The sequence below is a fragment of the Ascaphus truei genome, chromosome 10, assembly GCF_040206685.1.
Source record: "Ascaphus truei isolate aAscTru1 chromosome 10, aAscTru1.hap1, whole genome shotgun sequence".
In the NCBI taxonomy this organism is placed as follows: Eukaryota; Metazoa; Chordata; class Amphibia; order Anura; family Ascaphidae; genus Ascaphus; species Ascaphus truei.
In genome coordinates this window covers 37,805,626-37,877,714 of record NC_134492.1, presented here as the reverse complement: position 1 = coordinate 37,877,714, position 72,089 = coordinate 37,805,626, and the positions used below count along the sequence as shown (strand labels likewise).

Below are 72,089 nucleotides of genomic sequence, written 5' to 3'. Positions count from 1 at the left end.
CGAGACAATCTTACCCTCCAGATATATAATCTCGGCCAACTCCTTCGATATCCTGGATCAGGTCATGGCAGCACAGTCTAACCTCTCGAGAGGCCTTAAGGTGCCGGTCGGCCGTCTATATGCAGCTCCACATCTCCTGAAGAAGATTCTTGAGTGGGGTCATTCCTCTAAGTCAGCCGGTCAAACAGGCATCAGCAGAACCTCTGACCTCATTGCCCATACCTTTTGGTGGCCAACTATGTTGGAGGACATTTCGGAGTACTTAAGAACCTGTCCAATCTGCGCCCAGGTTAAGACCATTCATAAAAAGCCGTACGGTCTCCTACAACCCCTGCCCATACCGGAATGCCCCTGGAGTCACCTGTCCATGGACTTTGTGGTAGAACTTCCAACCTCTAGGGGGATGAATACCATTTTAGTTATCGTGGATCGTTTTTCCAAGCAGGCTCATTTTGTCCCTCTCAAAGGGCTGCCCAATTCCACCACCCTGGCAGACATTTTTATTAGGGAAATATTCCACATTCACGGAGTTCCTCTTTCCATCGTATCCGATCGGGGTACACAATTCATCTCAAAATTCTGGCGGGCCTTCACTCGTAGGATGGATATCACCCTCCATTTCTCTTCCGGGTATCACCCCCAAACTAATGGGCAAACCGAGAGAACGAACCAGACATTGGAGCAATACCTCCGGTGCTTCGTCGCGGACAGCCAGGACAATTGGGTAGATTTGCTTCCATGGGCAGAGTTCTCCAATAACTCTTTAAAGAATAGCTCCACACTGAAATCCCCTTTTTTCATTAACTATGGTTTCCACCCGGGTCAGCTTCCCATCACCTCAGTTCCTTCCGGAGTCCCAGCGGCGGATGACCGAATCAAGGACCTGCAAGAATCCTGGAAAAGGATCCAAGAGGCTCTGAGAAAGGCAACCCGCAGACAAAAGGCACAGGCAGATCTTCACCGCCGACAGGCACCAGTCTTCAAGTCAGGAGATAAGGTCTGGCTCTCCTCCAAGAACATTAAATTGAAGACTCCTAGCCACAAACGGGCCCCCAGGTACTTGGGCCCATTCTCAGTGGTAGAACAGATCAATCCTGTGGCATATCGTCTGGAACTTCCTCCATCCATGAGAATACCCTCCGTGTTCCACGTATCGCTGCTAAAACCTGTGTCCCAAAGCCCGCGGTTCCACAAGACACCAGTTGGCCCTAAACCAGTCATAGTTCGGGGGCAGGAGGAGTTTGAAGTTCAGTCTATCCTAGATTCCAGGAAAACGAAGGGTTCAGTGCAGTACCTGGTTCACTGGAAGGGCTTTGGTCCAGAAGAAAGATCTTGGGTACCCTACCACCAAATACATGCTCCCAGACTGCTGAGACTCTTCCATTCTAAGTTTCCCCAAAAGCCATATTGGAGTCATCCTGAGGCCGCTCCTCAAGGGGGGGGTACTGTAAGGTCCCGAGGAACACCTCTCTCAAAGAGGGTTCCCCCCGCGACTCTACTCACCCAGCACGCTCCGGCTCCACTGCTTCACCGTCGCTAGTGGGATCTTCCTTCCTCCTCCCTGATCCCTGCGGCTGCTACGGGACGCGCGCATGCGCGCGCACACCCACGGATTTTTACGTCCTCCCGCAGGAGGAGCTCCCGCCCCCAGCTCGGGCCGCGCGTACCTCTCCCGCGCGGTGCACACGCCTGATGCGCATGCACCGCCCACAAGCCTCGCGTCAAGCTATCAGCTGTGGCAATCTTCCCTAACCTATCCCTGCCTTCCTTGGGGCCGCTCCCCCGTCACTCCCCCTCTTCCTATTGGGCTCTCTTCCCATTTATACCCTGCTCAGCCATTCCTTCTTTGGCTGAGCATAGCTTCGTGTGACCTGTGTTACCCACGGTCGTGCCTGCCTTAGTGCTTTTGTCTCTGTCTTCCCTAGTGATCTCCTGTGTACCGAACCGGCTTGGCTGTGGACCCGCTCTGGATTTCGACCCTTGGCTTGCCCTCTGACCTCCCGCACTCTCCGACCCTCCACCTCGGCTTACGGATTCCGACCTACCTCCCGGCTCTGGACCCCAGGCTCTCGGCACTGACTATTCTACTGGAACCTCCCAAAACATCCGGCGAGTATCTGAACTTTCACCCTTACTCCCGTGCAGTTCCGGACGCCTACTATCCACCTTCCAAGTGTGTCCCCGCAGCTTTGGGTGCAGGTGTTACCCTTCTCACCTCAGTTCCGGGGTCCCTCCTTGTCCGTGGTGAGCGCAGCGTGACATATGCACTCTTTCTGTTTTGTGTGTGCCCTGTTTTATATATATATATATATATATATATATATATATATATATATATCACATCTATAGGGCACACAGGGCATATATATATATATATATATATATATATATATATATATATATATATATATATATATATATATATATATACACCGTGGTCGACAAATCACCAAAAAATCTACTCGCCGAACAAAAAAATTTACTCGCCACCTAGTACCACACGTGTGCTGCTTGGGCCAATAGGAGTTCGCCACGATGTTAAATCCACTCGCCCGGGGCTTGCAAATGTATAGGTTTGTCGAACACTGTATATATATATAAGAGAGAAGAGATCATTGGGGAGTCCTTCATCCAGCAGTGGATCCACAAGGACTGATGATGATGAAGATGTGTAATATAGTAATGTTTTTATACGGTAAAGTGCGCCAGAACCCTACACAAAGAAAAGTTTATTTATATAAAAAATACAATCAATGATTCAGCTTTAAAGAAGGACATGTGGATGGAGAAAACAAGGTACTATAGCTTCTCCCACTCAGTATTGCAGCACCATTCTTAATCATTTCATAATCAGTATATGGAGTTTCATGTCGTTCTCTAAAAACAAAGGTTCTCAAACAAGTGTCTCCCATTTCATAGACTAGTACCCTAATGACAAGGCTATTTCTCTGAAATTGATGTAGATAAGAAAAACACATTAATATTTTGATCCCTTACTTCTGACACCAGCTTTGATTTTTGTTTTCATCAATATTGCATTTTATTTTATTGGTAGAACACAGTGTGCAAATTCTGTGCTTTAAATGTATCTGTCTGTATTACTTTGAACATGATCCAGCAGATCTTGCACCTGTTGTATATAAATTTTAATTTTGGTGAAGGGACAATATGTTTCAATATAAGCTACTATGGTCATTACCGTTTTTTTTTGTACAGCACCATGCACACCTGCAGCTCTGTATAAAAGGAATAAATAATAAATGGATATAGAGAACTATGGAACACCACCGTTGTGTCCTCGCTGCCCTGGATGTGGAAATACATTACTTCTAGTCAGCAGGAAGGGAGAGAACCACAAAGCATAAATAATATTTAGAGCATATCTCAGACAATGTTCATGTTAACAGCACAAGCCTTAACCTCCTGCCATTAATAATAATTATAAAAAAAACTATTTCCACTCTGAGACATACACTTTTGTAAAGAAGGGAACAGGGCTACCTCCGGTTATAAAATCGACAAGACATTGTTATCCATACATATAAAGGTGACAGGCTCTGTACCCTTTGCCTGGGGTACATCTCTAAAGCAGTCCAGCTTTAGAGATGTTTTTATACTCATGCAGTAAGCTCATCACTGTTAGGTGTATTTTGTACCCAAAAGCTGAACTGTTCAGGTTTATTAACCATAATCTGTACTTTTCCTCTTTTGAGTTAGTGGGGTTTTCCATTCTTAGCCTCTGATGTCCCAGAATATAACTGCTGAGCTCTCCGGCCCTAAAAAATATGGACTCCGTGTCCTTGTGACAATCTTCTTGCTCATTTTCTAGTCCTGTGCAGGCACTGCCACTGGCCAGACAATCAGCGATGAGTAGGGGCAGACACACTTCAAATCTGCTTTGTGAGATCTTCTTTAGCTGTCAATTATTTCTTGAGGGTTTTATACATATTGTTCTTCCTCTTAAGTGTTCCGGAAACCTTTAATTGCACCTGCTAACAACACACTGTCAATGTTAATGCCTTCATAGTTGAATTGACCTAACTTTCAAAGCAGTAAGACAAAACTAATGTCTTCATCTGTTAATTTAAGATTGATTGCAATTTGAGCGATAGACGGCTTTTTCAGCGCTTACTGCATGAGGCCCTGTGTCTTGTATAGAAATCCGCATTGTAGAAGGAAAAGGTACATTGTGTTAAACGTATGATATTTCTTAATAATCTAAGGGATGATGAAGCATCATAATATATTTATCTAAAAGTATATCGTGAAGAAGCCATTTATCAAGCTATCCGACTGTTTTGGCACTAAAGTGACACTGAACATTTCATATTGAAATTGCCTCTCTCAGCATGCTTTGCATTCATTTTGCAATGTGTGTGTCAGCTAACAATATGAGTTCCATGTTTTATTGAGTAGCAAGATGAACTAGGCAAGGAACTACATGATGCATTTTATGGGGGTTATTTAACAGTGTGTCCTGGCTGCAAAACTGGGTCAAATAAACGGCACCAGATTTATTACTGACAAAACATTCCTATTGTAACCAATGGGATTTTGTTTAATCGATAAGTCTGGTGCAGTATGTGTGCACCAGTTTTGCCTAGGTTGTCTACACTGTAGACTTTGAAAAATTACCCCCTCTGTTATTGTCACAAACAACAGTACAGTATTAGTAAAACCTTGGAACACATATTAAGCGGAAGCAAATATATTCTCTTGGGAGTATAAGAACAACCCAATGTGCTCCATAAAGAGGTTCTAAATGGTCCGTTTGTGTCCATTTTTGCATGAGTCAAATGCATGAAACTTGGGGGCCTCTGTATAAAGCATCACCAATGTAACAAATCCATGCATCTTGGTACTCCAATGGATAAAAATGATGGAGTGTGAATCCATTTTTTTCCACTAAGGAAAAAATTACGCTAAGGGGTGGAGTTTGAGCCGTCATTTGGAGGTTGTTGGTGGCACACAAATTGAAATGTCTAAAATATTGCAAGCATACGCCACCTTCGTGCGTCAGCAATGCACCAACATTGTTCGTTAACTTTTCCTTGACATAAAAGACAAATGCAAGTAGATGCCACCAATTGTTAATGCATTTATATGTATGAGCATGACGCACATCATACAAAAAAAACGTGCGCCAAATGTGAGAGCGCGACGAATAATGAGAAAGCCACATATGCCACTAAGGGTTTTAGAAAATAAATAGATTTTTGTGAAGCAGTGCACTCTTTAAATTCATTGCAAAAAAACTATTCTTTACGCAACATACAGTAGTCCCATTCGTTCTTTGAGCTTAAAAAGTGCTAACGTCAGATCTGACAGATTTAATGGATGGAATAACAACAAATCCAACGTGCAAAGGTCTCAGGGTGTATATAAAAAAACAAATGAAAGAAACATACTTCAAAATGTGAAAGAATGATACGAACGGGGAAAATGCCCCACTCATGTAGTGCAAAGATTCAATGGACGCAATGAGGAAGGAGACATTCATAATTTGTGGATTCAAACAAAGATGCATCTCATTAGAATACTGCATTGAGCCACTTCCCCAAGTGCTTCAAAGGCTTCTGCAATCCTCACATCGTTCACTGACGCAAATAGAGCAAATCCAACGCTAAACAAAATTGATACATTGACACAAACGGACTAAACATGAAACGGATGCTGTTAGTGGTAATTTAATGTCAAAATGGCACTTTGTGATCCCCTGCACATGTCCCTGAGCCTACTATATTACAGAAGTGCTTTCTTTTACTAACACCTTATGGACCAAAATTTATATTCGCTACCACTACGATAATGTAAACACCAACTGGCAGTTCCCACACTATGGCCCCAGTCTATAAAGTCAACAAGGCTTTTTCCACGCGACAGCACCAGATTATCACCGTTTAGAAAATAAGGGCCTGTGACTCAAAGTTACTAAAGGGTACTAAGACTTAGCACACTTTCATTTACCTAAATGGGTCTTAAGGTGTGCTAATGTTTTGCACCTTTGGGCCTATGGGCGATATTTACGAAGATATGCTCATTCATAAGGCACCTTCCAGTGCTAAAAGACACCTTATGGCCTGTTCACTTGAATGGGCCATAAGGTATCTTCCACCACTGGAAGGTGTTTTATGGAATAGCACTCCTTAGTAAATATGGACCCACATCTTTTCATCTTTATTATGTCTGAAAGCTGTGCTTGCACCTTGAAATGAATGTTCTTCCCAAGCATACTAAGCTAGTGAGTCTTTATGAATGGGGCCATATGACTGCAAAAACCACAACGTTTGCTTTATATGTTGCTAATCAGTAGATCCCTTTGGGCTTTGTGCCTGACAAACAGTATGTCATTTTGTAAGAGAACCTTAACATACGCATTTGATTCCAAATACAGCATATCCCTTCCTTTCCTACAGCAACCTACTTAATTTCACCTTACATTCCTTCACCAATCAGTTTTAAACCACTGTAACCTAGAGTGTAATTTGCAGTTTGACTCTCTCCTCACATCCCTATTAATGTTGGCTCAAGATTTGAGGGTATCATAAAGAAACAACCATTGTAATTTTGTGGTATGTAATGTATATTCTAAGAATATTTGGTTCTGAATAATTGTGTGTAGAGTGGTCACATTGGATCCCAAGCTATTTAGAGAAGTCGCTTTGATTTCTAAGATATTCCCATGTTACAAGAGGGGAAAGTTAGGATAACACAGGTGAAAACACACAGCCAATAAGGGTGCAATTACAGCTGCTGTCCAGGGTGCTACAAAGTCTGTCCATTGTCATCTGCAGTAAGAGAAAGAAAGAGAGGAACGAGTTAGACCTTAAAAAAACTCTGGCAAGCCAAGCCACATTGCAACATTAGAAATGCCACAATGCAACATTAGAAAGGAAAGGGTTAAGCCCAATCTCCATTCCCTCCCCCACATTCCCTCCAGAATGTTAACCTTGACTCTCATGATTGTAGGTTTTGTGCCAACCCTTTTGTTTTCTCTCTCCTATTCTTTTTTTCTTTCTTTCCTTTCTGCGTTGAGTTTATCCTGCAGGATATTGCCAGAGCTGTGCCATATTTCATTTCACATTTTGCTTTCCCCCCTTTAGCTCCCTCTCTGGTTTAGTGCCAGAAGAAAAATTACCAGTCCTGCCAAGCAACATTGTTTTCTGTAAATCTGGCTACAAGGGTACCTCTCCATTTCTCTCTTACTCCTGTTTTTTTTTTTTTTTTTTTTAACCTCGTTTGATTGGTTTTTTTACTCCTTATTTAATTTACCAATTACGTCCTCCCCGTGTTTGTGTTTTCACACATTTTTATTATTTCTTCTTCTTTCCCTTCCGCTTCATTGTCACATGTATCATATTTTTTTCTGTCTTTCATCTCTTGCAACGTAATGTCTCTGTCTTATATTCTCTCTCTCTCTCTCTCTCTCTCTCTCTCTCTCTCTCTCTCTCTCTCTCTCTCTCTCTCTCTCTCTCTCTCTCCTACGCCTCTCTCTCTGTTCTTTGTTGCATTCCCTGCCCCCCCCCCTCATTTCATTCTATAATTTGTTCTATGTTTCTCTGAGCCCAAAGAGACTTGATGTCTTTTGAGGTGGAGCCTGGGGTTTAAGATGTATGGGGCTGCCATATTTTGCTATATTTTGGCCAATGCCTGGCCTGAGTACTAAGGGATAGTTAACAGAAACATTCAGCTTAATCCAGCCAAATAATAACTGTCCAAACACACAGGGCTCAAAATAGTTTGAGGCGATAGAGGGGGTTTGACTGAGATTGAGATCTGCTGAGGGTGTTTGTGTCACAACACACACAGCAGATATTAATATTTCACAAACACAAAGATTATTTACCGCCCAAGAGACCAGAGGGTTGACAAAACACTATGGTCCATATTTACTAAGTGGTGCTATGCCATAAGACACCTTCAGGCTCATTCACTTGAATAAAACTTTAGGGTGTCTTCCAACGTTTAAAGGTGTCTTTCGGTAAAGCAGGGCTTACTAAATTTAGCCCCCCTGTGTACAAGAAAGTGATCAGGAAAAAGAAGGGGTTAGCCTACAGGCCAGCACAACGATAAATGGATAGCAGGGGAGAAAATACATAGTAAGAAAGAACAGAATGGCCTGACAGGTTGAAAATGTAGAATTCAACAGTGACATTTCAGGTAACGTTTTGTTAAAAAATAGGAAGAGTCGCAGAATTAAATAAATTGTATATTTTATTATTTCCTAATGATATACTGGCGAAAATACAGGGGCGCAAATTTCATCCAGGAACATACTGCTATTGATGGGCCCCCCTGTGTTCCGTAGGCACCATGCACATATTCATTTATACGCTTTTGAGTGCTGTCTATTCTGTATTTATACTGCTATTGATATATTGAAGATAGGATTATGCTCCTTGAAGAACAGCGTTCCTGATATGCACTGCGGCCTCTTTTGTCCTTAGAATCAAACATCACGCAGGAAGAAAGTTCTAGCAGTTATATTTTTCCTGTAGTTTTTGTTGCCACTTGTAATATCTTTTGATGACCTGATACATCCTAACAGATATAGGTTTAAATGAGCCTTTCAGACCTCAGACATTTCATTTTTTCTATATATACTGCCAAGAAAGAGAGAACACAAAGAGTGGGGTAAAAGTACATTGAGGTGGTATGATGATAATCAGTGAGAGTTGTTAACCATGATCTTGACTTTACACTTAGAAGACTCTTCACAATGCTGATTCCTGACTGGTAGTTGTTTTGCACTGTATGATACTGGTGAATGACTTTCCCACCCCTCTTATTAGATTGATTAGTAACTAGCCCCCTGCTGTACTCAGAGAAGCTTTTAGTGCTTCAGCACTCAGCATCGATTGCACATTCTGCATATCCAACAGGACACTTATAGTAGCACACGGGAGGACATAAATTCTCTAAGCACTATCAGAGACCCCCATGTATCTAAAGGATTATAGTTTTTTTTATACCAAGGTGTAGAGGGAATTTGTGTCCTGTGTTCGGCTTTGACCCTGCCAAGCTGCAAAATTCTTTTTACCATGATTTGTGCATGAGCTGCCATTGGCCTATAGGTTTGTTAAGCATTTAATGTGTATCTTGCATTTATATTTCTGTTCTGCACTGTGCCTTTCTATTTACCTGACCTCTCTTTTTAAACAAGACCACTTTTATCCTAAGTATGATTCTGTTAAAAACCCCCATGTTTCATGCTTAGGGCCCCTAAGTAGCATTCAGAGTTTGCAGTCTCTGTGAAAGCCGTGGGGGTGATCTGGGTGGGGTAAAATAACCTTCCCTTCCATCCAGGGCAGCAGGGGAGAGATCCAATGTAATAGCTATCACATGGCTTTGAATGCAGAATGTATATGGCACTGTGTGCTACCACACATCCCGACAATCAAAGCGTTAAGTGGTAGTCCGTCATGAATTTTTAGCACAAATACATTTAGGGCAATATTTACTAAACAGTCTTCTGCAAAAGTGGGCTGTAAGGTGTCCGCCAGCGCCGGAACGTGTCTTATGGCAGAAGACTGCTTAATGAAGGTGGGCATTTGTGTCTGATGGGTCAGACATTCTTGGTAAAGTATCAAGCTTGGCTCCCTTCCAAACCTGGCACCAACCTTTTTTCACTAGAGATAACACATTCAATCAACCTGATTTCCTGGACTCAGTACTGGAATAAATATTTATAAAATGCACAAATATAGTTACAGTACGTCAACGTGAATATTTAAATTTACTTACCTTATGTACGTATAGGTAGTGGACAGGAGTTGTGGTTGGATTCTTACAAAGTAAAGTCTACTTCAGATAAGTTTAGAATTATCCATGAACTACAGTGTTTGTTTTTTTTGTTGTTTTTTTAGAACTCTTGTTTGTTCAACCTCTAGTGCATTGGGGGAATGAGGTTTCCAGTGAACCTATTAGCAAGCGTGATACCACTTTGATGTTTTCAGAATGCATTAGAAAACCCCAGTGACGGAGGTGTGAAGCATTAGAACGTCTCGTTATAATTTCTCTGTATTCTAAGGTAGGATTTCCCAATCATGTAGTATTCCACTAAGGAAGATGGATGGATTCATTTTAAAGAAGAGAGCAGGTATTGCGTGTAACTGAACACCTTATATCAGTCGTACCCTCAGCCTAAAGAGAGTGTGTTTAGATGGAGTGAGTCTCTAGCATTGTATTAGTTTTAACCTCTAACCTATGGATAGTATCTATATTTGTCAGTATGTAACCGAGTTAAAATGTCAGATTTATTTAAGATGGAGTAGATGTCAATGAAAGTTGCTAAGTCATATTCCTTTCGATTCTGAATCTGGCTTGCTGCGGATGACACATTGGGCCATACTCACTAGAGTTCGTCGTAAGGTGCCTTGCGGCACCCGATGGTGTCCTATGGAATAGCACTGCTTAGTAAATAAGGGCCACAACATCATGGTGCTCTGTAGGTGAAGGAACCATAATTTACTTGCACGAAATATGTTTATGCTTTTCTTTTCTCTGCTCTTCACCACTAGTATCTCTTTAGCGTTACTATCCCTCTTCATATCCCACTCTGTCCCTTTCTAAATGTCCACCATTCTTTCTACAGTTTTTAGCCAACAGCATTTACCAAACGTCATTTGCTCACTGACTATTCCACCACGACCAGAAGTGGTGCTAGCCAATGAAGAACACACGGCAGAAATATATCAGGGCCTTGTCACAGCCAAAAACGCCACCCCTTTACAGGTGGTGGAATATGCAATACATTGTATCAGTCCGAGAAGCATTGAAGGGGTTAAAAGCCGGTTTGGGATGTTGTTTTCTTATATATGCTTTAAACAATACTATATAGATGAATTAAAGTTATGATCAAATTAATTGAGGCCTTTCCACTGCATGGGACCCTTAGTTTGCTTATGCCTAGAACCACTACTGCCCACACCCCCTCCCATGTTAAAATCCCATCCAGGTCTTTCCGAGTAGCCTGGAATCCTCCCCTCTCTCCAGCGTGTGCTGGTGGGAGAGCTAAGCCAGTACCCTGCAAGGGGCCCCCAGCACTTGCTGGCAGTTCTGCTCTGCTCCGATCAGCACAGATAGTGCTTCAGAGAGGGAGAGAGAAACAAGGGGGGTGGGGGTGGGAGGGGGAAAGGAACACAGGGTGAGAAGGGAGGAAAAGAGAAAGACTGAGAAAAGAGAGGAAGGAGAGAGGGATTCATAGAGAGGTATGTGGGCAGTGAAGGTAGCCACAGTGAAAGACGGAAAAGAGAAAATGAAAATAAGGGTAACTGAAAGAAAGAGATAAGAGGAGACAGGCATATGGAGCAAATGTGGTCTGTAAAAACAGAAACTCAAGGAGACGTAAAGAACAAGGGAAATATGACTTAAAAAGTCATACAATGCCAGGGAGAGGAAGACATTAGAAGAAGAGGGAGCAATAGTGACAGATAAAGGAGGTAAAGTAAGGGCAGAAGAGATTTAAATCACACAGAATGTAGAAAAAGGGGGCTGAATACAAGATACTGTACAAGAGTAAAAGAGAGAAAGAAGGTATAAGAGAAATTGTCCCCCTCGGTACTAGGACTGCATATACCAGTTGGCATCTGCTTTTCGTAGGACTCCATGGCATTGAAGGGGTTACAAGAGGAGAGACGTACTGTACACCAAGCTGGATAAAAAAAAAGAAAGGCAGATACCGTGATGTGTGAAATGAATGCAGCATCTTAGGAACATACAAGGCTGCAAATGAGCAAAAAAAAGTGGAAAACAAATTAAATAGTGAATTTTTAAATATCTAAATAATAGAGGAAAACATACCAGTTGTTGGATACGCTTGTTCTTGTCTGCAGACAATTCTCAGTTGGTGGCTCTGATCCAGTCCTGCTTTTATCACCTGAATGATTAATGTTTTCTAAGCTCCATGACCTAGACAGACTAAAGTTGCACCCAGAACAAGGAGACCTATATTAGGTTGACCTCACAAAGTAGGAATTTGTGGTTTTGTTTAGGTGTTGGATGTCTTCACTATTTGTACATTTTCACTGACAGGGCCTTTAAGCCCTTTTCTGGACATGAAGGTCTCTAAAGCAGAAAATCGCTCTAGTTCAACTTCCTCCCATGTAGGTTAAGAAGACCCCTTTAGTATTGATGGGGTATGTTTAGACCTCACCCGTACTACAAGTATAGGTAGTAGATCTGGTTTTGAGGATATATTGGAAGTAATCAATTAAATCATGGGTCCAGGTGAGCCCCACTGACTAAAAATGTATTTATGTCATTGTTACCCCTTCTGTAGCTCTTTTAATCCACATAATATTAAAGCCCTTTAATGTTTTCCAAGCACGTTCTTCCAACAGCAAATGTTTAAAACAACACCAGAGTACTCACCTGTAACCCTGATAATCAGATTGTTAGTCTGTTATTTGAATGCTTGGAAATTAGACCTACTTGGGCTGAAAACATATGTCCAACAGATGGGCAATAAGCCTGAGATTGGGGAGGGAGGAAAGAGATATATCTTTTATACTGTATTCTTTGACATGTAGATAGTTTACACGTTATATAAGAAAGAGATATGTAGGTGAATAAAAAAAAAACACAGGGGTCATTTAAAGGATCAAAGAGATAGATTATTAGTAGGCATTCTGTGTTTAGGCACCTTTTAGTGCAAAATTCGTTTTTATGTGTGCGTTGATATTGCAAAAAGTGGAAACGATTGGCCACAGGTCAGCAAAGTAGCAACTACATTTAAGCGAGGGCTTGAAACTACTTTATTCTAAGGCTAAGGCCCCGGTAACTCAGCTGCAACGCGTGCCCGCGAGATTGGCGGCGCGTGCAGCCGATTACCTGGTCTGCAGGGAGCTGCACTAAGAGAGACATGGGGGGGCGTGACGGGGGCGCGGCCATGACATCACCCGGCAGGTTCGCCCTCATTGGCTGAACCGCCGGGGGGCGTGGCTTTGCGCTCCGTAGCGAGTCCTGCTCTCAATTCTAGTGAGAGCAGGAGCAGCTCCCGCCTCAGCGCTGCGGCCCCCCCTCGCAGCGGGCCCGGCGCCATTGAGGGGAGGGCTCTCGTACGTGCAGCGTCCGTCACAGCGGACGCTGTAGTAGGCAGTGGTGTCAAGCCCTAATGCTACTACCATCATTGATTTGATTTGCAGTAGCACAAGCAATCTAGGGAGAAGGAGTGGCTCGGTGAGTAAAGACACTGACTCTGGCTCTGAGTTTTTGAAGCAGGGGAGCCTGGTTCAATTCCCGGTGTCGGCTCTTTGTGACCTTGGGCAAGTCACTTTATCTCCCTGTGCCTCAGGCACCAAAAAACATAGATTGTAAGCGCCATGGTGCAGGGACTGTGTCTGCAAAATGTCTCTGTAAAGCATTATGTAAAACTAGCAGCTCTATACAAGAACATGCTATTATTATTAGTATTATTATTATACTGACTGCCCAGTCCAGTGCATCTGATCTTATGCGTTTAATGGAATAATTCAATAAACGCCAAAGCAGCCTTTGGGATCGTGCTCTGTAGGAAATTTGCTTTGACGAATATAGAATAAGTCCCCAAATAATGGTTCTTGGCCACTGAAATGTTCAGGTTGCTATAAGTTTAACATTCTATAACGTTTATTTATTTTTTTCACATTGTAGTAATTCAGGTTGCCTACCAATATGATAAGGAATCAAAGAGAAAAATGAGAGAGAATTGTAGAGAGATCAAAGAGAGAGGAGAAAAGGTAAAGAAGAAAAACACATAAGAAGGCAGGGGAAAAGATGATAACTCAAGGGACAAAGTAAAGTGAGAAATCAAGGACTACTACAATATTACAATTAATGCAGAACGGGGAAGTCAGGGAAGAGAGAAATAAAAAGGTAGTAGGGAAAAAAAAACAAGGTGTAAAATGAAAATAAATTAAATATGGTCAAAGGAAAGTATACTGTGGACAGAGGGAGGGAGAAGGAGAGATGTGGGGTATTGGTGGGCAGGATTATGATGTCAGAACTAAATTACTAGATCAGGGGGAAAAAAAACAGTGAAATGGTTCAACATTTTTTGTTGTTCACTTTGGGCTGCCAAAATTTGAAGTAAAGAGTGGTGAGCTGAGGAATGAAAGAGGGAGAGTGAAGGGGGAGGAGAGCAAGACGGGGAGAAAGAGAGTGAGAGTCCCAGAAAAAAAGCTCAACTGCCCGTGATCCTGATGTGGAGCGATAAAGCTTGTTATGAATGGATTACTAGCAACTGCAGAAGAAGCATTGCCGGATAACACAGTGCCAGCATAGGTAATATAAGCGCTTGCAACTCTAGGTAGGAGCATACTGCTGATTTTATGAATGAGGCGCTGTCCTGCTACTGTACATGCAGCTGCTTTGCTGTCTGACTGTGTCTGTTAACTGGTAACCCTAGATTTGTCTTATCTGTCTTGCACTTCTAACCCACCACTTTATCCAATTGCTTTCTCTGCTCCATGACTTGTGCCTTACCTCGCCAGTTCTGTTTTCTCTCCTTCTGTTTCTTCCTTTCCATATTTTTTTCCCCCTTCTGTTTTCTCCACTCTTCATTTTAGAAAAAAAAAACAACCCCCTGAGATCTGTGGTTAAAGTCCTGTATTTGTGATCTTGGGCAGCTCACTCCATTTCCCTGTATTTGTTATCTTGGGCAGTTCACTCCATTTCCCTGTATGTCAGACACTAGACATTAGAGTGTAAGCTTTTTGGTTCAAGAATTTATTATGTCTGCCCCCCCCCCCCCCCCTTCTTCTATGTCTATCACTGCACTTACTGGCATCACTAGGTAAACATTCATTATTAACTTACTCATTTTCCATTCACCATGTGTCACTTCAAAATCTCAATGCATTACAGTGCTAAGCAGCTCTCACTTGCAAACTAGAGCAGACCACAAAGCATTTTCATTGTCATGTTTTAGTCTTTAACTCAGTACTACAACTGTAAAATTATCCCTCTTTTCATCCTTTATTTCTTCATGAAACACACATATCCACTTTTTCTTTTGCTTCTGACTACTCTGTTTAAATATAACATGTTTGCTGTTTTTCTGTACACTTCCTCCCCTCTGTTTGTTTTAACATCTCCATTTATCTGTGATTTCCAACACCATCTTTCTCTTGCTTCCCCCCCCCTTCTTTAAAAAAAAATGTATTTACGTAAAATGGGTAAAGTACAGTATAAGCAAACTTGATTCAGAATGTAACGGGAGGGTCTGAAGAGGTGCAGAGTGATGTGTTTATACATTGCTAACATTTTGTGCCTTGTCCCTCTCAGGGCAGGCAGGTGTGAAAACAGACATGTTCTCTAAGATTTTGAAAGTACTCCCCAAAACAAGGTCTGGATGAAAATACATACTGGACTCGCCTACAGTCCCTCTCCCAGACAGACAGAGGGAAAAATTAAGCTTGTCTGTAACATCAAAATCCCACCTGCATGGGGTCCTGCTAATTAATGCAGAGAGGGGGTTTCATAGGGAGCAGGGAGGAGTTTTAAAGAGAAAAGGGATGGGGGGGGGGGCAGAAGTGGGAGAAGAGAGCCCAAATAGGAGGTAGGGGAACAGAAAAAGGGGCGCCAAAGAAGGGGCAGAGAGGGGAACAAGAGAACAAAACTGAAAGAAGTAAAAGATGCAGAGATATGTGACTAGAGGGGAGACAAATGGGGGCAAATGGAAAGAAAGACGGAGTGGTGGAGACGAGATAGGAGTTGCAGGTACGTTACTTGACATACGTAATTTGTGTGCAACCTGATGCTAAAATAAATACAAAGCCAACAGAATGAGATGCGCTTGTTGAGTCATTTTCCAAACGAATAGAACTAATAGTGCCTATTCATGAGGAGCTTCTCTGTGCTGAGATCACTGGCACTCATCTAACTGAGAAACTGTTATGAATTTAGCTAGATACCAGACAGAAAAATCAATGATCAGAGATACACATTATAAACATATGTATGTTGAAAAATTGCCAGGTGGATTGGTATGATGGATAGAGTGAAGAAGTAGTGTGATAAAAGTAGAAGTATAGAAATATAGATTGTACTGTAGCTAGAGGAATAGAAACTGTGTTATAGATGGGAAGGGAGATACAGGTGAGATCTGGGAGAGATGCTATGACTGGCTGTGCTGTGCTTGGGTGATACTCCAATTACAGAAGCCAAACCCGTAGTGTAAACTGTCCACAAAGAACAGAGCCTGCGATGATTTTCTGAGAGACTGAGTGGGGGTAATAGACAGAGAAACAATGACGCAGGGGAGAGAGCTTGTCAGAGACACATACAGGAGGAGAAAGGAGGAGTGATACAGGTAAGTGACAGTGAGAAGGCACGAATATTGGATAGATGCGAAGCCAGGTAAACTGTGTTATGATGAATAAAGAAAGAGAAACAAAGAATTAAAGGGAGCGTTTATTGATCCCTCTAAGTGTGTATGTGTGTGTATATATGTATATATATGTGTGTGTTTGTGTATATATATATATATATATATATATATATATATATATATATATATTTATATATATATATATAACAGAGATAGCCGTGTTACTGCAGTTGTGATAGTGCAGAATAAATGAGTTCTTCAGTATTAGGTGATACATTTTTTATTTGGACAAACAATACAATGAGTCTGGGTTTTGAGCATCCTAAGATTGTCTATGGCAAAAAAGAGATTGTGGAACAGCACACTCAAAAGCCGAGACTCACTGTCTTAGTATCAGGTAAACAAATGGTTAAAGCATACTTGCAGTATCAAATCAGTCCCCTTTAATTTCAAGAGAGTAGGCAGACATCAGGAAAACGACGTGTCAGGCACACGTGGCCTTTTATCAGGTAGATGAACACCCACCTGATGAAAGGCCACGTGTGCCTGACACGTCGTTTTCCTGATGTCTGCCTACTCTCTTGAAATTAACGGCGACTGATTTGGCACGGCAAGTATGCTGTTACTATTTGTTTACCTGATGCGAACACCACGAGTCTCCGTTTTTGAGTGTGCTGTTCCACGATCTCTTTTCTTTGCCTGTTTCTGGTGTGTGGCCACGCTTCCAGGGAGCGTTGCATGCACCGTTGGAAATGTGCCTAAAGTTTTCCTTGCTCTGTGGTGATATCTGGGAATTAAACCCCTATTGTCTGTAATATTGTGTGTGTGTATGTGTGTGTGTGTGTGTGTGTGTGTGTGTGTGTGTGTGTATATATATATTATTATTATTTTTCCATTCATGCATTAAAGCTTTCCTTTGGTTTGCTCCTGGGTTTCTTGTAGTTTAAAGGTGCATTCCCCCTGCATGTTTATTTGTTATTGGATAGAGATTTATTCATAATACCGTACAGTGTAATGTTTGCTTTGCCTCTCTAGTTTTAGGCTCATTGATTTGATTAGAACAGTGTATTTATTATGTATTCTGCCTTTTAACCAAATACTGCTGCTTACTTAATGACATTAGTTAACTTTAAAGAACCTTATCTGGGAAGATTAAGATAAGAATTGTTTCCCCTGATAAGATTCTTTGTAGTCGGCATGGAGCAGCTCTCAGCGGAGTCAGTGAGAATACGCAGCGGGAGTTGCCATGTGAACCCTCTGCTGCAGGCTTTGGGCCTTTTCAAAGAAAAGTTTAAATACAATCATAATCATAAACATAAACAATGAAGCTTGGTAATCTGTTTTAAAAGGCATCACATGGAGCTCACTTTCAATCTGGGTCATATTGGGGAAAACTGCATTGTTAACGTAGCAATCCATGGCATTTTCTTTCTTCATTTTTTCCATTTTTTTTTATGAAGCAGGGGGTCTCGGGAGTTGAACCCCATTAATTTCAGCTCTGGGAACCCCCTGCTTCCAGAGATACTTACTTCGGTAGTGGGTGCCAGTAGCCGCTCCGGCTCGCATCCAGAGCTCACATTACGGCAGATTTTCAAAGCGTCCACGTCCTGCGGGGCCAATAGGAAGTCATGTTGTTAACCGGCGCAGCTTCCTATTATCCCATGTGACGTGGGAGCTTTAAACTGCAGAAAACTGCAGAGAGATACGCCCACTCCCTTTGGGGGTAAGTATCTCTGGAAGCAAGATGTCCCCAAAGCTAAAATGAATGGGGTTCAGCTCTAGAGACCCCCCTGCTACGATCCGGTATATAAAAAAATTTTTTCAAAAGAAAACAATGACCGGGATTGCTCCTTTATGTTATATTTCTCAGCTGATTGTCAGCACAGAATGTTCAGCGCTGTGTGTCCTTTTGTGTGTGTCCTGCCCCTACTGGTTCAAGTTCGGAACCTGCAGCCAGCTCACAGCACACTTGCTGCATGCATAGGACAACCTTGACGGAGATGTTATCTGATGTAATGTATAAACACTCATTCTAGGAGGAACTGTATAGAACGTATTAAGCGTCAAGAAGAAAACTAATGTTGCAAACTCATGCGCAAAGCTGAGAATGTATACAAAAAAGTGTGATGCAAATGCTAAAGTAATTAAGTAACATGTGAACTAGATGATGAGAGAGGAAAAAAATCAAGCTCTAAAGTTGACAACTTTTTCATAAAATTTGTGCTGGGGAGGTAATTGCAAAGTGTACTGTATTTTGCAGCTACAATGCTTTGGTTTTGCTCCACCTGTTACAATCTGTACAATCTGGGAAGTAACTTGACAGAGAAAGTACTTGGGTTGCATAAATATTTGCACCCGATGCTGTATCATTTTTCGTGTACCTGCAAAACCTATCAGGTCTGAGCTGATGCAAAGCAATCTGGTTAAGATACTAGCTCTACTGTATATGTATGAAACGTGAGAAATTTACTGCATTTGACGTATAAGCTGCAATAACAAAAAGTGCACCGTGTTATTAAAATCAGGTTAATGCACACATCCTATATGTTGAAAGTCGTGACACAGATAGGTAGAGAGCAGTATTTAAGTCACACTGTGTTACTGCTCTACTCATTTCTGTTGCTTGTAGCTCATGCTGTGACAGACCTCCTCCTCTTGTTTTCCTTGCAGGGATTTGCAGATTTCCAGCTTCAAGGGAAAATATACCAATTTGGGAACAGCTAAAGGCACAAGCAGAAGGAAATTAAAGTGCTTTTACACTAGCCAGCAACCACCAGATCCCCACAACACGAAATCCTACACCTTCTTTGCTATGACACAGCACGAGATTGTGTGAAAGGACAAGATACACAATACTCTTGGCACAAAGAATCTTGCGTCTTCAGTAACTAGCTCCATTCTCATACCTATTTGTCAAGCAAAACCCAAGAAATTCTTGATTAAGATACTGTAGCTTCATAAGCTAACATAATAGCATCTTTAAGGACCACCTTGCATCCTTTTAGGCAGTGATTACATTTTAATCTATTGAGCTTTACACATTGGTCAATTAGTCTATACATTGCTATTCCCTGCAGTACTGCTTTGCTACACTCACCCCCACACGTTTGTATCCCTGTTCCCTTACTCTGTCTAATAGTTTTTTTGCACTCACATTCACCCTTGTATTGCTGCGTCACTACACCACTGTTACCTGCGCCCATTCTACTTAATATATTGCTTCTTTGCTGGGCTACTTGTCTACTTCTCTGTATTTTTGTGCTGCTCTATTACCTGGCCATCTGCTTCTTTTGGTGACGGTTTTTGTGCCACTGCTCTCTGGAATGCTGCTTGTTGTATTTCCATGCACCATTGTTTGAAGAGCCACTTTTCCCTTTCTAACGTCACCTTTCTAACTGTTTCCCTGCTTATTCAAGTGTTGCAGTGTATTTTATTAATGCTTCTTTCCTTGGTGTGCCCCCCACGGCTACTTGTATACCTGTCTGTTGCTCCCTATATTTTTTCTTCCCCATTTCACTACACCATGCAGTGCTGCTGCCCGGTAGCTCTTTCACATATGCACTGATAGTATACTTTAGCCCCTGACATTATATGCCTACTTACAATAGGAAACAGAGTAATGCGAAAGAGTGGGAAGGAAATAATGGAGGAGAATATGAGAAAGTTGTGAGGTGGAGAAATATGGCAGTGGGATGCATGTGTTAAACATATGTAACACATGTCTTAGGTAAACATCTGGTTGGGAACATATGTTAGGAATCCATTGGGGGCCGTAACATCAGACGTACAACCATTAGGAATCATTTATCATATAGCTTCTGCAATACACAGATTAAAGGGGCAGCTATTTCTCAGGATAGAGAAAGATGAGGAAAAGGAAAGACACATATTGGAGGAGATAATGTAGAGGCAGAGGGGGTTGTAGACTGAGTTATAAGGTGGAGTTCAAGAAAGGGAAGAGACATCAATGGTGAAAGAACAAATGAGACATTCACACAGAATGATAAACCCTGGAGAAAGTCTGGAGGACTGAGAGACACAGAGACAAAGCAAAAAAGGAGAAAAGATTAGAAAGCACCAAGAGAAGATAGAAACCAAAGCCCGAGTCTAGTCGCATCAACAACATTGTCCCTCATTTTGTGCATGAGAAGAACAGGAGAATAAATTAAGAAAAAGGGGAAAGCAAAGAGACAGAGTAACAACCTTTAAACGAGTCTCTATCTGCACCTTGATAGCCACAAAGTCTCTGAGGTCAAAGAACATTCCAATTTTGTATATTCTGGTGGCTTAACTCATTCCCTTGTGGGAGGATTTGAGAGAGGTGGTCAAGATGCAATGTTTGGGGTTACCTTTTTTGACCTTTCTCCTCCAGTACTGTTGGGCTAGACCCCATAGAGAAGATCATATCCTTCAACGCAAGCAGGAACTCCTTTTGAGAGCAGAACGCATGCGGTTACAGTCTCTGAAAGAACCCTGCTGGCTGGGCAGAGAAAAAAGACCCCTAGCTGATCGCCAGCACCTTCATTTTGGAGCATATTCTATGCAGCACCAACATTCCAGATACAGAACAGGAAAAGGGGGGTTAGACTGTCAAGCACATGGATCAGAGCCATGTAGTTTGAGCCCTCCAAAATGGGAAAAAGACAACGATGGGAATAATGGGGGTGCAACAACCAAATTGCAGAACAGCGCTGCCTGGAATACGAAACAAGTGTACAATAATCATCCTTTCCTTAATGGACACATTTCTAAAAAGACCACCAAACGCAACTCTTACAACAGGAACACTAGAAGACGAATGGAACAAAATGCTTTAGCAACAGGAAAAGGAAGATTCCCTCGAGATGCAAGGGAGTATAATATCACGCATGGGATCTCTCCAAATCCCTCTGCACCTGTGATAGGACATCAGAAGCAACCCATTGATTGCTCACTCTATTTTTCTGGTGTCTGTAACCGTAGTCAGCTGGTGTTGCGTCCAGATGCAGAGCTGCAGATACCCCGCGAAGGGTTCACAATCGAGCTGTGGGTGAAGCCAGACGGAGGGCAAAATGACCCAGCAGTTATTGCGAGTAAGAACCAAGATGGTTCTAATGTTTATGTTCAGTTCTGTACATTTGCAGTTTGGTTATCATCTGCTAATCTTCCAGTTAGAAACAATAGTGCTAGTATTGCAACGACTTGATGTTCCCAACCATGCTATGTTCGTCATTCTGTGTCACCATTAATCTAGTCACCTCCAAAAACATTTGAAGGAAACAATATGCTGTGATAGAGTGCAAGCTTAGAACCAACGTATACAGTAATGCCGATCTTCCATTTACTTTTTTAGAAATAAGCATACTTATTATCATGTTTACATGTTGAAGTATAAAGTTGTAGTATGTATGTACTGTATTTATAGGTGTCAAGCTCAGTGGACCAAATTAGTGCATTTTGCTAATTCAAGACCAACATTTTAATGGGCTTGGGCTGATGAGATCACTGACGCTAAATTGGGTGTCGCTGTTTCACAGTGATTGAGACTCACTTCAAATGATTGACATTTGACAGGTTGAGTCCTGAAGAAACCAGTCTTCATCTTACAAGTAGCTCTTTCAATGGAACTACAGAAAAGATATTCAGATAGTGAAGATACACCTCCTATATAGACTATACTATACCTTTTAATAAAGATCTGTCTTGGTCCAAGAAAGTTATTAATATATTTAAATCACACACACACACACACACACACACACACACACACACACACACACACACACACACACACACACACACACACACACACACACACACACACACACACTGTAAGAAACAACATTTCAATGGTGGTATATTATGTGAGGTTAAGTGGAACTTAACCACACGTGGTTTACTCAGTCAACGTAAAAGAACGCAATGGATGAAGTTTAGTGTTGCAATTATTTTTCACTTCTGAGCATAGTTCTACTGACTATCTATGTTTCATGTTGGCTGTAGTGAAGCTTCCACAAAGCAGACATTGCTGTGTTATAAATACAGTGCATATTAAGTTTACATACAGCAGGGGTTTTTTGTAGATCAAATTTATCACCACTATAATGGGCTATATATGGTTTTTACCATGGTGGATCATCTTGCAAACAATTGATTTTCAAGTGCATACTTTTAGCTGAGATGTGGTAAAATGACATGGAGAAATGTGACCCACATTTTATATTGCATTAATTCAGTAAATGTAGCAGATTAGAGGTCGATGACATTCTGTACCTGTAAAGTCACATTGTTTTTCTGAAGCAATTTATCACATAGAAGGAGGTGTTGCTGTCTGTTCACAAGAGACAGTTAATAATGTAACAACTTTCATTCACTTGGATGGAAGTTGATGAATCGTTAACTGTGTATACTTTGCTTCTCACTATACTGAATAGGAAGCAACACCTACTTCTATATGAAAAGTAAATAGGAAGGTGGACAGAGAAACACGCAGGGGTGAAGGGAAGGTTCACTGCCTAACTTTAAATAATTACCCATTTCTACTTTAATTCATTTGGCACACTTTAGGAACTACCAAAAACTCAGGTTTGCAACAGCCGATCATGGACTGTGGGCTCATTTAAAGCTCAGGGATTCACACTTGCTTTAAAACACATTTTGCCACTGGCCTGCTTAGCAATTGTGTAATATCTGAATGGTAATGATTATTTTAATTAACCCTTGCCTATAAGCAGTACTCCTCCTTATCCACTAGAGGGGATTATTGTTTCAAAGAAGTCATGTTGATCCCTATCAGTGATCATGAGAATTCTAAAGTCAAAGTCATACTAGTACTCGTGAGGGTAAAGGCAAAGCCACTATACTTTGACACCACTCTTTTGTTCAGACATTATACGTTTTGCCAGTTATATTTATGCATCAAAAATAGATACTCCCGTTCGCTGCTTGTGATGATCACTTATTAAAGCAGCTATCCATGTTGCTCTTTTCTTATTGTTATATTTCCTTAACCAGAGAGTCCCTCGAATCTTATCCATGGAAGTCTAAACTTGGGAAACTCCTGCGGTTCATGAGATGTCAAAGCTCATATACTGTATGGAGAATAATACTTGCCCGGTGGACACAATATGACCATGTCAGGGTCAGCCTTGCTCCAATGCCATTGGGAGATTGCTGCTTTCAACAGCACTATTGCTTTTAAAAATATTTAATGGAACATTTACTTGTTGATATCTCGAGAACAGAGGGGTCCAGAAAACTTGGCTACATCAGATCGGTTCCCGGGCCCTTCCGGTCTCATTAATCACTTAATAATAATAATTTTTTTTAAAGATGCAAATTTGGGGGAATTTCTGCTTCGAATCATACACTGTGGTTAGGGTGGTGGGTAAGCAAGAGACACTAACCCTCCATTGTAAAGATCACGGTAAAGTCATAACACATTATTGGAGTATTTACTAAAGTAGCCTGACTGCAAAACCGGGACAAAACCAGTGCAAAGAATTGCACCATATGTATCAAGGGAAAGGAAACCCATTGAAAGTAAATCTGGTGCAATTCTTTTACTCTTGGGTAAATAACCCCATACTGTACGTGCCTCACACATGTTCTCTGAGCCTGTTCCAGGTTCTTAGCATACAAATTCCTCTTACAAATGATTTTCCCTAAAGATCAGACACCTTTTTGTGAAGATTAAAATTGGGAATGTTTCAAGTATGGCCAAGATTGTCTATTTTGAGGAACTTTTGCATGAAACTACAGATGTAATCAACGTTATGCAGTAAAGCACTAATTCCAAATCTCTGAATTTTGAACTTGTGGTTCTATTGCAGTGGTTTCCATTTTTTGGGGGAGGACGGGGGTTAAGGAACCCTATAATTATATTGTGAAATTCTGCGGAACTCCAAACCTCTCTAATAGCGTGTCTGAGATCGGATGCATTGTAAGGAACCCCAACCCTCTCTAATAGCGCGCCTGTGATCAGATGCATTGTAAGGAACCCCAACCCTCTCTAATAGCGCGCCTGTGATCAGATGCATTGTAAGGAACCCCAACCCTCTCTAATAGCGCGCCTGTGATCAGATGCATTGTAAGGAACCCCAACCCTCTCTAATAGTGCGCCTGTGATCAGATGCATTGTAAGGAACCCCAACCCTCTCTAATAGCGCGCCTGTGATCAGATGCATTGTAAGGAACCCCAACCCTCTCTAATAATGTGTCAGAGATCAGATGCATTGTAAGGAACCCCAACCCTCTCTAATAATGTGTCAGAGATCAGATGCATTGTAAGGAACACCAAACCTCTCTAATAGCGTGTCTGAGATCAGATGCATTGTAAGGAACCCCAACCCTCTCTAATAGCGCGTCAGATTAGTTACATTGTAAATTCTTCTGTATTTGGTACAATTTTCAAATGACTTGAAAATTGCAGGGAACCTTTTAACGATGCCCACGAAACCCTGGTTGAAAAACACTGCTCTATTGTATAAATTGCAAATGACACGATAATGCATTAAAACTAACTTTAAAAAACTTACATTTTATGAGAAATATGCACAAATTTATAAGTAATTTACCCCTCATTTTTGTACTCTTCAGTGTCTATAGGAAGTTGGTTATCCACCGTTTTCAATCCAAATTGAGATTAGAAATCTAGATGCAACTTAAAATTTTTACGGGAAATTCGGTCTTGTGAGACTCCATTTAAGACTAAAAAACTACTGATACTATAATTATTGAGATTACTGTAGCTGCACGTGAGTGAAAGTTGACAGGACTGGGTTACTCTCTCCTTCTTAACTGCTAGAGGAGTCTGCAACGCATAGTGAAGCAATAAAGTGCGGATTTCTCTGCAGCTATTTGAATAAAGGTCAAATGGGGGCCTTTGCTGTGTTCACGGTAATTTGTATAAGCCAGCACACTCCTTACTTGTTGAAAGTGTATGTCGGACACTCAATTTTCACTCCCCATGCAGTCTGTACTTAATGCAGCATCCTGCAATCAGCTGCTTTCCGATACTCAACATTTCAAGTAGAGCGACAGGAATGGTGTCCAAATATGCGCAAACTGCGAGGTTTATTACATCATAAGCAAAGTAGAAAAACAAGCACTACGTTTCGCGGGGACACCATTCCTGTGATGCTGCACCTTTAAATGTTTGCCTCTTTGGGCCTTCACTGTGTTGCCATCATTGTGTGGTACAAACTAGGCTTGTTGTGGGAGAAATTTCCCTCATTCATGAAAATTGATAAACTCCATCCCTTAAGATTGACAACACAATCACTTTACATTCTATCCCTCTTTCTTACACCAGGCTTGTTTGATAATTGCTCCCATGTGGCGAGTGACCATGGCTGGTCTCTTGGGATCCGTCCATCTCTGCCTGGTGCAAAGAGAGATGCACGCTTCTACTTCTTGCTACGTACTGACCGTTCTCAGAACGCCACAATCATGCTGTCTCCACATCAGTATCAGCCAGGTACATGGACACACCTGGCTGCCAGCTATGATGGCCATCGGATTTGGCTCTTTGTGGATGGAACCCTGGTGTCAAGTGCCAAAGGTCAGCTAGGTCCCCTCCACAGCCCTTACATCTCCGTGTGCCGATGCCTCATGCTTGGAGGGGACAACTCAAAAACTGGTAACTGTTTTCGTGGTCACCTCTCATCCCTGCGACTTTGGTCAGAGCCTAGAACTCAGAAACAAATAAGGGCTGAAGCCCTAAGGAGAGGTCCACAAAGGGATCCAGACACATCCGCATTTATCCTCGCTCTCTCCTTTCCACCAGGAAATATGTGGATGCCTCATAAAGATGGGGTATTTCCAGAGATTGTGACGGAGATAACGACAGAAATTGAGTTGGTCTCCCCTCTTGTGTTCCCTCCTTGTGGGAGAACCAAATGTGATTTGCCTGATGTCACTGCTGGCTACAGTCGAGCTGAGGTAAAATGGGAAAAAGAGGTGCGCTACCGAGTGGTTAATCTGTGTGATGATGATGGCTCCAGGCCACTGGTCAGTGCTGAACAGATACTAAGGCAGCATCACGCCTTGTCTGATGCCTACAGTCCACATGGCATCCAATGGCAGCTTAGTGTGCTGGAGGTACGTAACTCCAGCCTGCGGAATCGAGCAGTGCTGCCAGGGTGTGAACCTGGGAGGGTGGGCAATGAACACTGTGACCTTGAGTGTCGACACCCTCTTACTGGTTATGATGGGGGAGACTGTGGCCCTACCCGGCCGTGCAACCCCAGAAAGAGGGGTGATGGTATATGCAATCCTGAATGCAACACCGCAAGGGATGATTACGATGATGGAGATTGCTGCCCATCCCAAGGAGCAGGAAGGAGTGCAAAAAACTGCTTTGATCCTGATGCAAAAGGGAGGTAAGAACATAAAGCCCACATATACACACACCTTTCTGTCATGGGTTCGTAGGGCTGGTAGATGTGGAATCTGACCCACTCCCTCAATACATTGCAATACCCTCCAGCTACAACCCCATTTGTCTGTATACTGGTCTAGTTGCTCTCAGGCTGTTTCTTGCCCAAGAAGAGTCCCTGTTAATATTTGGTTTAATGTTTTCACTGGTATAAAGGGACGCCAATCCATTCAGTTTTCTTGTACGGTTCTTTTTTGAGAGACGAAGTTGTTCTCCAACACAGTTTTCCGAATCTCAGACATGGGTATTAATGGAAGGGTTTTTGGCTAAATTAATATTCGTCTGACACCGTTGAGAACAATAGAGTTATGACTACAGGACACAGAAATATACCTGTGATCTGCTCAGGAATAATGCAAAAAATAATGTGAACCTTTTTTTTTTTTTATTAATCAGCCTCACTTTTTCTGTGTTTCACTGTCTATTTAATGTATTAATATTTCTATTTTTTGATTGACATCCTTTATATATTATAAGACTTTCCATCTCCACTCCTATATCACAAATGTTACTTTCTGTTAGTAATTATCCCTATAATTAGCCCTATAGCCCGAAGCCTACTGCTTAGGACTCATCTTTTACTAATTGATCTGTGTCTTCTCTAGAGATGTGCAAAATCTCCACTGAAATTTGAGAACCACGAAAAATTGTCTATTGAATTTCATATACTGCTACTTTTGCTAAATTCTGGCAAAATTGGTGAAATTCAACAATAAAAAATTAAACTATTGTAAAAATATGGGAAAAGATGAAAATGAAGAGAAAACTGAAAAATTTGCGCAATATTCCTAGAACCTGCTCTCTCACCAAATCACCAAAATCCTGATTTATTGCCTCATAATGTATACTTTTACCTATTTAAACGTTATACCAAAATGGAGCAACATTGATTTTAAATTTCTCTGGAATGGGGGAAGTCTTCAGGTGTTTGACGCATTCTGTTACAGGGAGACCTAATGGTTCTAGTTATGTATAAATAATAAAGATATATTTTATTTCAGGACATACTTGAAAACGAGAGGTAACTCTCAATGTATTGCTTCCTGGTAAAACATTTTATAAATAAAAAAATAAATAAATATGAGCAAACAATTTGGATTCCTAATTTACACATATTTTGACTGAACCTTTATCGTGTATTAAATGAAAATACACCCAGAATCCCAGCAAGCTCCAGAAGCCCCAAAACATACCACATATAGGTTATTATATAAACCCTTTGGCCAAAGGGTTCAACTAAATTACCCTTTTTCAAGAGAATATACTGTATAGGTATTTCACTGTGTATTATTGTCATATTGGATGTAGCTTTGGACTTTTACACTGGTGCAGTTATTTTTATGTGCTAAGCATTTAGTACCAGCTTTTTTGTGTCCACATTATAGTTCAGTGGTATGTTCTCCTCTTAGACTAATTCAAATTTAGTAACAGCCTATTTCAGCTTATGTTTGTCTTTAAGGAGGTTAGTACTATCCCACAGCAGGCAGGACACCACCGCTCCCTTTTTAACTTATGTATGTTCATTTGTGATTAATACATTTTGTTACTTTGTATGCTAGAGTCATTTAGGGGATTCTTTTTTTGTGTGTTGGTTTTCATATTATTCCCATCCCCAGCACCGCCAGTGGTGTTATTATTTACACCTCATTGAACTGGTTTTAGCACAGCTTATTGATATAGGTCTGTTGCCACATTATAATTACAATGATATATATATATATATATATATATATATATATATATATACATATATATACAGTGGTTGACAAATCACCAAAAAATCTACTCGCCACACAAAAAAATCTACTCGCCACCTAGTACCAAACGTGTGCTGCTTGGGCCAATATTTACTCGCCCGGGGGTTAAATCCACTCGCCCGGGGCGAGCAAATGTATAGGTTTGTCGAACACACTGTATATATGTATATATATATATATATGTATATATATATATATATATATATATATATATTAATATTATGTGGTATGTTTTGGGGCTTCTGGAGCTTGTTCAGATTCTGTGTGTTTATTAACTTTTTCCAGCTGGTCTCAGCTGTTTGGAGGTTAGTTGCACCTCCCCCCCCCCCCCCCCAGGGTTTAAGATCGCTCCTCCCCACTTTCTAAATTAGCAGGTCTTGTTCATGCTGCTGGGTTTGGATAGATCAAATGTCATCATTCTCCCTCCAAATATGGGGGTAAATGAGAATTTTAATCAGGTAGTGTTAGGACCTGCAAATTTGGTCATGCCTTGGTGTGGCTTGCAGGCTTATAACGCTTTGGCCAAAGGGTTTAACTAAATGACCCTTTTTCAAGAGAATATATAAAGTATTTCACTGTGTATTTTTGTGATATTAGATGTAGCTTTGGGCTTTTCTGTCTTTTGTTGTATTACAGTAAATGAAAATATAAAGCAAACATTTTAAAGGTCAGGGATTTTTATGCCACATGTTCCCCCTGACTTTTTACCATTTATTGAATGTAGGGCCTTATTCTACAATGTCCAAAATGGAAGATCACAAAGCAATCAGACGCATACTGCCATTCAAGTCAATGCCAGTTTTTGGCCAATCTCAGTGCAAGTTGCAGCTTCAGACCTTATTGAATAGGGCTCTTAGATAGTGTGCTTCTGACAATAAAGAGGACCCTAATAAACAATATTTTCTGATAGTTTTACTACAATCAGAATCTCCCATTTCCTCTAAATTTCCCACCAAGCTACACAGGTTCTAGCACAGGGGTAGGCTTCAACTGAGCCACTGATTGAGTCACCTTTGCTGATGCAGGGATATCCTGAAACCCTGACCTTTTGGTGGCCCTTGAAGTCTGGGGTTTACCACCCCTGTTCTAGCAGTAATGACTTCAGAATGCATAATCATAGTACATTCTAGCATCAACAGTCAAACGTTCAGCTCGAAACTCTCCATTATGGGTCCACAGACACTTGGAAAATGTATTTCCCAGACTTAGTGCGTAACTGACTTCTAATGATACTCCAGTGATTCCAGAGGAGAGGAAACCGTAAACAGGATCCTAGAGAGACCTCTCTCATCTTCCTATGTATGTTAAGATAATTTTTGATTTGTCTCCTCTTACTTTACCCCATGACAGGGCATACATAAGTGTGAAAGAACTGAAAGATATTTTGCAGTTGAACAGTACCCACTTCCTGAATGTCTATTTTGCTAGCTCTGTGGGGGAGGAGTTGGCCGGAGCAGCCACCTGGCCCTGGGACAAGGAAGCCCTCAGTCATCAGGGTAAGCTATTGGAAAATAGTAGAGTGAATGTAGTGCTCAACAATCAGACCCGGTTCTGTCTGCAGAAAATTGGTGAATGAGTATCCAGAGGAAGATGGCGTGTCCACAGTATGATAATACAATTGAACTGGAAGGGATAGGTGTCTAGTGGAGTCCACGTGACACCCACATCAATTGACACTTCAATAAGCACCCAACCAGAATGTAGATATGTATGTAATAATGTTCGTTGTGTACAGGATATATCTTAAGGCACTGCGGCTCTTTACCTGTACACTCCATGGGACACTCCCATCGTCTGTGGCGTGCACTCCATCCGGGTGTAGATGCAAAGTTGTAGAGGATGTAGATAGAGCACAGCCCGGGAAAACCTCCTTTTGGTATCCAGAGAAGGGAATAAATAGCTAGGCAACTCCAAACTAAATAAATGATCAATTTATTGCATGCTAGAAAAACAATAAAAACAGACTACATGAACGCACCTACACGTTTCATGCAACAGCACTTTATCAACACCTTGATCATCTAAAACTAATTTTTGCAATTTATTTTAGTCCTGTGAGGCCCGCTAAAATATTTTTGGAGCAAACACAAATGTAAAAACAATAATTGTAATACATTTAGCGAATATAGTTCAGACACTTTCATACATCTCTCATGGGAAGGTATATGGGAAATCACCATTTAGATTATGGCAAAGAATGGGATAGGTTTGTATAAGAAAATGAGTTTGAAGTTCAAATCCTGGTGTCAGTTCTTAGGACCTTGGGCAAGTCACTTTATCTCCTGGTGCCTCAGGCACCAAAAACAGATAGTAAGCTCTCGAAGGGGACACATTCTGTCTGCACAATTCTCTGTACAGTGCTACATAGACTTTCAGAAAAAGAAAAAAAACTTATTATACTAGAAAGTAATTTTGAGCAGGATTGAGAAAGGTCTCATTAACTGTATTGTAGTACATTGGGTATAAAGGGAAGTATTAGTGTCACAGGAGACAAGCGCTTTTAACACCTTAATACCCGGATCCTTCGATTGAGCAAAGCAAGAGATAAAATAAATTGTGATTTATTTACAGAATGAACATACACTGCTTGATTTACAATTACAACGAAAAATACACTTACTAGTTACGCTGTTAAGTCTGGTTACAGAATGGATCTTTCACTGCATGACAAATCTTGTTACATGATGGAACTCCTTCCCCATGGGCTGCAGGGTTTTTTATGCATTAAACAGGCCTATACTTAACCCATGCAGCCAATCTACTCCATGGGAATAATTCCTTAAACCTGTCACGGAATTGCCACTACTTTGCAAACCTGGCAGAGGGGCTTCTCAGTCTGCTCTGGGCATGTGCTAACTTTGCACCTTGGCCGCTGAGCATATGACCTGGGGGCGCTCAGTCTGGGCAAGCAGCCATTTGCCATGGTAGCTTTGAAATTCTCTTCCTTGCTAACAAAAGGTTTAACACCTCCATATCCTGGATCGCCTTTGAAGCTGTTGCTAACAAAAGGTTTAACACTCCCATATCCTGGACTGCCTTTGAAGCTTGGAGTAGCCACTCTGTCTCTGCCGTGTTAGATGAAAATCCCCATATGCCTAACATGTTGGTGCAATGAAAATAGAGGGACTTTAATTCATCCATTTTTTATATAACTCTATAAAAATTGTGCGACATGATAGTTCCTGATTTTACCCAAACAGTGCTCACAGCAAATCTCACGGTGCTAGGAGCTTCCGAACAAAAGTTAGCAAAAAGCCTCCTGCTATGCTGCTAGCTACTGGGTTTTAAAACCATTTTTCCTTTCACACGCTTACACGAAAACACTGCCACAGTTATACACATAATCTGAAAAATGACTTTACTCTGAACCCCCCCTGGTTCTGGGGTTCACGGACATATTCTGGGGGACCTGAATGTAATTCATTCTCATGCCCAGACTTACTATTCTGGTCTGTGTGTCCGCTGCTTAACACTCCTGGAATAATAAGACATTCAAATACAGTTTTATCACAAAACACAGTGTTTCTGCCATGATTGGGTTGCAGAGCTGACAATCACAATTCCCCAATATGGCTATGGGGCACCCAGCCGGACCAAATACCTTTATTTACTGGCATGGGTACCCCTTCACCATCACAATTAGGTGTATCATTTTGAAAAGCCATATGATGGGGCATTAGGGATGAATATGTATGGGAAGCTTATATGTATGTGTAACCCCTCTACTCTTAGCTCTCAGACTTCAACTATCGCGGAGGCTGAGGCCTGAGTCCCTTGTTACTTACTGGGCCACATGTCAGATGGCAGGAATAATACAGACACAGTGTGGGTAATTCACTTAGTTTATTATACACTTATTAAACTCAGGAAACTTGAGCTCCTTAGCAGAGGATCACTACAAACTGTACACATGTACCACACAGTCCCCAAATAGCGCAGCCCGGGTGTGAATCAGTGTCAGTGGTGCAGTAGCCACCCAATCCTTGGTATGTTGGCTTATGATGGTGCCAGCAACCCGTAGGAGCTCATGTTGTACTGAACCTGTTGCAGGCCTGTTCTTCAAAAAGGTGCTTCGGTACCACTGTGTCTTTGTAGCTGTTGATCTCATTTGCACACTGAAACTGTAGCTCTCAGCTCTGGTCACCATGTGTACTCTTTCTGTAGACCTCGAATGAACCTGCGGTGCTCAGGTTTGTGCAGATCTAATCTATCATGACTGCCTTTCCTTTTCTTAAAGGCTCCTCTCCCACATATTCCCTCCCATTCCACAGCCGTTATTATTGGCTCCTCTCATGTCTATCACAGTCACGTTGAAGTCTCCTGCCGGGGGCAGTGTGACAGTGTGTGAACTCACACAAACACACAGGGGGTTACATGTGTCATCAAGTGAATGTATATAATGAAAGAAAGGGAAGCTTTACTGAATGGAGCAGTGAAAGAGATGTGTGCAGAGGTACATTTAATGGAGACCGATTAGGGTGAAATTATATCTTGGCTTTATTGTGCCTATTCAACAATGTTTGCAAAAACAAACAAAATAATGGCCTACTCCACTTTGGAGAATAACACACTCCAGCCCTTTCTAACTTGGTGGGTAGCTAAGCTGGTTACCACACTAAACACTCACATATATATACACACACACACACACATACACAACAGTCCAACAAGAAAGTCTCTTATCTGTTTCTGTTGTAGCTGTAGGGGAAGGCTTCTCTGTTCTCCTGGGTCAGCATCCCTGTGTGCTATGGCACTCTCTGTGTCCAGGTATAGAGGTCTTGTCCCCTTGTCTTGCTGTCAACATACAGTCCTTTTGTGTGCATCAAGACATCATATTTTCCTCAGGTCAGTCCAGTTGTGGGCTAAGGAAATCTCTGCAGTCCTCCTTCACCTTATGTGAGCCCAAATGTGAGCTAAGGAATGTCCTGTTTCTCAGAACAGGCTTTTCTAAAAGTCCAAATAAGCCAGGTGGAGTATGGTTGATTGCCTGTGGGCAATTAACCAGCACCCTGCTGGATTTAGAGGCAGTTTCTCTCAAACAGTGATAAGTAAGTCCCTGTTACAAGCAGCATAGGGCATACTGTATGAGATACACTGTTGTTGTACATGATATCAGCTTGGGAATGTTTGAAAAATACAGGTATGGCTTCTGGTATTCTCAGACAAATGTGGAAAGTTCTATGGTAGCACTAGAAAGATTTCATAGTATTTCTGCAGCAGTGTGTTTGTTAAGAAGATAATATATCATTGCTTAATTTCTCTACTGTAAGTCCTTCTGTCTTCCTTTATAATCTTCTCTATCTCCCTTCTACTCTCCCTGTTTTGTTTCAACACTTTTAAAAACACAGCAATATGTCTCTTCTATAGTTTGGGCGGCTTAAGGGGGAGATAATTTGAATTTTGTGAGATCAGTGAACAATGTAGATCTAATTCAGGGGTGGCAAACCTGGGGATCGCATTTGGAATGATGAAGGAGCAAAAAAGAAAAATCGACTGAAAAATCGATCAAGGAAAGAAACAATATGGAATCCTTAAAATTTAAAAGCATGACAGGGGAAACTTATAATTATTAACATACATTTTGAAAATGAACACTTTTTTTATAACTTCTGTAATAGTTAAAAACATAAAATAAATCAAATCAACTCAAATAATTAAAAATAAATATAAGTTATTCCCCCATATCTGTTTTGTGAGCAGACTTTTTCAGCAATGAACTTTGTTAGAAATAAGTACAGATCTGTATTAGCAGACGCTCACGTGGGCGCCGTCTGCTTCTGTTATCAACCCCGAAAATCAGTCCTAATATTGAGAAACTGTTACCTGAAATGCAAGTTCAGAAACCACATGGAGACGTTTTATGGTCAGATTTTTTTTTTTTTTTTTTCATTATGATTTCAAGTTTTTTCTTCTCAATAAAAATGTTTGTAACATTTTAACGTTTTTATTATCCTTGTTTACTTTTGCCATTATTTAGTTTAGGTTTAGCGAATTAATTTAAACTGTATTTAAGGGGCAGTAGGACAGCGGCCCGCCAAAAATGTGTGCCCATTTATTGGCACGCCTGAAAAAAAGGTTGGTCACCGCTGATCTAATGTAATTACGTTAATTGAGATAAATGTGCAAATCAGTAGCCATTTCTCTGATGTGTTGAAACGCGACATTGCACCTTTTTCTTTATTTATGACTATCGGACTGCTACAGCTTCATACTCAGAACAATAAGCTGCCATCGAGTCTTGGTTTGACAGGTAAATGTTACATTAAATGTCAGATAATGTGTCTCCCTGGCCTATAATATAGTGGTGACCAGTTTAGGAGCATATAGTAGTAGCATGGACATCTTAGGACAGTCACCGATTATATAAATATAGCTTGAAATGGTACCCTAGGAAGCACTGTATTAGATTTGACAGTTTTGGAAGAAGGATATTTTATTAAAGGCAGCATGATACTATATGAAAAGTTCCAGGTTGGGGCTCTATATGATGTTAAATTCTTTCTTTCTCTTACAGGAGGAATAGTGTTGAACCCCTCATATTATGGTATACCAGGCCATGCCAACACCATGATTCATGAGGTGGGTCATGCCCTGGGGCTTTACCATGTCTTCAAAGGTGTAAGTGAACGGGAGTCCTGTGATGACCCGTGCAGTGAGGTAGAACCTTCCATGGAGACAGGGGATCTGTGTGCCGATACTGCTCCCACTCCCAAGAACAAGCTTTGTCGGGACCCGGACCCAATGAATGACACATGTGGGCCAATGCCTTACACTGGAACTCCCTACAACAACTACATGAGCTACACAGGTAAGTCTCGATACGCCCCCTCACATTTTGATACCTTTGTCTTTCATGGCCATCAACACACATTCAATATCATACACAACATTCATGCCGGAGATGACAGTCATCCCTTTGACTTCTAGAGGGACCTGCAAAAATGATTTTCACTTTAGTTTACTCTTCTTTCATGTGATATTTACCTGTTTGTTCTTTCTCCATTTTAGTCTCTCTCTCTCTCTCTCTCTCTCTCTCTCTCTCTTTTTATGATGAGCATTTTTATTGATATTTATACTTTTTTTTTAACTTAAAGTTTCTTTGTTTCTATTTTCATAAAAATTCTGTGTATTTGTCTTTTTTTAGGTTACTTCCTATACTCCTACTCTTTCTTGTCTGTCACACACTTATCTCTATGTATTACTTCAGTCTCTATTCAAATCTCCACTTGTTTAATCCTGCTTCAATATCTTTTAGATGATGACTGCACAAACAGCTTCACTCCAAATCAAGTAGCTCGAATGCACTGTTATCTGGACCTGAAATACCAAGGATGGACCAAAAGCCATAAGCCTTCACCTATTCCCTTGCCACCTATAGTGATTAAACAGAGCTTAAATTCTCTCACCATCACCTGGCTGCCTCCTATCAGTGGAGAACTATACGAAAGGTAAAAAGTGTAGAAAATTTATAAATGACACACATACAGTATACTCTGACTTGTACCGTGTTACATGGTCGTAATACTTCCATTAGAGTTGTCATTGATTGTATTCTAGGACTGAACCTTCAAGTTTTTCATCCTTAGAGTTTATTGACCCAGTTTCCATATACTCATTCACTATGTATTTCAGTTCTAGAGGTTGACCGGCTTTGCATCCCTGTACTAACTACTTCATCTCCTCAGCGAATCCAATTCCATACTGTAACAGAGATGTCCATTCACCTTTGTGTTTGACCATCTGTATTTTTATTAGATTGCACAATCCTTTGATAGATGTTGCATTTATCTTCCATAGGGAGCCAGGGACTGTTTGTGGATCATGTGATGGTGATGGATCTCTTCAGCAATATGTACACCAGGCTTCTTCCCCTCGGGTCTGTGACTCCTCTGGATATTGGACTCCTGAAGAGGCCATTGGTAAGGATTCCATGTACATTAATGGGGGTTCTGCTGTGAGTAGTCTATAGTCTCTCTTCAGTTGATGTTTATGTGGAGGCTGAGGCTAGATGCTTTGAAACAATTCAGTCTCTTAGATTTGATCCTGTCTTGGATGGAGACTTTACTCTAATTAGGTTCTGTTGTCTCCATTTCGAAATGTCTCAAACATTTTCCTTGTGTTACCTTGTGTATCGCCATGAACATTTAATATTTCATGTGCAGTATGGCAACTATGGGTTTAATCAGCAAAAAGCTAACTGCCATGCTCCAGGAGAGTTACTGTACGAGTAATCAAAGTGATCAAGCAATTAAGGAAATAACGTGTTGTCTCAAGGTTAGAGGATAACAACTTTATAACCAACTTGTATTGCTTAAGATGACTGTCATGGTCAGGGTTGACTGGCCTACCAGGGATCATAGAATCAACAGACAGAACACAAGGGTTTAATAAGCCAGAGTGTATCACACACTAAATCACACAGTACTGTGTTAACGGGAAACACCTAATCTGGCTAGGTGGAAGGTGCTGCCAAAGCTAAACAAAAAACAAAAGAACAAGGCGCACAACGCACATAGTGTATTAAAGTATAAAATGTGACTTTATGGTTAAAAGTAAATAGTTCTGCATACATCAAGTGAGAATAAACAAGCAGTTGGTATATAGGTTTACCACACCAGGAGATGACACTGTGCGACACCCTCGGATGGATCTCAGCATGCAATGGGTCTGGAGTCGTCTCATCTGTCCCTTACAGCGTCCTCCATTTAGGGATGGTGGGTGGATGAGTCCCTTGTGTGGAAAGCCCCACAGCACACAGCTCACAGGGTGGTAAAGAAGCCACAGGAATCAGCGTTCGTGGATCACTGCACCGTTTGCCGCCACTCCTCGTTCTGCGCTCGGCGATGATGTCATCGCCGAGCGCAGAACGAGGAGTGGCGGCAAACGGTGCAGTGATCCACGAACGCTGATTCCTGTGGCTTCTTTACCACCCTGTGAGCTGTGTGCTGTGGGGCTTTCCACACAAGGGACTCATCCACCCACCATCCCTAAATGGAGGACGCTGTAAGGGACAGATGAGACGACTCCAGACCCATTGCATGCTGAGATCCATCCGAGGGTGTCGCATAGTGTCATCTCCTGGTGTGGTAAACCTATATACCAACTGCTTGTTTATTCTCACTTGATGTACGCAGAACTATTTACTTTTAACCATAAAGTCACATTTTATACTTTAATACACTATGTGCGTTGTGCGCCTTGTTCTTTTGTTTTTTGTTTAGTTCCTGGGGTGTCGAGCCACCTCCAAGAAAGGCTGCAGACCCACGATTAGTGCCAGATCCACATTTAAGGTCCACAACATTGTTTGTTTAATCACGGTGCACTGTTCACTTGATATTTGTCGTCACTAGTTATTAGCTGCGCGCTATCACTCTTTTCTATTGCTGCCAAAGCTAGCTTGCCTTCTGGGGTCGTCTGAGCTCCAGAACAAAAGTGTTTCTTTCACGTGAGGGAACAGTCTTGAAAAAGACTTACACAGACTTGCTCCAAGATAGCCACACAGGCGTAGGACTCCCTGTACCATGCAGGTACCACACTGGTAACACAGACTTTACAAAGGCTAGCAGGTACAGGAGAACTAACAGCCTTTACCAAGGCTAGCAGGAACACATAGAGGTCTATTCTAGTAGCTTCGATGAGTTTGCTGCTACCTCGCAAGGTTTGGCATGTTCCCACCGAACGGTTTGTCATTTGTGTTATCACGATATTAAGAAAGAATCTGAAACCCTCTCAAGCCGTGAAGTACGAAAATGCCAAAACTTTACGGCGTAGCAGCAAAGTCATCTCAGATTTTTTCCAAGTTCTCCCCCTGCGATTTTCTCGCGATCTGAGCTGCACAGAGAGAGCTGCCTCTCCCTGCACAGCTCTCACAGGTGATCGCAGTGTTTTAATTAAAATTTTAATACTAGTGTTCGGGAGCAGGGGTCTCCGGAGCAGAACCGTGTTGATATCAGGTCTGGGGACACCTGCTTCCTGAGATACAGGCCCCGTTATGGGGCGCCGGTATCTCCTATGCATTTAAATGCATTTAAATGCCCCGGTCACGTGACACAGGAGATTTAAACATTGCTACTGATATAAAAAGATTAAAGACCCCAATCACCTAAACAACACAAGAATAAAAGAAATCAAAAGCCTAAACAAGCCAAAAATGAAATAAAAACAAGCCCTACAAATACATAACAATTAACTGAAAACAATAAACAGAAATAGAAAACATAACAATTAATTAAAAACAACCATTTGCCTAAAAAAGCATTGCCTGTTACTGTATTTATCTATACACAGATAAATACATTGGCAGTCAATGGGCGAGAAAAATAAATGAAAAAATACGCTAAAAAAAAACTGAAAAACAAAAATTACATACATTGAATGTTTTTTTTACCTTTAGATCCATGACGCAATGATCCTCAGCTTCAGGTAAATCCAGTTCTTCATTCTTCATCTTTTATTCGATCTTCTTTCCTTGTAATCCACTGTAATCCATAAAACATTTTGGTTTAAGGATGTGAGGTACCTCCCTTGGAGATGATGTTACATCCTTAAAAAAAAAAACCTCACATGGTACACCATCCAATCGGATTGGAGCTGTACCATCTGACCATAAAATGTGACATCACAGGCCTTATATAAGGCCAGTTCTGTCTCATTTTAGCTTAAGAAGCAGTTGGGTGAAGGAGTGGCTCAGTGAGTAACGACACTGGAAGAACCTGGTTCAGTTCCCGATGTCGGCTCCTTGTAACCTTGGCCAAGTCACTTTATCTCCCTGTGCCTCAGGCACCAAAAACATAGATTGTAAGCTCCACGGTGCAGGGACTGTGTCTGCAAAATGACTCTGTAAAGCGCTATGTAAAACAAGCAGCGCTATACAAGAACAAACAAATATTATTATTATTATTATAAAATGAAATCCGTTGGTGGATTACAATGGATTACAAGGAAAGAAGATTGAAGAAAAGAAGAAGATTGAAGGACTATATTTACGTGAAGCTGAGGATCATTGCGTCGCGGATGGTGAGCTTCCAGATACACCGGGAATTGGAGGTGGAAGACATCTAAAGGTAATAAAAACATTGAATGTACTGTATGTCATTTTTGTTTTTCGATTGTATTTTTCTTTCTTGCCCATTGATTGCCAATGTATTTATCGGGCCCTTTAGGGTATAGATAAATACAGTGATAGGCAAGGCATTTTTAGGCAAAGGGTTGTTTTTAATTAATTGTACATTTTTGCAGGCATGGGTCCCTGCCCCTTAGAGCTTGCAATCTATTTGTTGGTGCCTAATGCACAGAGAGATAAAGTGTCTTGTCACAAGATCACAAGAGAGCCGACACCAGGAATTGAACCAGATTTCAAACTCTGTGTCATTGTTCTCAGTCAGTGTCTTTTCTCCTTCAGACAAATACACAGATGCTCATCGCTCTCCAACTATTCAAAATATTCAAATCTAATTAACTCATGGTGCATAGGGTAAAACTGATATGGACACACAAATCCAGAGGGGGGGGGGGGTAGATCCCCAATGGAGCAAGAAACCCAGGGCTGCACTCTTGAGAAAAATAAATGTGGACTATACAATATATTCCGGGTCAATAACCCTGTGCTACGCAACGCAAAACAATAAAGTTTTATTAAATTCTAGGGAAAGGAAATACAGGGGGGTATAGGATAAGGAGAAGAAGTGTGTTAAAAATTAGGGTAGGTGGTGACCAGGGTGAGGAGATTCTCATATACCAGATATGTTGAATGCATACATTGTTGTATAGTATACATAAAACTAATAAAAATGCCTGATACAAGTCTCAAATAGCCAGAAGAGCCCAGCGGTGTATACTTAAAGGTAGCTACAATCAGCTATATTGTCCTTATTGTTACTAGTTTCCTAGTTTGACACAATGGGTATAATCAACATATATGTCTGTATCAGTATACAATCTCCTTGTTGTTCCTCATTTCTTAACTTGACACAAATGAGCACAGAGTACATGTATCTCTGCATCAGTATACAAAGAAACAACACTGGTGTTAGCGTGACGCATGCAAAATATGCCACTAGTCCTCTATATATACCCTCCTAGTGCTCTCTCACTACATATTAGATCGTGTAACGTAGCTTGACACAAAAGAGCACAAAGGACATGTATCTCTGCATAAATTATACAAAGAAACAACTCTGGTGTTAACGTGATGCATATATAAATCTGCCGCCACTCCTCTTAATAGGGAGCCGTTTGTATACACCCTCCTAGTGCTCTCTCACTACACGTTGGGTCATACAGCCAGCATAAATCATGCATGTAATCCGAGACAGTGTCTAATACTACCCGGTCTGCAGCGTGGCTGCTAGATGGCTCGGTACACCGGAGCTCCTGGCATCATCCTGCTCTCCCCCACCGACGTCAAAGGAATGACGTCATCTAAAACCGACGGGCCGTTTCGCATAGGACTCTGTATCCTGTATAGTCCACATTTATTTTTATCAAGAGTGCAGCCCTGGGTTTCTTGCTCCATTGGGGATCTACCCCCCCTCTGGATTTGTGTGTCTTTTCTCCTTCTGCCTGTTGTATGAGGATTTGTCATTGTTTTCATGCACTTCCTAGTGTGGGCCAGCATGTATGTGGCAGGCACCTTTTAATGTAGTTCTCTCATCTCCTATATTGACATCGCCAAATGGAGCCGTTTCTCTGATTATGTCATTTTATCTATTATCTCTGTTAGTTGATAACTTAGTCTTAAGGTAGTTGGGCAAAAGAACTTTCTTGATCAATTGCTGATAAATCTGGGTAAAGATGCCTGGATGATTTCGGTCAGTGTTTCTAATAGAAATTGCTCTGTGATTTAGTCCTGTGATCTCTGTGCAAAGAATTTAAGTTCAGTGGTACGTCTGTGGGATATCGAACTCCTAACAGGAGTCAGTTTCTATTTCCGTCCAGGTCCTCCAGATGTGGATCAGCCCTGTGAGCCGAGCCTACAAGCCTGGAGCCCTGAACTCCACCTCTACCACACCAATATGACAGTTCCATGTCCTCATCCTGATGGCTGCATGCTGGAGCTCCACTTCCTGATTCCTGTACTTCCACAGACCCTCACTATATGGATAACTTACCTCTCCCCCAACTTACCCAATTCACTGTCAGACATTGAGGTGCTTATGGAGCATGGAGAAACATTGCGCCTAGGAGCTAAGCAGGCTTTCTGTGATATGCCACTCACCCTCAGGTTGAATTTGGATAAAAGGGTTACCGGAGTTCGTATTTACACCTTTGACGAGAGGATGGAGATAGATGCAGCTCTCCTGGTGTCCAAACCTCACAGTCCTTTGTGCTTGTCCTGCAGGCCTGTGAGGTACAGGGTTCTCAGGGACCCTCCTTTCCAGAAAGAACGTCAAGGAATATGGACCCAGTCTTACCGCTCATTTACAGATACGTGAGTACAATGCCAGTATGGCAACATGGCCCTAAAGATGCAGAGTATGTAAGCAATATAGCAAGACAGAAGACTAGACATGATGGAGAGTAAGACCTAATACAGCGCAGTGTGTAATGTGGACATGTATGGCAGAGAAGAATATGAGACACGTAAGATCATTATTAGACATGGGTGATGTAAATAAGTATTTGTCTGTGTGGGAGGAATATAATAGGACAGGGTGCTTGGGAAATCGTGCTAAAGATAATAAGTTACTGCCCTTGAAATAAATTAACAATATGTGGGTGGTTTCATTTTTTTGAATACAATCTGCTATTAATTTCACTGTAGCAATTAATTGCTTTTAAATATGGCGGGCATTAGGTTGTCTTCCAGCTTGGAATGGGTTTTATGGAGTAAGACTGCTTTGTAAATATGGCCCATTGTAAATGGGGCTGTAGGGTATCTTCTACTAAAGGGGCACAGAAGGACACACTTCTTAGTAAATATTGCCCAATATTTGTAAGTTGCTTATCATGAAGATAGATAGAAAATGTGGATGTACTTACAGGTCCCCAGCACAGGCACTATCTTTTAAGGAAGCACTGAGAACTGTTTTTGTTGACTACTTGACTAGGAGCTACAATGTAGTTCAGAAGGTCTGTTCCTTTATTATCATATTTGAATGCTGCTGCCCTCCCACCTCCCTATCTTATCCATGTGACCTTCATATTCTCCGGCTATGACCTAGTGAGATGTACAGTGCATGCACCATTTCTTGAAAAGTGTTAACAACAACTATACGATTGGTTAATCCATGGGTCTCCAAACCTGTCCTCAAGAGCTGCACACAGGCCAGCTTTTATGGATATCCCTGTTTCAGCACAGGTGGCTCAATCAATAGCTCAGTCAAGCACTGAGGCACTGATTGAGCCACCTGTGCTGAAACAGGGATATCCATAAAAGCTGGCCTGTGTGCAGCTCTCGAGGACAGGTTTGGAGACCCTATTCAATCCATAGCAAATATACACACTGGCTAACCTCTCAAACAAGGAAGCCTATGCAGAACTATGAGATCTTATTCACTGAATAACTCAGGATAAATGTTAAAAAGAATATATTTAATAAAGTCTTACTATATAAATCAGCCTCTCAACAGATGTGTAGATGTAAAATAAAGTAGAGGTTAAAAAGAAATACATCCTAAGGTCATATAGTGTTGAAAATACATTATTGTCAACTATTTATTTCTATGTTGCTGAGATTGATCACTTTTATGCCTCAAAAGGAAGGACACACAATTACAGTGTCATTCTGATGAAGAGAGCGAGTCCATATTCTCTCCTCGGTGGTGTTCACATCAGGCTCCATATAATGCTAATATTATACTAACTACTGTATAATGTGTGTGTTAATGTGTGTTTGATTGTGTTACCTATGCAGGGAAGTCACTCCAGGCCTGACATACCAGTATCATGTGCAGGTGGGAGCTGGGACTGCAGTGGGGGAGCCGTCACCTCTGCTCACCCACATACATGGAGCCCCATTTTGTGGAGATGGAGTAGTTAATGAGTAAGTTGGAAGGGCTTGAAGATCTTAAGGTTCTGTTATACTCAGGTGCAAAGCTTAACGTTGACTACTTTTATAGCTGAATATCTGGCTGCCACACATAGTTTATCCCCTTTCCAGCTAGTAGTGTGAGGCTGCATGAACTAAATTAGAGTGGTCAAGTCAATCCTCTCAATGTATCGGCAGTGCTAGAAAATACTGCCACAGGAAAGGACGGCCGAAGATTTAATTTAAGGTTCATTCCCATCAAGCACCAATGTGAACCAATTGCAATCGAGGGGCTTTGCTTCAAATAAAAACACATAGATGGGTGTAAAAGTGCATAGCCTGGCCCTAACACTCACATGTGCAGTGATACGTGCTGTCGTCATCCTCTCAATGACTGTACATAACTATGTCTGCAGGGAGCAGGGAGAGGAGTGTGATGATGGGGGGCTCCGTGATGGAGATGGCTGCTCTCGGAAGTGTGAACAGGTGCAAAACTACATCTGCAGTGGTGAGTCTTATGTTTGCAAGACACAGAGTAGAATTGTAGGGGTGGAAGTATATGTCTGGAAGAGGGCAGATTTCTGAGTGCTAGGATTGATGTCTTTATTGGATTCGTAAGAACCAGAGTTCGTTTCTCTTGGTAGGGGAACCCAGTCTGTGTCATGTACAGGATGAGGACAGTGCCAGGGAATCCCCTGACAACAGCATTGGGATATCAGCTAACTGCGGGGGACAAAGATCACAGCAGTACAGTATCCAATGGGCATCCCAGGCTTTCACCTCCCACCAAGATCCCAGGAAGTGCCCAGTTTCTGCAGTAATTCAAGAGCCAGCCCAAAAGGTGAATAAATATGTCTATTTGTTTTTGATATGTTGCCCCCTAAAATGGACTACCCCTTTTCTCGCTATACAGCATTCCCTTCTCTCACAATGGAAAACCCCTCTTCTCTCTGGCCCCTATTTATTAAGTTGTGAAGTTGCTTCCCAGTCCTGGAGAAGGGAGCAAAATGAATGGGACTAAAATCTTCTCCAGGGAAGAGGCTTAGAAGCATATTTCCCTCTTCCTTCAAACATGCAACAGTTATACCATTACTCAAAAACAGCATGCATGACCCTACCTGTCTTTCTAACTATCGACCTGTCTCCCTCCTGCCTTTTGCCTCTAGACTCCTTGAACGTCTTGTATTCTCTCGCTTGCTCCATTTTCTCAACACCTATTCTTTTCTAGACCCTCTACAATCTGGCTTCCGCACTGCTCACTTCACTGAAACAGCCATCACTAAAATAACTAATGACCTCCATGCTGCCACAGACAGAAGTCATTAGACTCTGCTCATATTACTTGACCTCTCTGCAGTATTTGATACTTTGGACCACCCTCCTCTCCTTCACATCCTCCATACTTTTGGCATTCGTAACAATGCTCTATCCTGGATCTCCTCTTACTTCTGCCATCGTACTTTCAGTGTCTCTTTTGCAAACACCTCCTCCTCTATCGATCTCTCTGTGGGGGTACCCCAGGGCTCTGTCCTGGGACTTCTCTTTTCTCTTTACACACTCTCTCTAGGTGACCTAATCACATCTATTGGGTTCAAATATCCCCTCTGCGCTGATGACACACAAATGTACTTTTTCACCCCTGACCTTAAACCTGCTGTACAGACTAAAGTTTCTGAATGTCTATCTGCTATATCATCCTGGATGGCCCTCCGCCTACTTAAACTTAACTTTGCTAAAACAGAGCTCCTCATACTTTTTCCCAAACCTGGCCCTATTTCCTCCTTCCACATTACAGTTGGAAGCACTATCATTCACCCGGTAGCCCAAGCACGCTGCCTAGGGGTCACACTCGACTCCTCTCTTACATTCTCCTCTCACATTCAAAAGGTAGCAAAAAAACTGTAATTTTTTCCACCGCAATATTACCAAGATATGCCTTTTCCTCTGTTGCTCGACTGCAAAACTTTGACACAGACCCTCATTCTCTCCCGTCTCGACTATTGTAACCTTCTGCTGTCTGGCCTTCCTGCCTCTCACCTGTCTCCCCTACAATCTATCCTAAATGCTGCTGCCAGAATCATCCTACTCTCTCCGAAGTCTGTCTCGATGTCTCCCCTGTTTAAATCCATCACCTGGCTTTCTATCAAATCCTGTACAACACACTCAATTCTCCTTCTCACTTTTAAAGCTTTACACTCTTCTGCTCCTCCTTACATCTTAGTCATAATTTCTCCCTGTACACCATCCCGACTCTTGCATTCTGCTTAAGGATGTCTTCTCTCTACCCCTTTTGTATCTAAAGCCCTCTCCTGCGTTAAACCCTTCTTACTGACTGCCCCACACCTTTGGAATGCCCTTCCCCTCAATATCCGACTAGCACCCTCTCTATCCACCTTTAAGACCCACCTTAAAACACACCTGCTTAAGGAAGCATATGAGTAGCTCCATGGCTGATAATTAAAACCTCATACATTAACCTTGGCTCATTGCAGACGCACTTACCAGAATGCCCTCCTACTGTCTCTGTACGTTCTTCCTACCAACAAATTAGATTGTAAGCTCTTTGAAGCAGGGATTCCTTTTCCTAAATGTTACTTTTATGTCTGAAGCACTTCTCCCCTTTATGGGCTATTTATATTATTTATTATTTAAATGATTGTCACGTATATTACTGCTGTGAAGCTCTATGTACATTAATGGCGCTATATAAATAAAGACATACATACATACATTGAAGAATGGCCTTTGTCATTTACACCTTCCCTTTTTATACCTGTTTTTTTTTGTTATTTGTCTTTGTACATTGATGAATTGAAGGGGCCAAGGTTAAATGCACATGCCTTTTGTCTCTGCCTAGAGCTGCCAGCCTTCCACTGCAATGTCTGAGCCCCAAGAGCTATCGGCATGGTTCCCCTGTGCAGTGAAACTCAACATATCACGGGAGGAACGTGTGTGGTTAAAGGTATTCTAGCTGCTGGGAGGCTTTATTCTGTGGGATCTATGTATCAAGTAGTCTATTTTAACATTGTTTATTATGTGAGTAACATCCTTCGGGAAATCTATTATAGTGTAGCTTGAATCCACTCACATAGACCCTTACTTTCTCATTGTTAACCTCCCTTTGTTTAGGTGGGCTTTGATAAACCGAGTCTTGCAGATTCTTTCCTTGTATACCTGGCGGCTGATGGCTCCATCCCAGGCAGCTCTCAGAGATCCACAGTCACTGCTCATCTGACTGATGTGATGGGACACAACCACTCCCTGGGTGAGTGAAGCAGATGACGTTCACAATGTATTTATATCCCTCTCTGGCAGAAGAGATACCTTGAATGGCCCATACACTGTAGGTCTTGCTCTGTAATTACTAATCGTAGACTGCATAAACCCAAATATTTTCAATAACATTTAGCGAACCCATCTGCAAAATACATTTTCTTTTGGGTTGCTTACACATTGTTATTTGTGAGAAATCTGGTAGGGTTGTGAACCCTGCAAATGGCTTATGCTCAACTAACACACTATTTACAATATCTGCTTAGACGTCAAGTATGTGTTCCATCACACACATCGCTTATATAATATATTTTATCATTCATGGCTATCAGAATAACCTGTCTGCAAATTGCCAAACTGGATCAAAAAGTCACACTACTGGAGCCCTATGTGATACACTGAATCAGACTTTCTACTCATAGTAGCTCTTTTAAAACATTTATTCATCCACAAATCATGTGAATCTTCCATTTTCATGTAAAACGCACATAATATGCTTTCTTGATTTTTCAGAATATATCTTGATTTATAATGAGTCAATTAGTTCTACTTACCATAGCTACTGTCACATACGCCCCACCTGTGAGCACGTGACTTATGTATGTGAAAAGGGTTAATACATATAGTCGTCCTGCTGGCTCATTTACCTCCCCGTGGGGGCCCTCAAAATGAGCAATACCACCCCAAAATCCTTCACTCGTCAGACACTGCCTCAAAATACTGCCACCACCAAGAATAATCGAAGGTTTGTATCTTTGGAGACCTTGGTCCTGTTTACTGGAAAAATATATAATTAACACAAAAACACAATGTAGCAAAATGTGTCAGAAAATGCAGTTAATCTCTTCTAAAAGGTAGTCGGTTAAATCAGAGCCCAAAGACAGTACGTATTAAGTTTTACATTTATTATACAAAAAGTGCTACCGTGCTTAGTTACAGAAAAAGAATGTTACAAAGACATACAATATAATTAGTGTTCGACAAACCTATACATTTGCTCGCCCCGGGCGAGTGGATTTAACCCCCGGGCGAGTAAATATTGGCCCAAGCAGCACACGTTTGGTACTAGGTGGCGAGTAGATTTTTTTTGTGTGGCGAGTAGATTTTTTGGTGATTTGTCAACCACTGAATATAATAATGCAGTTTCAGAATGTAACTGGATAAAAATATACAATCCGTGGTACGTTATGTCCTGAAGCCTCCTTGCCCGGCTCTTAAGGAATTTGCATCTAGTTGAACTATGTGCATGGCAATATTCAGTCTCTCATACCTGTTCAGGACGCTGGGTCAGTGCAGGCTGGGCGTGGATATGCAGATAGAATGATAAAGGGTGCCTGGAGATGTTATAGTACAGTACAAAAAGAGCTTTATTCATATCCATTTACGAGGCTCGCCATACATGGACACACGTCACATTAGACATATTAACTTGTGGCAAATCATAAAGTTACTCTGTGCTTCTTCCCCTGGTAGCTGTCACGCCTACACTGGGGAGGTACTTATGCTTGTTTCACTTCGTATTGGTTAGATTGGAAACCTCCTGCATAGCGTCAATAGTGCCCCATCTCAAGTGGGCCCCTATGGGAATACAGTCTGCTTTCCTGGATCAGTATCCCCTTACTCTGTCCTGCATACTTCGTCCATGCATATTGGATCAGAAACTTACCTTCAGGTGAGGCCGATCCTATTATGCTCCGGAGCTACTACTCTTAGAACTCCTGCTAAGCATTTGAGTACTCCTCTTCCCGAATAAGAAGAATCTAGCTATCTAAATAGGGCTAATAACTAAATAGGGCAACATTCCTAAACTGAAAACAATGACCAGGGACAGGACACGCTTAGTACATTAATCTATACACACAAGCCTATTTACAGGACTCATGATGAGGCCCTCTGCAGAACTCCTGAGGAACCTAGAACATTGGGTCCCTAAAGGTGATATCACTAGTCACAAGGGACGCAAGGGAATGGCAATCCATTCTGCACAGTCATCCTTCATCACATGATGGGGAGGGGCAATATCAGAGTTATCCCACCCGGTTAACCCCTTACATTACTAAATTCCTTCAAAGAGGGCTTGATGTTGAAATAAGAGAATCCATGTTATTTAATGCAACACCCATCTATGTTGAATTCTAGTTTTGATATCCAAAATGCATGTGTTTTATGCTGCAACTTTGCAATGGGACCCTCCTGGGCGTGTTATATTTTACCACTCATCCATCTCCTGTGACTTTAATGGCTGGGAGAGAAAATTCATCTGAATGTATGAAACACCCTATAACGTTCTCCCCATAAACCCCAGAATAATGTTACCCTCACCCATCTTGGCTGGTATTATTTTAATCTTTGAGGGTGAAATATGTATCTGACAGATGCATCATAACTACCTTAGCATATTTTGTATAATTTAATACGATTGACTTCACATTTTACAAATCTATATCCTTTATCCTTGTGAGGTACATCATATTCTAACTACCTTGCATTTGGTAAATCTTTAAGGAATTAGAGAATTCCCTCATGGTCACACCCTCCTGTGCTATCCAGAGCACTCCCGAATTCCCTTGAAGATACAGTTCAAGATATGAAGGTAGTGGATGCTCCAACAGTCCTGGAATTTGTTATTATTAATTTTCCACAAATGAGTCATAAAGGTAAAGCTCTACTATGGAGTGGGTGCACTATTAGGTGAGTGACTAGAGCGTGACATTTCTCAATTCTCCTGAAGGTGACAGAAAAAAATTATACTCACTTCGCCGTAACCTCATTAGAGACAAATGTGTAATGAAAGTCCAAAACTCACCAGATCTTTGTAGTAAATCTTGAATGGTAATATTTCTTCAATAAATCTTACCTACTCCTAGAGCCACCTAGATTCTTTGGAGGCGTGTCCAGCTGCTGATAAGGATTCAAACAGCAACAGAATATGCAAAAAATGCAAGAAGCAGCGTACTGCCCAGGGAGCAAGGTGGGAATTTTTTAAAAATGTATTGTCTATCCAACATAAAAAAAGGGGGTGCACCCCCTTTTTTGTTATGTTGGATAGACAATACGTTTTTCAGTTTTTCCCACCTTGCTCCCTTGGCAGTGCGCTGCTTCTTGCATTTTTTACATATTCTGTTGCTGTTTGGTCCCTGGAAGATACGCATGGCCAGATGAATCTATATCTGTGTAACCCCCCTCTTAAAGGGTTACTAGCAGTGTTAGTGTAGGCTAGGCCTGCCCTTTGTTACTATGGTGATCCAGACATCACGCAGGGGTATTTAAAGAGGTGGAGAGACTCTTCTGGAAGGTTAGGCTCCAGGAAGACATGAGGAGAGGGGCCTCGGGGCGAGTAGACAGCCAAGTTCTTAAGGTAATAGAATTGACCAGGCCCTGTACTTTGTCATGTTCTAGACAGGGAAAGTAACCTTGTCAGTTAGGATCCCTAGAAAAGACTAAGGGAGTCCAAGATAAGTGCTAAGTATGAAACGACATGTGCCAGAGGGGCCTCAGTAACAAGGAGTCCCAGATGCTGGCAGATCGTCTCTAACCACGGATCTGCACATACAATCCTCTCAGGCTGAAATGGCAGTAACCATAGAAGCTATAGGTATTGGGCTACGTATACAGAACCTACCAGGATCCCCGATGGGCCTAGTATTACCGAAATAATGAGGAAAGAGGTTCCACAACTATTAGAAGGGGGGCCCGGGTCTTATCACAGTAAAGGAACAAGATATGTACCTTCATTCAAGTGTTAAGCAAGGGCACTGGTCGAAGAACAGTATTCATGTATGTCTGATGTAAAATACAGTGCAACCTGTCAATATATGGATGAATGGTCCCTGTGTTTGGGAACACGAATAAATGACAGTTGTGCTATAAAGGTTCTTGGTGCTCATTATTATACGAGCTTGCTGCCTCATCACCCAGCCGCCTGAATTCTAGCCCCTGAGTCAAGGTAACCCATGCAGAGTAGTCATATACACACCACACCAATGTAACCTCCCTAGGAAGCCGGGCAGGGAGGGTTACATCTATAACCCTGCACATCATCACCACCCATCACTCCCCCTGTAAACATATTGCTCCTTATGGCCTAATTGACTTATAAAAAGTTGGCCCATTAATATTGGCCAGATTTGACTCTGATAGCCTAACGTGAGATAGAGAAACAAAGCAGGCACTTTTAATATGTCACATTAACCCCTGTATTGCTATATTGCTAATACACTGCATAGATTAAGATTATCATGACAGCTACCTTATGTTACAATATGATGTCTCACAATATTTATGGAAATCAGAAGGGATTAGCTATGCTCATCCTCATCACTTACACTAATACCTTGTGAACAACATGAATATACAATAAGGTTGTGCAGCATTTAATATACAATATTAATAGCATGTATATACACACCAGAAAATGATTTTGCTGTATTGATTTATAAAACCTTCTGTCTTTTGCCAGGAACCTACGAGCTTTGTTGTCAGAAGAATCCGCTGGTTTTGAATGGGTTGAATGGCCAAAACAGCCCAATGTATAGAACTGTTTCACTTACTCTGAACTTCTCCTCCCCAATGGTGGGGATGTCTGGAGTGGCAATGAGGTCCTCTACCAACCATAGCCATCCAGGCATGGGGAGCTTCCAGGCACAAGCAGGACAGAGGTGCAGGTATGGGAGGAGGTCATGACATCCCCTCTGTATCCCCCTCCCATCATATACCTCTTACTAACTCTCCTCCTGCATTCCTTGACTCTTTATCCACTGTCACAGAGGTGTCATTGCTGACCTCCTCTTCTCCCTCTACCACCTGCCCACTTGACCCCATTCCCTCCCATATCCTGAAACCTTTTGCTCCTACTATAATCCCTACGCTCACACACATTTTTAACTTCTCCCTCTACTCTGGTACCGTTCCCTCTTGCTTCAAACATGCTTCAAACATGCAACAGTTATACCATTACTCAAAAACAGCAAGCTTGACCCTACCTGTCTTTCTAACTATCGACCTGTCTCCCTCCTGCCTTTTGCCTCTAAACTTCTTGAATGTCTTGTATTCTCTCGCTTGCTCCATTTTCTCAACACCTATTTTCTCCTAGACCCTCAACAATCTGGCTTCCTCACTGCTCACTCCACTGAAACAGCCCTCACTAAATTAACTAGTGACCTTCATGCTGCCAAAGACAGAGGTCATTACACTCTGCTCATATTACTCGACCTCTCTGCAGCATTTGATACTGTGGACCACCCTCTTCTCCTTCACATTCTCCATACGGTTGGCATTTGTAACAAAGCCCCAACCTGGATCTCCTATCTCTCCCATCGTACTTTCAGTGTCTCTTTTGCTAACACCTCCTCCTCCATCGATCACTCTGTGGGGGTACCCCATGGCTCTGTCCTGGGACTTTTTCTCTTTTCTCTTTACACACTCTCTCTAGGTGACCTAATCACATCTCTTGGGTTCAAATATCATCTCTATGCTGATGACACACAAATTTACTTTTCTACTCCTGACCATACACCTGCTGTACAGACTAAAGTTTCTGAATGTCTCTCTGTTATATCATCCTGGATAGCTCTCTGCTGACTTAAACGTAACATAGCAAAAACAGAGCCCCTCATACTTCCTCCCAAACCTGGCCCTACTAACTAATTCCACATTACTGTTGGAAGTACTATCATTCCCCCAGTAGCTCAAGCATACGCCCTTTCCTCTGTTGCTCGACTGCAAAAACTCTGCCACTGACCCTCATTCTCTCCCGTCTCGACTACTGTAACCTCCTGCAGTCTGGCCTTTCTGACTCTCACCTGTCTCCCCTACAATCTATCCTAAATGCTGCTGCCAGAATCACTCTACTGTTTCCGAAATCTGTCTCAGCATCTCTCCTGCTGAAATCCATCTCCTGGCTTCCTATCAAATCCCGTATCACACACTCAATTCTCCTCCTCACATTTAAAGCTTTACAGTCTTCTGCTACTCCTTACATCTCAGCCCTATACACCATCCCGACTTTTGTGTTCTGCTCAAGGATGACTTCTCTCTACCCCTTTTGTATCTAAAGCCATCTCCCGCCTTAAACCCTTCTCACTGACTGCCCCGCACCTCTGGAATGCCATTCCCCTCAATATCCGACTAGCACTCTCTATCCACCTTTAAGACCCACCTCAAAACACACCTGCTTAAGGAAGAATATGAGTAGCTCCATGGTTGATAATAAACAGCGCATACATTAACCTTGGCCCCTTGCAGACGCACTTACCAGAATGCCCTCCTACTGTCTCTGTACGTTCTTCCTACCTACCAATTAGATTGTAAGCTCTTTGGAGCAGGGACTCCTTTTCCTAAATGTTACTTTTATGTCTGAAGCACTTCTCCCCTTTATGTGTTATTTATATTATTTGTTATTTATATGATTGTCACGTATATTACTGCTGTGAAGCGCTATGTACATTAATGGCGCTATATAAATAAAAACATACATACATACATACATACATACTGTACATGAAGATATTCAGAGAGGACATTTATTGGAACAGTTGTGATATAAGCAAGCACAAGACTAGAGTCAGTGAGAATATTATTGGGATGGTTGGTAATAGGAAAGTTTACTATAAGGGCAGGATGGACGTGCTATAAAAGTGTGTATATATGTGTGTGTGTGTGTGTGTGTGTGTGTGTCAACATATATCTTGGAGACCACTAGTTTGTTGTTGCCATTCCAAGCTATTAATGAAAGCAGAACTGCCAGTGGTAGCACCCCTGGTGTTGAGAATCTAAAACAGGCTGGCTCTGCTGTGTCTATACTACAATGTTTATCAGTCTTCCATTCACTTCAACAGCTCCTGTCCCACTCTGCATATTGCACATGGCTCTACTCACTGCTCTTTCGATGTTGGTGGGGACACACAGTGCTCAGTGACATGTGATGAGGGACGCGTTCTTCATGCTGTCAGCAAAAGAGGGCACAGAATCTTGAAGGTGAGCACGAGTCTGAGATGCAAAGAGACACAGTTTATATTGGACAGGGAAGCCTAAGAGGGAAGGGGAACATAGATTGAGTACTTACGTTTTTTTAAATCAGAGTAAGAAAAAAAGGAAGGGTGGGATTGCAAGAAGTTACAGATGCAGTGAGTCATTACAAGAAATAAGAAACCCAGAGAGTGAGTACAAGTATGTGCAGTTGCATCTGATACCAGCTGTGAATGGCCTATATGCTCTTACGCAAGGTGTTTATCTTTTGAATCAGGAGGCTGTGCTAAGCTGCTCCGCTGGGCATTGGAATCTGTCTGTAACCTGTGAACTCATGGATTGTGGTCCCCCTGATCTATCTCTCGTATTCCATGCCGACTTCGCATGTCCAGAGGGGACAGCGCTAGGGAAACGCTGCTCCTTCCATTGCCTCCCTCCGGCAAAATTTCAAGGTAATTAGTGCATGCATTAAACAAAAGACATAATTCCCTGTAATGGAAAAGTTAGTCATTTTGCTCTGTTCCTAATAATTTAAAAGGGATCAGCAGGCGCTGGTACATCATAATACAGAAAAATAGGAATCATTGTACAAAGCTTAAAATAGCATAAAGGGGACTGTAACAGGGGATTTGTCCCTGTTCAAAAAGGTGCCTCTAATCCAGCAGTGTGGTGGTTAACTGCTGGTAGTCAATTAACCAACACCACCTGGCTGATTAGAGGTTGATTAGAAAAGCCTACCTTTGAGGCAGGAAGAGAGATTCCTTAGTCCACAACTGGGCTGACCAAGGAAACAGACAGAGCAGAGGTTCCTGAGTCTCACAGATGAGACTGACAGAGGGATCACAGATGTCTGGAGCTCACAAGACTTCTACACATGAATGCTGAGATAACCTGAGGAAAAGGCAGCAACCCAGGAAAGAGAGAAGCCTTCCCCCTACAACTACGAGACAGATAAGACTTTTCTTATGACTGATTATCTATGTCTGTCTCTCTCTCTCTCTCTCTCTCTCTCTCTCTCTCTATATATATATATATATATATATATATATGTCTCTATGATTTGGACTGGTGAATCGCTGGACTACAAGTGTAAATATACTCCAACGTGGAGCAGATTTTGTTTGTGGATTTTCACATGTTTGCTGTGTTTAAAGCAACAGGTGCAATAAAGCCTTATTTCATTTCACCTTAAAACCAGTCTCCATTGCGTACCTCTGCACACATCTCTTACAGGGACTTTAGTGAAAATATGCTTTTTAAAACTGGAGTATTGGAGATGGCATATTTAAGATACAGCAGAAGACTTTATTAACTTTAAATTTCATCGCCCCATGCCTCTCACATACTGTATTTATCATGCATAACTGCCCTATTTGTATTGCCTTGATCCTGAACACGTATTGAGTTGGCTATTCTCCCTTTCCTCTGTTGTTCACGCAGGAATGAGTCAGTGGGTGACTTGTATGTGGGATGGTCTCTGGTCTCTTCCAGAGGGGTACTGTAAGCTGGAATGTGAGGCTCCCATAGCCATTGCCCATGCAAGGCTGCTTACCCCCCGCTGCCTTTTGGGTAACCATGATGTGGGATCAGTGTGCCGGTACAGGTGCAAGCCAGGCTATCATGTACCAGAAAGCAGTGAGCGACGACCCAGGAGGTTAGTGAAGGGATCAACTGCCTTGTATTCTGTTTGTTCCTTCTTTGCATGCTCATATATCTGCAGTAAGACCATGTCACAAGAAACGTAGTGTGCCGCTAAGCATTTTATCTGTAATCCCTGATATAATACAAGTACGGTTTTAGTTATTCACATAATAGCAAAAGCAGTTTTATTCAGTAAAACCCTGAATCTCTATAATGATCCCTAGATGATACTCCACTCTGGCAAAGAATTGACATGGCCTAGCTCCAGTGAAATTCTGCACAGAGATTTCTGAAGATGCTTAAGGGTCAACCCCAATTCTACTGGCATTCAATGAGCTTGTACTTCTATATGGTTGGTGGTGGTAGCCACTATTTGCTTAGATAACAAGGGTTAGTCTTAATCCAGTGCTGAGCAGAGACATGGTAACACAAGCAAATGATCACAAAAGTTCCAATGCCCCAAGAGATTTAGCAACCTAGCATAGACCACCAGGAGAAAGTGTGACGGTTCAGGGGATTCCTTCCCCTCCATGTGTCCCGGACGCCCCGCTCTTGCCTACCTCTTCTGTTCCTTCCCTGCCTTCCCCTGCTATTCTCCCTTCCTCTGCCTGCAGCTGTCCCTCTGTGGCAGCCTCTGACGTCATCCCAGCATCAGCATGCGCTCCCCGCAAGACACACGCACCCGCTCGGTCTCCCGTTCCCTCCTGCGGTGTCCCCTGCTCACGGCCTCCCTCGGCCCCAGCTCCTGTCCCCTTACCTCCGGTGGCTTCTCCCTCTGTTTGCCCCCCATCCTCGGTGGGTGCTCCCGCGGCGCTCCGCGTGCCTCATGACGCAGCCTGTGCGCGCGCACTCTAACCTTACAGAGGGCGCGCGCACACGCTCCTCTTGTAGGCTCTCTCAGACTCCTGGCTCCTTCTCTCATGCCCTGCAGGCTATCTCCCTCACTGGCTCACCTGTCTCCTCCTCTTCTCCTCCTCACCTATCCCTGCTGTCTCCCACTTCACCCTCTGCTCCTCCTCTCTCTCCTATTGGTGTTCCCTCCTTTATAACCCCTGTCTGTCCTTTCTCTCATTGCTCTGCATAGCTCTTGTTACCTCTGTGTGTGCAGTCCTATGCTTGGCTCTCCTCTGTTTTCCAGCTTGTTCCTGCTCCTGCTTACCCCTGGATTTCCCTGGCTTGACCTTTGCTTGTACTGGATTACTCTGCTCGCAATTGCCCTTGAACCCTGCTAACGGACACGACTTTGCTGACTTCTGTGTACCCTGGACTTTGGCTTACGAACATTACGATTCTGATCTCTATACCCCTGGACTCTGGCGCACGGACACCACTACTCTTACTCTGAACTCCAAAGGCGTTGCAAGTATACTAACTATCTCTCTACAGGCCCGGCAACGCCATACCACACTCCGGGCACACCCTCACTGCTGTCGGTGCGTGGTAATACCCTTCCCACCTCAGTACTGGGGACTGGCCAGGTCTGCGGGCATACAGGCGTGACAGAAAGAAAATACTGTCATTGTTAACTGACAGATGTAAAAAAAAAAAGTGCAGTTAAATAATTAGTTCAGTAAACTAGTGCGACAAGTAAAGGTTTCCCACCTGGGTAGCGCTTCAGGGAAAATGTGAAACTTGAAGAGACCAGGTTCAGTAAAAAAAAAAAAAGTTACAATTTATTTAAACAACAACATGTCAAACATAGAGACCTCCTACGCGTTTCACACCCTGCGGTGCTTTGTCAAGAAGTAAACTGGTGCAGCTGTTGTGCGGCACAAAGTATTCTGTTCCCAGTGGGAGTCCAGACAGAAACAAGCAGTAAGCAGGTCTCCTTCAGACTCCTTCACAAGCTCATTATTACAGTACAATCTCTGACATTCAGCAGCAGTAGCTCACTGTTCATTCTTAATCTGATTCAATTATAAAACAATTGAACTAAACCCTCCCGGTTTAACACAGGTATAGATAGTTATAAGTCCCAGTTCTCCCCACTCTCATCTTGCACCATTTGTCCCTAAAGGAACTGGTAGCACTAATATGCTTCAGATGAGTCAGGCACAGACGATTATCTACTGATAAGGTGGCTCATTGTATTGTATTGTATGTCTTTATTTATATAGCGCCATTAATGTACATAGCGCTTCACAGTAGTAATATATGTGTTAATCAAATAAATAACAGATAATATAAATAACAGATCATGGGAATAAGTGCTTTAGACATAAAAGTAACATTTCGGAAGAGGAGTCCCTGCCCCGAGGAGCTTACAGTCTAATTACATTGTCTCTATCAATATCTATCTGTTCTTCACTCACTGTGGAAACACTGTATCTGAATAAGACACATACTTAACTCTCTCCTCCCACATTAACCCGGTGTAGATAAAATATGGTTACTATTTTTTTATCGTTTATTTGTGAAGCGACAACATATTCCGCAGAGCGGCACAATGGGGTACATAGTTATGTATATTTGAAAAACATGAATAGTTACATACAGTTGAGGACAAACATGCACTCACAGATACAAATAGGTAATGAGGTCCCTGCTCATAAGAGCATACAGTCTAGAGGGAATGGGGGACAATGTTGAAACAAAAAGGTAAGGTGGCTGCTCATTGTAGGATAAGGTGTGGCTCAGGTTAGAATATGGGCCAGTCTGACAGCTGAAGCAATAAAGGTTTTTTTTGGGTGGTGGCTGTTACATAGGGTGGAGATTGGTCAGCCACACAGTTGGTCCCAATGGGATTGGAGGAGGGGGAGAGAAGTTGGATGTTAGAGGTATGGAGAGTAGGCTTCCTTGAAAAGGTGAGTTTTCAGGTAGTTTTTATACATCTGAGAGCTGGGGAAGAGTCTGATGGTGCGCGGTCGGGAATTCCAGAGAGAGGGGGCAGCATGGGAGAAGTCTTGCGGGCGGGAGTAAGAGGAGGTAATAAGGTAGGAGGAAAGGCGGATGTCTTGGGCAAAACCAAGGGGGTGTTTAGGTATGTATTTGTGGATGAGGGCTGAGATGTAAGGGGGGTGGGGCAGTGTTGTTCAGACGTTTGTAAGCCATTACTAGAGCGTTACATTGAATTCTAGAGGATATGGGAAGCTAGTGTAGGGATATGCGTAGGGTAGCAGTAGAAGTGGAGCGGTGAGTGAGGTAGAGGAGTCTAGCAGCAGCATTTTGGATGGATTGGAGTTGTGAGAGGCTGACAAGGGAAATGCCAACTAAGAGAAGGTTGCAGTAACCGAGGAGGGACATGATGAGTGAGTGGATTAGGATTTAGTTGCATCATGAGTGAGAAAAGGACGTATCTTGGCAATATTTGAGGTGGAGATGGCAGGACTTTGGGAGGAACTGAATGTGAGGAATGAAGGAGAGATCAGAGTCTAAGATGATCCCTAGACAGCAGGCTTGAGGTATTGAGGAGATTCCGGTGTTATTGACAATGAGGGAAGAGTGTTTTTATAGTATTCATTCTGTTTTGGACATGTTAAGCTTCAGGTGGCAGTGAGACATCCATGAGGAGATTGCAGAGAGACAGTTGGAGACATGGGATAGGAGAGAAAGGTCACGAGAGGAGAGGTAAATTTGTGTGTTATCAGCATAGAGATGATACTGAAAGCCAAAAGATTGTATTAGTTCACCAAGAGAAGAGGTGTAGAGTGAGAAGAGCAGAGGGCCAAGGACAGAGCCTTGTGGGACTCCCAACAGAAAGAGGGTGTTGAGGAGGAGACACCACAGAAGGAAACGATGAAGGAGGCATTGGAAAGGTAGGACATGAGCAGGAGAAGGCTGAGTCATGAAGGCCAATGGAGTGGAGAATGTTTAGGAGAAGGGGGTGATAAACAGGGTCGAAGGCAGCAGAGAGATCCAGGATAATTAGTAGGGAGCAATTACCCTCAGATTTAGCTGTGACTTGGTCATTGGTCAGTTTTGTTAGTGCTGTCTCGGTAGAGTGTAGAGGATGGAAACCAGATTGTAAAGAGTCAAGCAGGGAGTTGGAGGAGGGAAAGTGAGTCAGGTGGTTGTATAGAAGTCGCTGAAGTTGCTTGGAGGCAAAGGGGAGAAGAGAGATAGTAGTTAAATGGGGGCGATGACTCAAATGAGGGTTTCTTGAGAATGGGTGTGATGAGTGCATGTTTGAAAGAAGATCGGAATGTGCCAAAGGCGAGAGAGGTTAAAAAGGTGAGTTGGAGTGGGGCTTAATGCGCCAGAGAGGGTGCGGGGGAGATGAGAGGGAATAGTATCAAGGGGGTAGGATGTAGGGCAAGATGAGGAAAGGAGTGTGGAGACCTCATCCTCGAGCACAGGGGAAAATAAGCTGAGTGGATTTAGGTGTGCGAGGGGATATAGGTGTTGTGTGCAGAGTTTTACATGAAGACATATATCTGATTGACTTAAGCTTATCTGTGAAGTAGGTGGCAAGGTCTCAGGCCGTGAGAGTAGAGGGGGGTGTAGGTGTAGTTGGGCGGAGAAGGGAGTTAAAGGTGGCAAATAGGTGTTGAGGGTTAAGGGAAGAGAAGTAGGTTCACTTGGTAAGGGAGAGGGCAGTGTTATAGGTGAAGAGCATACATTTATAGTGGAGGAAGTCGGATTTCCCCCAGAAAGGCTCTGCAATGTGTGAGCATTTTTGGAGATAGGGGGCGAAAGGTATGTGCCACGGTTGTGGTTTGGATTGTTCGGGGCAACGTGTGGTGGCAGGGACAGTCTTGTCTAAGGCTGATGAGAGTATGCTGTTGTAGAGAGATATTGCTAGTTTGGGACAGGAAAGGGTAGATGGGCCAGAGGAGAGGCTGTTTGAAAATTGGAGGGGCTCTAGTGTATGTAGGTTTCTGTATGTGCGTGTGGAAGTAGGTGTTGTGGAAGGTGCATAGGGTAGAATTAGGTTAAAGATTAGGAGGTGATCATCAGAGAAAGGTAAGGGCATGCTAGAATGGTTAGAGATAGAGCAGAAGTGGGAGTAAACAAGGTCAAGGCAGTGGCCATTGCAGTGAGTAGGAGAGGTGGTTGACTGTGAGAGACCATAAGAGGAGGTTAGAGAAATAAGCTGAGGTGGCATTGGGATTGTCAATAGGTATGTTAAAGTCTCCCACTATGACCGTAGGTGTGTCAGAAGAGATGAAATGAGGGAGCCAGGCTGCAAAGTTGTGAAGAAATTGGGATGCAGTTCCAGGGGGATAATAGATCACAGCAACACAGAGGGAAATGGGGAAAATAGATGGACAGCATGGACTTCGAAGGATGAGGAGGGAAATGGGGGTATGACATGTAATGTGCAGTGTGGGGAAAGTAGTATGCCAACTCCTATGCCCTGTCTATTCCCTGATCTGGGGGTATGTCTGAAAGAGAACCCGCCGTAGGAGAGTGCAGCAGGAGAGGTGGTGTCTGAGGGGGTGAGCCAGGTCTGAATATGATAAGACATAGACGTAACTCTCTCTCCTGCCACATTAATCCTGTGCAGATAAAATATGGTTATGCAGGCTCACTCCTTTGTACCCTTTGCTTGCACCATTGCTCCTACTTTTCTAAGTAGAACTAAGTAGAAAATCCATGAAAGAAGAGTGGCCATGAGATGAATAGAATAGTGAAACATTGGGGGAAAACACTAGATAGAGATGTATGTTAAAGAGTATTAAAATGTATTTAAATGTTGGTATATCCTCTGAAGTTTCTTATTGAGTCCCTCATTGTGCAGTTATATCCTTTGGATCTGTACCTTGGAGTGGCACAGGCTCTATGAATATTATGTACTTGAGACTCCTTTGTTTTCCAGGAAGCTCCTAAGGATGCAGTGTCTGCAGACAGGACTCTGGGCCGTGGGCCGTTGCGTTCCTGTGATGTGTGACCCTTTGCCCCCTATCCTCCAGGGGATGTATAACTGTACCCGTGGACTGGAGGTGGATAGCAAATGCACCCTATACTGCGGCTCTCACACGGTATGATACACTGACCGTCCTTAGTTTGAGTGTAGCGTTATGGCCATGTGAAGACGTGAAGGTGTCTTCTCCATGCTGGAGAAGAGTTCAACTTAATGGGACTTTTAGGTATGTGGAAGCCTTCTTCACAGCCTATTGTATAAGGGATAGGAGGCTATTCATTAAACTGCGATAGTGTAGATCAGGGCACTGTCGCACTGAAACTCACATCGAAGTCAATGCGAGTTTCCATACGATAGTGCCCCAATCAGCACTAATCACAGTTTAATGAATAACCACCTTAATATCACTAATCCCCTGAGCTGTATAGTTGTAGAAGGAGCATGCATTGTGAATGTATACAAATGATCCATGTGTTTTGCAATTCTGCCAATGCAGAAAATGGAATAATGCAAACGTTTTTTTGATTATGCTGAATAGGCACAGAAAAATAACTTCATTTCATATTTGGAAAATTGCACTTATTCAATGTACAAATTAAAAGTACTACAGATGTTGAAAGTCATTTAGCATCATACCTCCTCACCAGATATGAAAATTACGTATTCGGTTTAGCACACAAAATACTTTTATTGTCTTGAGTTATTACTTACATATAGCAGTATACAATATTCAAGTTCTTACACGTGCTTCTCACAAGATGGTGATTTTGGCATCTGTTCCGTTTGTGTGGGTAACGTCCTATCCTGATAAATTCATGTCCTCTCTCCCTGGTATTATGCTTCTCTGCCTTAGCTAACCAATTTATGTATTTTTATGCATAGAAAAATCCCTAGCCGCACTCTATTCTAAGTATTATTCTGAATATGGTATCACCATGTCTCTGGCATATCGTATGAATAGCATTTTTACAGATATGGAAGTCAACCATGTCTAACATAGACATCTTATGAGCGAATTCAGTGTTAGATAGCCCACGACAGCTGTCAGTAATAAATCCAAGTCCACTTATTGGCTTCAGATATATTCTCAACAGCCGTTGTAATATTATTTACTGCAACTCTATATTTGAAACTAGCCACATTCTTTACCATCAGAAATATCATGTGAAGTATCTGTTTCTATAATCACTCATTTACTCAGAATATAATTTCTAACAGACAAAACAAAAAGAGTGACATTCATATTCTTCTGTAAATTGTAGAATATTGAATGTGTCCAGTTATAGTCACACTTCCCATTTTAACAGTGAAACATAATTAACACCTAATTAACTTGATTATCTGTGGCAGTGATGACAGTGTTGGAATAAATTCGTTTTTAACACCTTTGGCAAAAGTGTATAGTTCAGAATGTTCCGAGTAACATTTTTAATTGAACTTTGTGTGCTGTGTTTTAAAAAGATTTGTCACTTACGTCTCTAAATTGGATTACCAGGACTACTTCTTATTAAAAAGTGTGCTAGATTTTTTATTTTTTTTTAAGTACAGTATCTGTAACAGAACTTGCATTTTTTTGCAGACTGGCAAAGGTCTACCATAACTTTTTGACCTTACTGTACCAGTTGCAAACATCGGGCTATATTAAAAATGCTGGAATACTATCACTTCCTTGTGGCAGGGAAGCTTCTACTCCTCATTCCTTTTAATTGGCCTCAGAGCCTTCACAGCGTACTGAATAGGAACATGGTGGGAGATTGATTAAAGTGCAATAACCGCGATCACACTGCTTGCTACATCCCAAATAAGAAAAACTGTACTCTGATTAATTTAGGGTAGTAATGGAGTGTGGTCCCTTTCAGCAGGTTCCTACACTACCAATCTTATACTGTGTAATTTGATAAGTGCTTCTAAATTTGAACTCCTTAGGCCCCGAATACGTCACACAACCCTTGCTATTGACTATATAAAGGGCAGGTTTTAGTATTTTGCTGCCATAGGCACTTACCTTTTTGCCGCCCTGGCCTTCTCCTCCTGCAGCATTGCCCTGCTCCTTCTTGGCGCTGCGATGTCATGTGGCATTGCGTTTCAATGACAAAGAGATGCCATGTGACGTCACGGCAACACGTCGCCACGTGACATGACGCTGCAGAAGGAGGAAAGAGACCTTAACAGAGACCCCGTGCTCTCCCACGGCAATCAGTTTAATTGTTTTGGGGAAGAGAGCAGGGCCTCTGTAACCGCCGCTGCAAAATTTGCTGCCCCCCTGAAATTTGCCGTAATAGGCCTATGCCTAAATTGCCTGACAATATCATTGTTGTTTCATCTATTCTTTATGTAGTAGAGAAAATTCAAAGGGCACAGAATAAGTGTTAGCGTAGGAAACCTGCAGAAAGGATCTGCCTTGGTGTAGAGCTTAAACAAGAGGGTTATGTCTAGCACACCTAAAAGTGTATAATAAAGCAATATACTTGCAGGTAGAGGTACCGGTGCTCCGTGGTTCAGGGAAAAAATCTGTCTAGTGTAATTTCAAGATGTATGAACAAATAGGAGGACCCAGGTCACTACGGGTTTGTAGAAAATAAATTTATTCTAAGCACACACTCCAAACCCGTAGTGCCCTGGATCCTCCAATTGGTGTAGAGCTTAACATGTTATGGCTAAAAGATTTAACTAAATTAACCTTACTAATTAGACGAAAATATACATATGATAAATAATTTATAATTGGAGCTTGTTTTTTTCTGTTGTGTATCTTATATTAGTAGTAGCACTTCAGCTGCTACTATTACATAAATAATATTGTGGATTTCAAGCTTGTGTAAGGTTGTATATACCTAGTAACTGAGTGTGTTACATATGGCGAGGGATACCAATATATGCTGCCATGTTCAGTCTTCTGCATCTCTCTGCTATCCTGCTGTCACATTATGTGATGTCATTGTGTGACAGAGACCAATTGGTAACAGCAGGGAGAGGGTGTTTAAAATGGTGTGCTTTTAATGTAACATTTTCATTTAAAACGGAGTTTCCTTAGCAGTGATGTGCTAACGACCATTGTTAAACATTTCTATACCGCTAAATAATGTAGTAACGTTTTATCTTTCTATTATGGAGCGTTGAAAGTTATGTGACATTACATTAATGTCTTCGGTACCTGGAACATCCAGTACTATAAATTATATCAACAAAGAGGCAACACGGCTGCCCCCTAATGTTTCCCCCTCCCCCCAAAGAACAAAACAGGTACTTGAGTTACTGGGGTAAAGAACCCAGCCTCTTTGCTATCTCACCCATTTACTTATCTGTTCAGTGCCCTGAACCAGTACAATAATTTAGGTGCCAGTCAATGTAAGGCCTTTATTCATCACTTGGACATGGCAAGCTATTCCCCGTGACAATCCCTTGCTCTCTGTCAGGGTAAAGTCAGGATTGTGGCTGAGTTGAGTGTCCTTACTCCAGGTGTCCACTGTCTGCAGTAAGGATGGGACCTGGACGGAGAAGCTGAGCCTCTGTGAGGGTCTACAAGGGACCTGCCCCCCAACCCCAGAAAGCAATCATATCCACTACACTTGTGACAATGGATACACCATCGGTGAGAGATCTCACAGTCAGAAGTATGGATACCTAGGAAAAGTGGGAGAGACTACTACAATGTCAAAGTGTAATGGTTCCATGGGACAGAGGATTTCTATTTATGTCCATCTTTCAGTATTCCTACCATACCTGACAATAAAGCCTGATTTAACAAGGATATGTCTTTCTGAATCTTAAAGCCCTCCGTTTTTCAAAATTGGGTTTAGACAAACATTAACCCATATCTTCTAAGCTGTGCTATTCCATAAAACACCTTCCAACTCTGAAAGACACCTTACAGAATATTCACTGGAATGGGCCATAAGCAGAACCAGAATAAGAACATATTTGGCCCTAGGCAATGTACCCGCTTGCTTCCTCTAAACGTTTGTTTCCCTCCAACCTTTTCACCACATATACAGTACATATATATATATATATATATATATATATATATATATATATATATATATATATATATATATATATATATATCTCCTGCACACAAAAAACTACAATAATGTAATACGTTTTTAATGTGGTAAAAAGTATAATAGCATAAGCCAATTTAATACTCACAAATTAAAAATTATTTGATGTATTGTAGCAATAATCATCCACAGGCAATCCTGGCTGCTCCTGCACCCTTTCAGATGGATCCTTTGGATACCTTTTACTGGTAACTACTGCAATCTGTCCTTCTAGAGCTGTCTTGCCCCACCCTGGTTTCTCCTGCTTCCCTCTCACTTCGGTCTGCATTCCCGTCGGTGGCCAGAAGAGGCGCTTTGAGATGACATAAGTGGGGCACTCTGTTGCTGTCAGTCGACTCAGGGGTGCAGACGGACCCTTAGCTTGGGACTCCTTACATGCCTGAGGCAGGAGTAGCATTATTCCGAAACACATAGGGTTTTGAACATTGCGAGTCCCAAGATGAGGGTCTGTCTGCACCACTGAGTCGACTGACAGCTTCAGAGCGCACCAGCACCTGCCTCTCATTGGCCTTGCTCCTCTGCCATTAAATGCACCCCCTGGGTCTCAGATGGCTTTAGCACCCCCGCAGCTCCAGGGAAATAGTGGCATCTCCAGGGTGCCGGCCTTGAATGCAGGGCTGGAAACACCACCTGCGGCTGCCCAGCCCTAGATAGGTGCCTAGACCTCATAAGCGTTAATCTGGCCCTGGTCATAAAATGTCCTTTGGCGTCGGAAAGTGTTTTATGGAATAGCACCACTTAGTAAATATGGGCCTCTATTTTCTGTTTATCAAGACTTTGATCGTCTGTCTTGGAGTACAGTCCTATACAAACTCCATCTGTGTATTTTCCTCCTTTAGGTTCTCTCTGCACAGCTTCTTGCATATATCCCCTCAGTGATCCAGTGATTCTGCCCGAGAACATGACTGCAGATACTGTGGAACATTGGATGAACCCAACCAAAGTGCAGGTACAGGGTGGAAGCCAACAGAAACATTAACTTCATCAATCATCTAACCCTTAGCCAGAGCCAAACAGGGCTGGCCTATCTCAATGCAGTGACAGGTCACATGGTTTTAACTCCACTGTCAGAGGTACTGCTCGCTCTTGGGAGCAAAGGGGTTAACTCAATAAACTTGCAATGCCATAATAATTATAACAACACTAATAATCATTATAAGGAAGTCCTGGACCGGACTTAATATTGATATTAAAATGAACATGTGACCATATGGAGGAAAGCTACATATACCAACCCCACAACCTTTAATGATTCCCACCCACAGGGTATCATGTGCACAGGAACCCTAAAGTGGCACCCGGAGCCCACAGCACTTCACTGCATCCCATCTTGTGAGGTAAGACCACCATAATTACTCTGCTGAACAGACTTCCTTGATGAGTCTTTAAAATAGGGTTATAGAGGAATGTGCATGCACTCTGCAAAATGGTGCTGGAGGGGGGTACTTATCTGCCGGTGCACAGGATCCAGGGAGATCCTGACGTCCCAGTAGAGAACAGGGTAGAGAATGGAAACGGGTACACGGTCTTATGCAAAAAAATATTTAATGTGCCACCAAAAGGTCCAACGTTTCGGCAGGGAACTGCCTTTGTCAAGGAGAGGGCTACAACATACATCTAAAACACCACTAAATATACCTAATGGGTACTCACCCCTCCATGAGGCAGTGCTGCATCAAATACATCTATACATAGCAACTTAATTCTGCGCTATCAATATAAAAATATTTTTTAGTGTTTAGTGGACGATTTTAATGCACTCTCTCCTTTTTGTTGTTTTTGCACCAAAACATTCTATTTTTTAACAATAACGTTTATATCTGTATACCTAGCGCAGTCCATTGCTATGCACCAAAAACTAATGAGCATTTCTATAATTTTATGTACAATGTGTTTTCTTCTAATTTTAACTGGAAAATTATCAAAAAGTAAGAACATTTATAATCAATCCTTACTCAGAATTTGGTTTATTAGGTTTGAGACAACTTGAAACTCATTAATATTGACAAAGCTGAGACTTGTTTGCAGCCGTGTAGCTTTCAGGCCGCAGAGCCACATGGCAATAGAACTGAAAGGTTTAGGAAAGAAGATCCTACAGATAAATAGTCGAAATTCATGGGTAATATGATCTATTTGAAGGTAATATACATGTTCTGTTCATGTAACTAAGGGGTCCCTTTGCCAAATTAGAAGCTCAAAGCAAACGCTCAGAGCAGCCTCCTCTCACCAAGCTAAAAAATCCAAACACTAGAGAAAAGCTCCACATTGCTAAGGCTGCGCTTGTAGTGCCGGCGACAGCGACACGACGTCGCGTCAAAACAAATGCATTGCCGCCGCCGCCGTTGTGTGCGCTTATAGTAAGCGCGTTGTGCCGGAGCGACGGCTTGGTCGCGATCGCTGGAAGTCATCTCAATTTGATTTTTCCAGCAACCGTAGCCTGACGTCACCGTCGCCGGCACTATGAGCGTAGCCTAATGAGTGGCAGGGCAAGTAGATTGATAAAAGAAAGGCTGATGAGGCAGCATACAGTGCCACTAATCTGTATATTGTTGGGTTCCCATAGTATAAGGCTGGGTGGATGCAGCCAGTCAGCTTCAAATCCCTGTTAGATTGGTGTGCTGCTGCTCTGATATCCTCATGAGGGCAGTTTAAATGTATACATAGTTAGGAAGCACATGGCCGCTCTCTCACTGAGTCTTCTGTGGTGTCAAAGTAAAGTGGGCTTTATTTAGGTCAGCATCTTGCCCTGTTATTTGTATAGCGCTGTTCTATACTTCTCTATCAGTCTCTTTGGTCAAATAATTTATCAGATCTATCCACCTCCATGTCAGGAATGTATCTGCTAGAAATAGGAGTAAGCATTTCATATCAGTACTTTTAAGCAGATAAACAATAGGGAGGAAATAAAATATCATATTTAGATTGTAAGCTCTTTGGGACAGGGACTCCTTTTTCCCGTTACTTTCATGCCTGAAGCGCTTATTCCCAGTATTTGTTAAATTATTATGTCACGTGTATTACTGCTGTGAAGCACTATGTACATAGATTGTGCTATATAAATAAAGATATACATACATACACACATCATCCTTTACACCAGTGGTTTTCAACCGGGGTTCCCCGGCCGCTAGAGGGGGAGAGCCGGGACAACTCTCCCAGCTGTCCCAGGAGCGGTGGCACCCCAAGCAGCAGTGACCCGGCGGCTCCTGAGCTAAGCAGCAGCAGCCGGCAGCTCACTGCTATTCTTCTCTCTGCCTGCTCCGGTCAACGTTCGCTCTCACAGGGAGGGAGAGGTGGGAGAGGAGCAGGTTTGCCACCTATCCGGGTTTGACCCGGAGACTACGGGTTTCTGGCATTTACCTCCGGGCTATGTTTTGCCGTTGTCAATCTCTGGGTGGTGGCGGGGTGCGGTGTGCTGCGGTGGTGTCCCCAGCATTTTCCGTTATGCTCCTGCAATTTCCCCTCCAACTGCAGTGAACATGGCTGCGCAGCGGCAAATGACGATGTGTTGCCATGGTAACCAGGCGCTACGTGACGTCATGCAGCTACGCAGCGTCACGTTGCCATGGCAACGCAGTTGGGGGGGGGGGATTGCAGCAGGATCCCGGGAAACTCCGTCACACCACGCCACCAAGTAAGGGATTTTTTTTTCCGGGTTGGCCTTCAATAGAAGGTGGCAACCATGGAGAGGAGGGGGGACACATTCCAAGTGCTTCACTCCGGAACGTGTCCGGACAGGAGGCCAGTGTGTGTGTGTGTGTGTGTGTGTGTGTGTAAGTGGGAGTGTGGGTAAGTGGGAGTGTGGGTATAAGTGGGACTGTGCGTGTGTGTGTGTGTCTGTGTGTAAGTAGGAGAGTGTGTGTGTGTGTGTGTTTAAGTGGGAGTGTGTGTATGTGTGTAAGTAGGAGAGTGTGTGTTTAAGTGGAAGAGTGTAATGTCTGTGTATGTGTGTAAGGGAGTGAGGGGAAGAAGGAGCGTAAGGAGGAGAGTGAGGGGGGAGAGACGGGTGACAGGGGGGTAGAGGGAAGGGCGGAGAGACGGGAGGGAGGAGAGACGGGTGACGGGGGGGGGTAAAGAGACGGGGCAACGGGGGACGAGAGACAGGGGGTGAGGGTTGGGGTTCCCCAGAATTTCAAAATCGAATTCTGGGGTTCCCTAACCAAAAAAAGGTTGAAAACCACTGCTCTACGCTCTCAGTTATAAATCTCTGAAGGTTGCAGACTGTGTCTCCAATTCCTGGATGTATTTTGACCAGTGACTGTGTTCCTGTGCAGCCTTTCCTGGCGGATGGCTGGTGTGATACCATTAATAACCGGGCATATTGTCAGTATGATGGGGGAGACTGCTGCGCCTCCACTCTGTCCTCTCACAAGGTAAGGAAAGTAATAAACTGTGTAGTAACAGTTATGGGGGCTGTATCCTGATTTGTAACAACCCAACTCAACTATGGTCTCCAATTAATGTGCTTTCCATTTTCTTAAAATATATGCCCGCCGGACATAAATAGGAACCGGGTCAGGGCTCTGCCCGGCACCAAAAGATGTAGTGGCTTTTTATTGGTGACTCCGTGGCCATGTTTGTAGTCCGGTCGCCATATTGGTAGTTTTTTTTGTGTCACAACTGGCACCAAAAAATGACACAACTAGGGGCCCGAGCATCCCTGGATGTTAGTGGACCATGGATGAGCTCAGAGGGACACCCCAATTCAGGCAATATATATATATATATATATATATAGTGTTCGACAAACCTATACATTTGCACGCCCCGGGCGAGTGGATTTAACATCGTGGCGAACTCCTATTGGCCCAAGCAGCACACGTGTGGTACTAGGTGGCGAGTAGATTTATTTGTCCAGCGAGTATATTTTTTGGTGATTTGTTGACCACTGTGTATGTATATATATATATATATATATATATATATATATATATATCTTGCTCTGAGCTCATCCATGGTCCACTGACATCCAGGGATGCTCGGTCCCCTACTTGTGTCATTATATATATAGTGACATTTATTGACTCAATGTTTCTCGAGAAAGGTCAGTAGGGACCAAAACGTTGAGTCAATAAATGTCACTTTTTTGCATATAGCAGTGCCTGTCCCTTTTTTTTCCCTTTTCTGTTTTTTTTGGACAGTATAAACCCTCCCTTTACCTTTATTTTGTGCGTGCCCTATTTCTGATTTTATATATCTACACAGTATATATATATATACACAGGTAAAAAAAAGAGGAAAAGTACAGCTATTTGGTAAAGTGTGTCTATGTTTGTGTATTTTAAATAATTCTGAAATTAAAAAGCACTGAGTTAAAAGATTAAGGGCCCAATTCTACATTATATATGCTGAAGTGGCTGTTTGGGCCATTTTCAGGTGATAGTACCGATTGGCTTTTGAAACGTCCCAAACTGAAGCTTCAAGTTTATAGAATTCCTAAGGTTTATATGATTTCATTAGCAAAGAAAGAGTTTCAACTAGTGTTCTGGACACTACTTTTATACAAAATAAGAACAGAAGCAAACAAAATTCCCACACAACCCACAGAGCTTTGCCAATGTACCGCAGTCCTAATTTCTTCCTCTCTATGTATGGTCAGGTAATACCCTTCGCTGCTGACTGTGAAGAGGACGAATGCACCTGTCGTGACCCAGATGCAGAAGAGAACAGGGCTCGAGTAGATCTGCACTGACGCCGAGAGGATCCACACCCAGTTGCTGCTTGAGGAACTTCAGTATAACATTTTACAGTCAACAACTCTTTATTAACCTCATCAGTGCCACAGAAAGGATAGACATGGGGGGGGGGGGGGAGTAGGGTCTACTGGTGCATGTGGATATGACGCAAAACTGTATACCCAGAAATTTGTGGGAGAAATGGGGTGGTGCCCAGGACCATCAACATGTACATTCAAAAGCCTTCATGGTACACTGGTTATGTCTCCTTTACCTCCTGTTATTTACCAAAAGTAGATTGCGATTACAAAGCACCTTTATTGTTCCACATTGTACAGCGTTGCGCGATCTGCCCACATGGTATATGAAAACAAGGCATAATAATCAAAGGCAGAAGTCATGTCACTCATTGTTTTCCCATCCAACTACATGACCACAGTATGTTGTGAGTGTAATGGGTTTATATTGGAATCTAAAGAAAACCCCTGTCTGGTGGGATCTGTTTCTCTTTATATACTTTTCCTTCCATGTCAAGCTATCGGGTTTTGTCGATTTAATCCGCATTTCCATTTCCCCAGTATTTTCCTCCCCCTTTGCATCCTTTCTGGCTATGTACAGTTACCTCATTGTTGTTGTTTTGCTCCTCCGATTCCCTACAAGACAAAAAAAACCTCAACGCAACAATTACAAAATTGCATTCCTATATACGAAGGCACAAATAAATGAAATATAAGAAACTGCCAATATGTTAACTGTTTCATAACTGGAAACTGTAGCTCTCGTCTCTCCGGCATCTTACAGTAGGTGTAAGTCCTGATAAATGCTTGCTTTAGATCATATGGTTCATAGGAGTTGTACTCCTACATTATGAGCCTTATATATTGGAATGTAGATATTGTGTCAGATCGATTGCTCTATGTAGAGCCCTGTATCCAGTGGTGCAAACCACACTGATTACTCCCTCTGAGCAGCACTATGCATGGAAGTTGCATGATGCACATCTTGCTGGAAGCCACTGAAGGATTTACTCTCCATGTATGTTTCTAAACATACATAGTTGTAGTTGGTGATCAGGGACAACAAGTTTCAAACTCAGGTAACTAATATGCAACAGAATACACAATCCAAACTCAAACAGAGCAGTATACAAAACATCACAGTGAATTCGCTAATACAGCTCAATCCCGTTATAGCGCGATCCGCCAAACTTTACACA

The 72,089-nt window shown here is 42.3% G+C and overlaps 1 protein-coding gene across 2 annotated transcripts; it reads left to right on the top strand.

Moving 5' to 3' along the window:
* The first annotated feature begins 14,073 nt into the window (after positions 1 to 14,073).
* On the top strand, positions 14,074 to 71,608 carry PAPPA2 (pappalysin 2). Of its 2 annotated transcripts, none has more exons than XM_075616640.1 (23): positions 14,074 to 14,262; positions 18,980 to 21,381; positions 25,602 to 26,670; positions 29,834 to 29,979; positions 34,998 to 35,291; positions 35,739 to 35,931; positions 36,281 to 36,402; positions 41,420 to 41,912; positions 43,338 to 43,466; positions 43,868 to 43,959; positions 44,096 to 44,292; positions 46,309 to 46,413; positions 46,581 to 46,716; positions 51,184 to 51,388; positions 53,561 to 53,699; positions 53,968 to 54,142; positions 55,131 to 55,344; positions 61,090 to 61,252; positions 64,594 to 64,726; positions 66,038 to 66,147; positions 66,464 to 66,535; positions 69,473 to 69,571; positions 70,798 to 71,608. In XM_075616640.1, exons 2-23 carry the CDS (start codon positions 20,640 to 20,642, stop codon positions 70,888 to 70,890), a joined length of 5,121 nt encoding a protein of 1,706 aa, XP_075472755.1. In that variant the 5' UTR covers positions 14,074 to 14,262; positions 18,980 to 20,639; the 3' UTR covers positions 70,891 to 71,608. The 2 variants fall into 2 exon arrangements, with proteins under 2 accessions (XP_075472755.1, XP_075472756.1); XM_075616641.1 differs by lacking the exon at positions 14,074 to 14,262 and adding an exon at positions 15,568 to 15,699.
* The last annotated feature ends 481 nt before the right edge of the window (positions 71,609 to 72,089 follow it).

Excerpts from the sequence above, each read along its gene's own strand:
- PAPPA2 (XM_075616640.1), top strand. The coding sequence starts at position 20,640 with ATGCAATGTTTGGGGTTACCTTTTTTGACCTTTCTCCTCCAGTACTGT. Across the intron at positions 26,671-29,833 it reads GATCCTGATGCAAAAGGGAG|GGCATACATAAGTGTGAAAG; the intron begins GTAAGAACATAA and ends ACCCCATGACAG. Across the intron at positions 46,717-51,183 it reads GGGACACAACCACTCCCTGG|GAACCTACGAGCTTTGTTGT; the intron begins GTGAGTGAAGCA and ends GTCTTTTGCCAG.